The 54,269-nt window shown below is 37.2% G+C and overlaps 4 protein-coding genes and 1 pseudogene across 8 annotated transcripts in view; 2 read left to right on the top strand and 3 right to left on the bottom strand.

Annotated features, from left to right (window-relative positions):
- Positions 1–12,167: 12,167 nt before the first annotated feature.
- LOC147292063 (DEAD-box ATP-dependent RNA helicase 21 pseudogene) lies at positions 12,168–16,958 on the bottom strand (annotated as a pseudogene). Of its 4 annotated transcripts, XR_015121374.1 has the most exons (4): positions 14,601–16,958; positions 14,092–14,239; positions 13,770–13,988; positions 12,175–12,806 (listed from the first exon to the last, which is right to left on the bottom strand). The product of XR_015121374.1 is annotated as a DEAD-box ATP-dependent RNA helicase 21 pseudogene, transcript variant X3 (transcript). The 4 variants fall into 4 exon arrangements; XR_015121373.1 differs by having other exon boundaries at positions 12,168–13,988; XR_015121375.1 differs by lacking the exon at positions 14,092–14,239 and having other exon boundaries at positions 12,169–13,988.
- A 3,868-nt stretch (positions 16,959–20,826) lies between these two features.
- On the top strand, positions 20,827–25,283 carry LOC147292062 (uncharacterized). The gene is made up of 3 exons (XM_086236123.1): positions 20,827–21,001; positions 24,623–25,053; positions 25,095–25,283. Exons 1-3 carry the CDS (start codon positions 20,827–20,829, stop codon positions 25,281–25,283), a joined length of 795 nt encoding a protein of 264 aa, XP_086092249.1.
- An 8,479-nt stretch (positions 25,284–33,762) lies between these two features.
- On the top strand, positions 33,763–41,293 carry LOC147292061 (calcium-transporting ATPase 4, plasma membrane-type-like). The gene is made up of 7 exons (XM_086235415.1): positions 33,763–33,948; positions 37,104–37,158; positions 37,255–39,194; positions 39,317–39,472; positions 40,053–40,224; positions 40,352–40,650; positions 40,985–41,293. Exons 1-7 carry the CDS (start codon positions 33,763–33,765, stop codon positions 41,291–41,293), a joined length of 3,117 nt encoding a protein of 1,038 aa, XP_086091541.1.
- Positions 41,294–42,846: 1,553 nt separating this feature from the next.
- Positions 42,847–46,670, bottom strand: LOC147292060 (uncharacterized). The gene is made up of 3 exons (XM_086237674.1): positions 46,390–46,670; positions 45,129–45,431; positions 42,847–43,293 (listed from the first exon to the last, which is right to left on the bottom strand). The coding sequence occupies exons 1-3, from the start codon at positions 46,524–46,526 to the stop codon at positions 43,224–43,226; spliced, it is 510 nt and encodes a 169-aa protein (XP_086093800.1). The 5' UTR covers positions 46,527–46,670; the 3' UTR covers positions 42,847–43,223.
- Positions 46,671–48,206: 1,536 nt separating this feature from the next.
- Positions 48,207–54,269, bottom strand: part of LOC147292059 (putative glycerol-3-phosphate dehydrogenase [NAD(+)] 1, cytosolic) — a 6,072-nt gene continuing 9 nt past the window's right edge. The window contains exons 1-6 of the mRNA XM_086236215.1: positions 53,938–54,269; positions 52,617–53,602; positions 51,949–52,170; positions 49,863–50,110; positions 48,666–48,805; positions 48,207–48,472 (exon numbers count right to left, since the gene is read on the bottom strand). The exon at positions 53,938–54,269 is cut by the window's right edge and continues 9 nt beyond it. Coding sequence (XP_086092341.1) covers positions 48,346–48,472; positions 48,666–48,805; positions 49,863–50,110; positions 51,949–52,170; positions 52,617–53,277 — 1,398 coding nt within the window. The 5' untranslated portion in view covers positions 53,278–53,602; positions 53,938–54,269 and the 3' untranslated portion in view covers positions 48,207–48,345. The remainder of the gene's footprint in view (positions 48,473–48,665; positions 48,806–49,862; positions 50,111–51,948; positions 52,171–52,616; positions 53,603–53,937) is intronic.

Here is a 54,269-nt window from a genome sequence, read left to right as displayed (position 1 = left end):
AACATCGACCCCATGTGCAAGCCCATTTGCCAAAAGAGAATGGCATACGATCAAATACGTTATGCTTTCATGGCTGAAGAGGTGACTAAGCTTCAGAAGAATGGGTTCATCCGAGAAGTCAACTATCCGAATTTGCTAGCCAACGTGGTCATGGTTAAAAAGAGCAACGAAAAGTGGCGAATGTGTATGGACTTTACTGACCTGAACAAGGCATGCCCTAAAGACAGTTTCTCCCTACCAAGGATAGACCAGCTGGTCGACGCTACGACGAGGCATAAACTCATTAGCTTCATGGATTTCTATTCAGGGTACAATCAGATCTTGATGCACAAGCCTGATCAGGAAGACACCTCTTTCCTAACCGATCGAGGCATGTACTGCTACAAAGTCATGCCGTTCGGATTCAAAAACGCAGGGGCAACTTATCAAAGGTTAGTCAATCATATGTTCAGCTCATCCATAGGCAAATTCGTAAAGGTCTATATGGATGACATGCTAGTCAAAAGGATCGAAGCTGACGACCACGTCAAAGACCTCTCAGACATGTTCGGAGTCCTCAAAGAGTATCAAATGCGACTTAATCCTGCTAAATGTGTGTTCAAAGTTGAGTCAGGAAATTTTTTTGGCTATATGGTCAGCCAGAGAGGAATTGAGGCCAACTCAGAGAAGATCCAAGCCCTAATTGATATGAGGTCACCCTGAACACGCAAGGACATTCAAAGCCTAACCGGGAAGGTCGCAGCCCTAAACTGTTTTATCTCCAAGTCCATTGATCGATGCCTGCCTTTCTCAAAGCTCTTAAAGGAGCAGGGAAGACCATTAACTGGACTCCTTAGTGCGAACATGCCTTTTAGGATCTATAGAAACATATGGGCGAGCCCCCAATTTTGTCTAAACCTGAGGAAGGAGAAGAGCTTTCCCTCTATCTTTATGTCTCTGACTCGGCACTCAACTTGGTATTGGTTAGGGAAGTTACGGCCTTATTTGAAAGGATGGCCCTGGCTCTAATCACCTCAGCTCGGAAATTACGGCCTTATTTTCAAGCTCACTCTATTGTGGTACTAACTGATTAGTCATGTAAGCAAATCTTGGCCAGACCTGAACCTCAGGTCGACTTATCAAGTGGTCTATCGAACTTAGTGAGTTCGACATCAGTTATCGACCGAGAATGGCCATCAAAGCTCAGGTTATCTCCTGCCCACATGTGACTTCATTTACGAGTCCACTATTACAATGAAAGATCAAATCAAACACCTGGCTGATCTCCCGCCCACATGTGCAGATTGAACTACATCGATTCAGATCCGATCCGATCCTTACTTATGGACCATATTTGTGGACGAATCTTCCAACCTTATGAGACGTATAGCTGGCCTAGTTCTGATATCACCAGAATAAGTCGTTGTGGAGTATGATGTTTGCTTTAAATTCCAAGCTTCCAACAACAAAGCTGAATACGAGGCACTCATTGTTGGCCTTAGATTGGCAAAGGAGCTGGGACCAACAAAGTTAAAGATTTTCAGCGACTCCCAACTCATTGTTAATCAAATCCTAGAAGAATATGAGGCACGAGAGCCAAGCATGACAGCCAACCTAGAAAAGACTAAGTCCTTGCTAAAAGAATTCCAGGAAGATACCATATTTCAAATCCCGAGAACAGAGAACGCCAGAGCTGACGCCTTAGCACATCTAACTTCTGCCACTGATACCGGGTCATCTAGAAATGTTCTAGTCAAGATTCTTGACAAACCTATCACGGCTGAAGAAGAAACATCTGTTATGCAGATTGAAGCCGAGCCAAACTGGATGAACCCCATATATGACTACTTGGTTTTTTGAACTCTCCCTTCGAAAAAAGACAAAGCTCGCCTTTGCCCGTTCAGCTCGGTTCAGTATCATTAACGGTTGGCTTTACAAAAGAAGTTTTTCGTTACCCTACCTGCGATGCATAACACCCGAGGAGGGCAACGATGTGCAGAAAGAGATCTACGAGGGTATATGCGGGAATCAATATGAGGGAAGAGCCCTTACTTACAAAACTATTAGGCAAAGTTATTTTTGGCCCACTCTGAACAAAGATATTGCTCAGCTATCCAGGACCTGCATCAAATGTCAACAATTTGCACCTGTCTCCCACCAATCGCCCGAGTTGCTAACCCCGATGTCAAGTCCCTGGCCATTCGTGCAGTGGGGACTTGATCTGATCAGCCTAATGCCAATGGCGAAATGAAAGGTCACTATGGCCGTTTGGCGGTTGATTATTTCACAAAATGGGTTGAGACAGAATCGTTAGCAACTACTATTGCTGAACGAATGGAAGACTTTGTCTGGAAGAACATCAACATGCCGGTTTGGCATGCCACACACCATTTTAGTTGACAACGACAAGCAGTTCGACTGTAAAAGGTTCAAAGGCTTTTGTTCACGTCTGAACATCAAGTTATATTTTGCAGCACCATATCACCCCCAATATAATGGACAAGTTGAGGCCATTAACAAGATAATTAAGAATACATTGAAGTCCAAACTAGATGGGGCCAAAGGCAACTGGCCTGAACTCTTACCCGAGGTGCTATGGTCATACCGTACTTCTTTTCGTACTTCTACGAAGGAAACACCTTACGCACTCGCGTTTAGAGTTGATGTCGTCGTTCCGGTTGAAATAGGAACTCCTTCATTTCGAACCAATATGTATAGCCCTAATTTGAACGACACCAGGCTCAAACTCAGCTTGGACCTAATCGAAGAAAGAAGAACCGAAGCCAATCTATATCGAGCTGCTTATCAACAAAAAGTGGCTAAATACTACAACAAGCGAGGTGACCTCGTCATGAGGAAGAACCCATTGGCAATCAAGGAGAGCTCCTTTGATCCGAATTAGGATGGCCCTTACAAAGTCACTGATGTAGTTAGGCTAGGGACTTACCGCCTAACCACTTTAGCAGGCAAACCTCTCAAGCATAACTAGAATGCTGAACACCTGAAAACTTATTACTAGTAAATCTTGTATTCAGGATCGAGGACTGTCCGACCTGATCTACTTTTGAACACCTGAATAAATCATATTTATCCCCATCATGTTTACTTTTTGAAGCAAACACTGGGGACTTGTACACCCATACCTGGACTACTCTTAAGTGTTTCCTTCAAAACCTAACAGACCCCAAAGGTCTTTAAATACCCCTGGCCGAGTCGGAGCAACCTATGGTCCCAGTGCTTGAAAAGGAAATAGATCCCAAAGGTCTTTAAATACCCCTGGTCAAGCCGGAATGACCTATGGTCCCGGTACTCAAAAAGAAAACAGACCCCAAAGGGTCTTTAAAAAATTCTTGTACTTTCACCATGCTCTCTGAGCTGAGGGTACTTGTCCAATTTAAATTCTTGTACTCTCACCATGCTCGCCGAGCTGAGGGTACTTGTCCAATTTAAATTCTTGCACTCTCACCATGCTCTCCGAGCTGAGAGTCCTTTTTTAATTTGTGTTCACCATGCTTTCCGAGCTAAACACACGTCATTTTAAAATTTAACTTGTGTTCATCACACTCGCCGAACTGAAAACACTTGTTTATTTTTAAATTCAATTTAATTTGTGCTCACCATGCTTTCCGAGCTGAACACACTTCATTTAAAAATTTAACTTGTGTTCATCACGCTCGTCGAGCTGAGAACACTTGTTTCTTTTTAAGTTCAATTTAATTTGTGTTCACTATACTTTCCGAGCTGAACACACTTCATTTTAAAATTTAACTTGTGTTCATCATGCTCGCCGAGCTGAGAACACTTGTTTCTTTTTAAATTCAATTTAATTTGTGTTCACCATACTTTCCGAGCTGAACACACTTCATTTTAAAATTGAACTTGTGTTCATCATGCTCGCAGAGCTGAGAACACTTGTTTTTTTTTTTAGATTCAATTTAATGTGCTCACTACGCTTTTCGAGTTGAACACACTTGTTCTATTTTAATTATTCTAATGCTTACCGAGCTAAAATAGTTAATTTGCATTCATTAAACAAAAAATGCAAAATTTCAATATAATTGATAAATTTAAATACTTGTTTTAGAATAAACTAAAATTTGTTCGGTTACTAATAAAACCCCAAGCCACACCTCGACTCGGGAGAAATAAAAATAAAACATGAAACCCTCAAACTTGAGGGCCTTCAGGTACATCCTCTGAGTTTGGCACGTGGACTTCAAGGGTGGCTAATGCATGAGGAATTTGAATCGGCTCGGACACATTGACTTGAGGTGGATCCTCGTTCTGCACCTATTCATCGACATTCTCCCCTCGAAATCTTCCCCTAGGAAGTTCAGATCCTAGTCGGGATGCTTAGCTTGGATCTTATCCGTGCAGTCGAAATACCCCTCAATCCGAGCTGCGCTGATCCAAGCTTCGATCTCTTCTGAATTTTGAGTCTCCGCTCGGCTTCAATCACTTTGCCTTGCAATTCGTGGTTCAATCTCTACAGCTCAGCCATTCTTTTCTTTTGCTCGTTCAACTTTCTCGAGTTCCACCTTTTCGACGATCAAAGTGTTGACCTGAATGTGCAGATCGGTGGCCCTTTTATGCTCGGCCTCAGCTTTGTTCCGCTTGGTTCGGGCAGCTTGGACGACAGTTTTGTACATCTCCCTCTGAGTACTTATACATCCTACTACATCCATCATTGCCTTGGCTGCCTCAAACTGCATCTTGGCTGCCTGAGCAGAAGTAATTGAGGGTCAGATCCGAATTGGAAAAAAAAAAAAAAAAACTTTGTTGCCTTTCATCCCCCATTGCTGCCTCTCAAAACTGGTTCCGAGCATGCTCTTGCAGCAAGTCACGAAGTCAGCCAAGTGGGGAGAAGCCACCACTACTTTGCTCGGCTCACCTCCAGCTACGAAAGGCCCTCCGATATAGCCTTTCGGCTTATGTCTGCTTTTCTTGGCTACTTCAGACTTCAGCTCAAGGCCCTTCCTCTTCTCCTGAGCCAAGGGTGGAGGCTTCAGATGAGCCGAGCTCGCCACACTTTTCACAAGAGGTGAAGAACTGAGACTTGCCTTCAACCCAGACTGTTCGGTGCGGCTCTGGGGATTCTGTGGCTGAGCCGAAGTCTTCTTAGTGCCCCCTCTACTCTTCAAACCGAACGTAGACCTCCACTTAAGGTCATTTCAGTCAATGGCCATCTGTCTGGCAAATCTTAGGTCTCTCTTCGGAGCTGGAATGATACTCCGCTCGAACCGATCTCTCCTTCACTCAGCAACCTGGTTGAAGATCGATCTTCATGGTTCAGCTTAATCACTTTCTCTAGTTGATCTTTAAGCCCACTTCTCAACTTGCACTTCTTCCACGTTGCTGCAAGAGAAGATAGGGGGTTAGATCCTATCTGAACTTAAAAAGATCAACAAAATAAAATTAAATGATTATCACACAAGGACTGAGTGCACTCCCCACCTGTCTTCCTAAAGGCCCTAGCAATCCGAGCTATAAGTGGTCTCTTAGGATCGGGAAATTCCCAATTCCCCGAGGCGAAAAAGTATTTCCTCTTCCAAGTCTTTCGGGATAAAGGATTCCCAGTGATTAGCTTACACCCATATGCATGGAAGTTGTAGAAGCCCAGCTCCATCTTCTCTTTTGTTCTCAAACTGAAGCAGTGGAAAAGAAAGTTTATGTGCGGCACACAATTATTTACATGGTGCCACAAGATATGCATGGAGAGTATATCCTGATATATGTTCGGGTTCATCTGGTGTGGGCTGCTCGAATTAAACTCATCCAATCCTGGACGAACTCATGAAGAGGTAGTCTTACCCCATTCTCCAACATTTCTGGGTAAAGTGTTACCCATCCTTTTGGAGGTCGGCTCGGCCTCTCCCTTTCCTTCGGCAACTTCATCAACACCGAAGTCGGGATTTGAAACCTCATCCTCAGATCTTCCAATTCCCATTCCTTCATCTCATTAGGAATGGTGTTAGCCTTCCAAGGAAAATCCTCATAGAAATCTAGATCCACTGATGAGGCTATCCCCCGAGCCGAACTGGAGGCTTCGTGACACCGATCACGTTCGCCTGCTATTATGAGTACAAGTTGTATTTCGGGCTATTCGGGCTTGGGCTCATCCTCCTCTTCCCCCTCCTGACTGTTCGGGTTCGTCCTCCTCTTGTTCCTCCATCTCAGACTCTGCTCCCTCTTCTTCTCTATGTGTTTCCTCATCCTCTTGGGCCTCTACCTCTTGCTCGTCGTCCGAGCCTAAATCCACCACTGGGATTTCCTGGTTTTCAAATATCTCGAGATCGGGCTTGGGCTAGCCCGCGAGGCTGACTGGGAATTCATCTCCTAGGTTCTTGACCTCTTCGGATTATTCGTCCCAATCAATTTTATTCACGGAGGGGGTACGAGATGAATCGGCATCGCTATCATCAGTAAATGCCTCCTTAGATTTGAGCCGAGCGCTCGAATCGGATGACATAATGCAAACACCCATACTTCACCTAACCCTTAACTTTATAAATCCAAAAGTATTTTTCCCAAGAACACCCAGAAAACCAGAAAACTCGTAAAAACTCAGGGGGGAGGGAGATCACTTACGGGTTTTTCTCCTCCGACCACCACTTTCTCCTCTCACCGCCGGGAATATCACGTCGATCGCTGATCAACCGTCAGGTAACCAAACACCAAACACCACTGGATTCAGAGAGTTGAGAGTTTGAGAGAGTTGTAGAAAATGAAAAGGCAAGAGGAAAAGAAGGGTTTTATACCCCTGAGCAGAGCAAATCCAGACCGTCCATTTTTGGCGCCTCATTAACGAGATCACACCACGTGGTAACGGTTTAAAAGCCAGAATCCGAACGGGCTCTCATATTTCAAGGAAGGCGCCATTAATGTGCTGACGCAATCGCATGTTCCCGAGATCACCCAACCACACAATGCTTGCCACCTGTCTGGGTGGTTGAGATGCCAATCCCATCCAACTTCAAACGCCTAGCTCAGGCTGGGCTATCATCTCGACTCCAACTGGTGATTTTGAACTTCCATTCAAAAAGGGAGTTCGGATCGAAAATTGGGGGACTTTTGTTTGTGGATAAATCTACAGAGATTTGACAACCAACCACAAACTTCCACGTGGCTTCATGAGTCCTATTTGGCATTTTTTGACTTTTCAACGACTAACCTGGTTAATTGTATGCATGTGCTGCCATATCAACTCCGATCGAGGAATTATCTTCGGTTCGAACCGAACTCCCTTTTTGAAGATTGTTCATCTTCAACTGAGGAATCATCTCCAAGTGTATCAGTTTGGCTTGATAAATTTTGAATGTCATTCCATCGATCTGATCTTCTATAGGTGACCATATCACGCTTGAATGGGTTAATTCCCGAACATCCAGTTTAGTTCAGATTATCTATGATTTCACCGAGCTCACTTTCAAATCCCCATACAATGTCTTGAGGAAGAATTTATGCTCGGCTCGGCTCAGATTCCTTGCTCCACCGCTATACCAAAAGATCAGGCTAAAGTGAACCGCCACACTTGAGTATGAATGATGGGACATTAAAACCTGACACTCTAGACTCTAGTCATGCCTTTTGGAACATCCCACCATGTCACTATGCCCAACCATGCTTGCATTGAATGCAAGAGCACTTGGAAGCTGTGCATGGCACTGTTCTAAGCCCTAGACGTGGCCTCTTCTCCAGCGTTCATCTTCATGCAGGTAAACCTCTTTTGCCTATATAAACCCACTTATACACACAAAGGAGGGGTTCATAAAAACACAAGAAAACACACATATTTAAGAGATAAACCCAGAAGATTTTGCGTTGTTCTTCCCATTTCACACAGGTTCATCACTTTGTTCTTGTTGGTTCTTACTTATACATCTCTTTCTTGCTTTATACTGATTTGATCATCGGAGCTTATTTGGCTGATACCACACCGGTGTTACTCCTCTTGATCCTTGTTCATGCAGGCTATTGGTGTTAGAGATCATCAGTAAAGATCAGCTCTCAATCATCCTTGTTCATCACAAATCAACAGCCTAATCATCATCCAGCTCATCCCTTTGACGTTGCTGCAGTATTTGACGAATTTTTGCATCAACACAATCTATACTCATTTATCATCTCAGCGTCTTTCATATGCTAAGAGGTGTTCGAAAGGAAATTACATCTATGGTCTCCCGATTTTGGTCAAGGAAAGAAAAATATGGCGCGAAAAATTCATTGGACCAGTTGGGACCGTTTGTGCACATTAAAGAAGAAGGGAAAAGGGGGTCTTGGCTTTCAGGAATTGGAGAGTTTTAATAAGGCTTTAATCGCCAATAATTTGTCTTAATGGTTTTCAATTTGTCTAAGTTTTTGCATAAATAATTTTAAAATAGAGACCTACAAAATAGACAGTTCGAATTGTTGAAATATAATATAGAATGGGCCTCATAATGGATCCCTTAAATAAACTCATTTAAAATATACCTTAATGGAAAAAGTCTGTATACATACATATATATATATATTTGATTAATGGAGACAAGTTTAAGATATCTAGCTATATACTTTTGATCATGTTATGAACATTATGAGCAGCTTGGAACTATATGGTTAATCCAACCATTAACTTCTTTGGTGTTTTATTGGAATTGATCTAAGAAAAATTTACCCAATTGAGGAAAGAGTATTAATGCCCATAATGTTTCTATTTAATAAAAACAAAGGGAAAATTTAGTGAAACGACTTCAATTATACCATTATTTTCAGTTGATGATCTCGTTTTCACTTTACTTCAATTAAAGACTATTATTTTTCAAGTATTTCAATCAAGGATATTCCATCAAATCCGTCAAATTTTCTGTTAAAAACTAATCATATGACCAGTTTACAAGGATATTTATGTCTTTTTTGTGCATTTAAAAAATAATTATAAAACTAAAAATAACTAAACAATTTAAAAAAAGGCAGGGGCATTTATGACTTTCTCTCTTCTCTCCCGCACTCTTTCTTCTCTCCACCCTTGTCGACCCCTCACCACCGGCCCAGCCCTCCGGGCAGTTGTTCGGCGACCCAAAGGCCACCGGCATGCTCCTCTTAGGCCAGTCGGCCGACCACCTCCATCCCACCTCTGTGCAACCCAGTCGCCCACATCCACGAAAATTAGCCGGAAAGCCCAGCCCCACCATTACTTCTTTCGCTGATTCTGATCACCTTCGGCCTCCGATCGACCCAAATTTTGATCGATTTTTCTTCCCACATCTTGGGTTTTAATTGCCTATATGAAATTGTAGTTTAATTTTGAGTATTTGAGAAATTGAAATTTGGGGGGTTGGAACCCATTTCGGGTTCCCTTTGAATGGTAGCTATAGGAAGTGTTCTTGGATGATTTTTGGATAATTTTCACCCTAGGAATGTCCAATTGTTGATTCTAATTAGAAATTTTAAAAAATTTTGATTGATGATTTTTGGGGGGAGGGAGAGAGAGAGAGAGAGAGAGAGAGAGAGAGAGAGGCATCGCCAGTGGAAGGGGGAGTCGCCGATGGAGGGGGAAGTCGCCGGCAGTGGTAGAGGAGTCGCCAATGGTGGCTAGGGGGGGTGAGGGTCGGTAGTGGCGGGGTTTCAACTCCTAGGCTTTTTTTAATTAATATTTATTATAATTATTTTAGTTTTATTTTTATTTTTTGTAATTAATTTTTAGTTGAAAAAGACGATTTTAGACCTAAAAATTAGTCACATGCTTTGCACATGACCAATTTTTGACGAAAATTGTAACATAATTAACAGAAATCCTTGTTTGAAATACTAGAAAAATAATTGTCCTTGATTGAAGTAAAGTAAAAAAAAAAATCTTCAACTAAAAATAAGAGTATAGTTGTAGTCTTTTTGCTAAAATTTTCCCAATTCAGTTTTCCAGTTCCAATAAAACTGTTTGCTTGAAATGTAAATTTTCATATGTATTATATATGCTACAGAAACAAGAAAGCAACTTAGCTTCCTATAACCATTTTCTTTTTTATTTCTGCATTATATTTCCATAACCATCTCAAAATGAAATCAACCAACAACATAATCAACACAAACATTAAGAGCTAAAAACTATCAGACAGATATGAGAGAACACTTACTCCCTAATATTGTCTTGCTACAATCACATAGAAGTAAAAAATACAAACTCTATTAAGGGAAAGATTACCAATGATCAAAAGAAAGCAAATTGAAAGCTGCATATAAGCACGCTCCTGTTCCGCTTGAACCTCTCAGCAAGGATGATGAATGATTGAATGCAGTACGGAGAAAGTATGTACACATGGTATAATCAATGCCTAATATCCACAAGGTTGTTTAATAAAGTGCAATCTGAAGGTCTGTACAATTATAAAAGTGTAATAATACTACATAATTTTGACATGTAAATCACATGAATCTCAGATGTCTGTATATTTCAAGCAAAAGAGAAATATTTGTTTCAATCCAAACAAGTCAAATCTATTTAAGATTTTTTGTTTTTTTGTTTTTTTTTTTTTTCACTTGAAAAATGAGATCAAATTTAATTGGCAGGACAGAACAATGAAATCAATTCAGTAAGCAGGAGGTTGATTTACATGGTTACATTAATGATTTAAAATCAAGTTAATAGCGCTGATACAAATTTGGAATCTTAATTATTTAAATCTCCTTTCAGCATAAGAGGACGCTTCACTATGCAAGATCTATATGTTCCTACATCAACCATTGTACTTTAAAGAATAAAAGCCAAACTCAAGGATAATGGGCAGATTTTTATCAGTAATCTTCCGATTATCTCCAAAACGACTAAAACCAAAGCATAAATATTCAGTCCTTTAATCAAAATGTCTAAGATACCCAAAATGCTGATTTACAAGCTTGTATTTTTTCTGTAGGCTATGTATGCTCCATTTGTTCACTAATTTTCACTATTTGCTTGCTCATAGAAAAGGTTAAAGGGTTTCACCTTTTCTATGAGCAAGCAAATAGTCTTAATTAGGGGTGGAATTGGTTCAGTAACTGAACCAATGTAGCTCAACCGATTATTGTACCGACACTGGCGATAAGGCTAGACTCGCAACCACCACTGCTACTGACAAGTTCGGTTACCGACAGCTTCGGTATCGGTGGTGGTCGGTCACCTTCTCTCTCCTCTCTCTTCCTTTCTGGCAACACTGCCAAGTGCCAGCTCTGTGTTATCTTCTTCTTCTTCTTCTTCTCCGGCTCCCTTGCTTGCAACACCGACGACGTTGCAGCTACGCAGTTTTGAGGAGGCAACACAACACCGACGACGTTGCAAGCTTGCAGCTGCGTGTTGTTGAGCTTGGCAGCCGACGGTGAGATACTGACATGTGGGCAGGCACACGAGAAGAAGAAGAAGAAGAAGAAGAAGAAGAAGAAGAAGAAGAAGGTCGATATCAGTTTGCTGACAGTTTGGGATTTCCAAACCGCCACTGCAACCGACAAGGGTCAGTTCGGTAGAGAACCGCTGCCCATTGGTTTGATGTTCCGCCACCTCGATTTTTTCGATTTGTTTTCGGTCAGATTCGGTTTGTCGGAGACTTTTCCCAGTCCTAGTCTTAATTGGTGGAAAATTGAAGTCAACTAACTACACCAAGTACCTATAGAACTACTAATAAATATGTCAGTAAGCAGATGTATTTTCTATGACCTTTTAACTTTTATGTTAGCAAGCATGAACCATTTGTAGTTCCAAGGGTTTCAATACAAGTGTTGCCAATATGAACCCTAATTTAACTAACACAGCTTGTATTAAACTAAAAGTGCCCTACAATCAGCACAAGGAATCAAAACATATTGTAGAAAAAAATTTCAAAACGGTGAGAAATACTAGATGCACACGTCCTTAGGCAGGGTCCAACTTGAAATAGCCACAATAATGATCAGCAAGGGGCTGAATGCTGACATGCAAAATGGGGCTTGTTCTCTGAATACTCCAGGAAAGAAGAAATTAGGTAGTGCAAAACTCAAAATTCCCTGAAATTATCATCATGATATGAAGTTAATTTAATGGTTAGGAATTCATGAATAAATTTTTTTATTTTTTTTGACAAGCTAGGAATTCACCCAAAGTTCACATCAAATTTTTCAGAAAATGACAAAAAAAAGAAAAAGAAACAAAACAGTAAAACCTTATACAAACATGAAAATTCAAATGCAACTTTTCACAGGCACAGTCTACAAGTAAAGCAATAAGTACAGTTTCAGAATACAATAAAGCAGAATTCTAATAGAGAACACTGAAAAACTAACCATCTATGTACGAAAAAGAACTCTGAAAAGTTCTCAAGAACACCACTCTCTGGAATTCTGGAACATCTGCAACCATTCTGGATACCATGGGAATTGCCTCATTAGGAAGCAACCATCTGGATGAGGCATCAAGGCAAGATGCCTCCCATCCAGAGAACAAATTGCGGCAACCCCCAAAGGAGAGCCATTGAGGTTGAAAGGGTAAAGTTCTGTCTCATACCATCATCATCACAATATCTTATAGGTGCCAACTTTGAATGAAGCACACAAGAACACCACCATCAGGGAAATATGCCCTTCACTCACCATGGGCAGCCACACACCCAATGTACTGCCCTCCATTCCTCTATTCATAACAGCCGGTGAGTCCTTTATTGTCACACTGGTGAATCGGTATTCAAACCGTCCTGACTCATTGTGAATGAACCTCGGTTGTGAAGGATCCCCACCACCACCAAGCAGACCCCCCACCTGAGGACCCAGGACCCACCCAAAAGATCCATAAGCTGACACCCATTGCAAAATCCAAGACTAAAAGTGTCTGGCCGGTTATAAAACTCCTGAAATTGATTTAGAAGGGGTTGATTAAATTGAATTGACGCAGACCAACCTTTCACAGAATCAAGCACATCAGCATAGCTAAAACCTCCAACAAGCACAACTCCATGAAATTCATGCAGTTATATGGCTCCATTAAGGTCTGGCATTGTAACATCCCATGGTTCAAAACCAGACGCATAAAATGCTGCAGCCATTTCTCTGTCCCCATTGTTGCCTTCTCGAATTATACCCACTTTCGGTTTGCAGGCTATGGTCATATACTTTTCACCTGTGAAAGGAGTGAAAGATAATTCCGATGAAGGCTGTGGCAATCTTTCAACTCTTCTTTCTCAAGATCCACACAAGAAGCCAATCTTTGAAACTTGTCCAGCTGAAAACTAGTTTCCTCCCACAAGTCCTTAAGAAAGAGGTACTCCCATTCAAATGCGTTACCCCATCAACCTTTGACTCTAGACCATGGGACTCTTTTGGTTGAATAATAAATTCATTCATTAATCCAAATAAAAAATAAAAAAGGAATTCTATCTCATCTAGTGCAACTAGCATAGATGGGAGACGCATATTATTAAATGTACACGGTCGAACTTGATTACTGAATCTAATTAACTATTTGTTTGCAGCAATTTAACAGAATTATGGTGCTCAAATCATATTATACCTAGTTCATGTAATATATTGTCCAAGAAAGCAAAAAAATCAAGATTTGTCAAGACAATAAAGCACAATAGAGAGAGAGAGAGAGAGAGAGAGAGAGAGAGAGAGAGAGAGAGAGAGAGAGAGAGGTATTGAATGTGATCAATTAAACAATAAGCGAAGAATGATGATAGATTGATAGTCTTATTATAAGTTTACGTGTCCCCTTGGGATTTGCAGGCACATCACAAATGGGTCATGAATCTTTATAAAGTTATGGCTAACAAAGATTGATTGTAGGTGTTACTGGGAGTGAGAGGGTTACTTACTGACATGAATTCTGAGCAGAGCATCCTCATTAGCTTTTCAAGTGTCATTTTGAGGCATTGGATGATTCAATCAAGCTCAAGACAATTACTCTTCCTTCAATCTTTTGCAGAGTGATTCTTTGTTATCTTCAACAGACAAAGGCAAAAACGTGGGTGGCTTCACCTGAAAATCCCTTTAGCAACTTCTTTCCCCCGGTTGGCCCAATTTGGACAGATCACCTAAAAATTAAATTCAAATAACTGTTTTCGTCAAAAAATTCTCTCAATAACTAAATAAAAGACTATTATTATTTTTAATCTTAAAATGGGAAACTAAAGCTACCATGGAAAAAACGGCATTTCAATATCAATTGTCTTCATCAACTCTGGCACAGAGAAGTCCCAATACTGAAAGGTGCTGTCTGGCAAGGTGGTCCAGTAGAATCTCAAAGCTCTGTTACCGGAAACCACTATGACAGAGGTGACCAACACTGTATACATAATACATACAGAATGTATAAAAGTATGCAGCAGAAGTTTTAATATTCTATTTCTGCATTCAAATGTCATACACCGGCAATGTCTTAACAAGTTAACAGGCAAAAATAGTATTTAAAGCGTTTTATGCTACCATCCATTTAAGTAAATCACAAATTTGCAAAAATCAATGAAGAAATCAAATAACACATTACCAACTAATATCATCATGAACATCTTACTAATTGAAATAATCATCAGGTCTAACAACAATAATCCAGAAGAAAAAGTGTTGACAACATATGCCAGTTTCAGTACAGCAGAAGTTTCATAATTAAATTTTAGATGAGCACAATCCCATTCAAAGCAACTCACTTCCTCAGTTCCAGCAGTAAGCAAAGATGTCTCAGCTACTATATCACCATCACATGGCACAATAAGTTGGGCCCTTCGTCAAAAGGTCTGTTGAACTCCAAACTTCTCAATGAGTAAAAATAGTGTCATTACGTCTAGGTGGTCTATCAGGAATTGAACCCGGCTTGAACTTTGAGGCTTCATGTTTTGCCAGTTCAGGAGGAACATGACTATTACTCTGAATGAGCATCTGCTTGATATCATAGAAGACATCAGTGTCGTGCATAGTCAGGAATGAAGTGGCCACACCAGTCTTCCCTGCACGGCCAGTACGTCCAATACGATGCGTGTATGTTTCAATATTTGAAGGCATATCATAATTAATGACATAAGCCACATCAGGTATATCAATCCCACGTCCTGCAACATCCGTTGCAACAAGGACATTATATCTCTTGGTCCGAAAACCTTCGAGGCTAATTTCTCTCTGCTCCTGCGACTTCCCCCCATGCAAAGTGGTCACACGATACCCATGCTTATCCAAACTCTTGGCAACATAATCTGCATTCTTCTTGGTGTTGACAAATACAATAGCAGTCTTATCACCAAGTTCGTCAAGCAATCTCTTTAACCTCTCAAACTTCTCCGATTCCTTGGTCATGATCACATTCTGGGTGATCAAATCGGTCGTCTTTCCAGCTGTGCCAATTGTGACCACAACAGGATTCCTCAAGTACTTCCTGGCAAGTCGCTCCACAGCAGGAGGCATGGTGGCACTGAACATATAAGTGGTTCGGTAGATCTTCTTCTCATCAAGCTCTTCATCCTCATTCTCAGGTTTGAAATTGCTGGAAGGCATTGCATCCAAGACGCCAATAACCTGGGGCTCAAATCCCATATCAATCATCCTATCAGCCTCATCAAGAACAACATAATTGCACTGGTTAAGAACAGCATAGCGCCTCTCCAAGCAATCAATCAAACGCCCCGGAGTGGCAATAACAACCTCACAACCTTGCCTAATTCTAAACCCCTGCTCTTCAATCGACTGCCCACCAACAATGGAAACCACTTTGATACCCAAGTAATGCGCAAACTTCACAGTCTCCTCCTCAATCTGCTGAGCAAGCTCACGAGTAGGCGCCATAACAACGGCATAAGGCCCCTCAGCCTCATTCTCCTCACTAATGGGAGGCAGCCTCGAAATGTAAGTCAACATAGGAAGAACAAAGGCAGCAGTCTTACCAGAACCCGTCTCGGCAATGCCAATGACGTCCCGCTGTTGCAACCCGAGCGGAATGGCTGCCATCTGAATGGGAGAGGGTTTCTTGTACCCAGCTCTGTCCACAGCCTTGAGCAGCTCCGCACTCAACCTACTCTCGGCCCAGCTCCTCATAGGGCGAGGAATCCTAGATCCTTTGTAGGAAATATTGAAGTCCTCACGGAAAATCCGCCAATCCCTCTCAGTCATCTCCTCCAGCTTCTTATCAGTCCAATGGCGATCAACCCTCATGTCGAAAGTGTCGTACATATCCGCAGCCTCCTCCTTGAGCTTCTGGGCTGCAGCCTCCTCGGGCTTCTCCTCCACGCCTTCCTTCTTCCGAATCTCGTCCCGCAGCTCCCTCTCCTGCTTAACAGCAAGCTTCTTCTGCTCTCTCCGGTCCATCCCGGCACGAAACCCTCTCCCAAACAAGAGTTGAGCCTCATGAGGGTTTTGGTACAACGAATTCATATCTCGAGAAGTGTCCTCAGTGTTCTCCCAATCGAAAGAGAACCGGAACTTCTCGCTGGGTTTAATAACACGCTTCTTGGGCTTCTTCGATCCCAGATACTGTTCTTTAATGGCTTCGAGCTCTTTGTCACGCTCGCGCTCCGCTAATTTGTCCAAGCGGGCGCGCTCTCGAGCCTTGGCCTCCTCTTCCCGTTCCCTCTCACGGTCGCGGTCACGGTTCCGCCTCTCCGATTCCCGCTCTCGGTCTCGGTCTCGATCTCGGGAATATCGGTCCCTGTCCCTGTCCCGGTCCCGGTCCCGGTCCCTATCTCGGTCTCGGTCCCTGTCCGAATTGGTGGCGGTGTGTGGCGCCGAGTCGGAGGAAGGGCGGACATGGGAGAGATTGGAGAGGATTTCGTGTTGGTGCCGTTTGTGTTCGTCGGTTTGTTCTTGGCGGCGTTGGAGGGCCAACTGCTCGCGTTGGGCTTTGGTCAAGAAAACTGGTTTCTTCGGCGGCAAAGAGGAAGAGGCGGCGGCCATTGAAACGCCATCCGATGTGCGTTTCATTCCAGAGAGGCGACGATGGGTGAGAGCGGGATGATGGGTGAGAGCGGAGTGAGGTGATATTTGGGTTTCTAGGTTTCGAGACTGACTGGGGTCCGGGGAGATTTTTGTGTCTTGGATTTATCCAAACTTTGATTTTAATGAATTTTAAAAGTTAATCTTCAACTTAAATTTTAGGCATAAATTCAATTTAGATACATAACTATATAAGCTATTTCAACGGAGTTCATAAATTTTAAAATATTTCAAATACACACCCGATCTATTATCTAAATTGAAAAATGAATTTCTGTCCATTGATTTGTTGAAAGATCAGTTAAATGACAGCTTGTCTTTTACTAACCGGGATTATTTGACGACGTGGTGCTATCTCAGCAAACATTTCTCACCAAATGAGCGATACAGGCCCACAATTTAATAATAATAGAGAGAGAGTTTGTGGACCCGTGTCAGGGGTTAGGTAGACTTGTGTTGCTCATTTGCCGCCAAATGAGCAACACAAGTCTACCTAACCCCTGACACGGGTCCACAAACTCATCATCTCTTTCTTGCTCGTTGAACACAAGTGAGAGATTTATATTCGAATTTGGGGGAAAATGTGATGTTTTTGGGAGACTAAATGGTTATGAGAGCGTTCAACGAGCGAGAAAGAGGTGATGGGTATGTGGGCCCGTATCAAGTGGACATATGTTGCTCATTTGGCGGGAAATGTATACTGAGTTGGTGCCATGTCGCCAATTAATCCCCGTTAGCAAAAGCCAAGCTGACATTTAACTGATCTCTCAATAAATTGATGGATAAAATTTCATTTTTCAATTTACATAATAAATCAGGTGTATATTTGAAATATTTGAAAGTTCGTAGACCCCATTGAAATATCATATATAATTATGTGTCTAAATTGAATTTATGTCTAAATTTTAACAGATTCTAATTACGCAACTTCTTTACCTAAGTTGTATGCTCACTTTCTCTCTCAAATCAAATCATGACATAGATTTAAAAAATTAACCCTAAATTAATATATTATATATTTAATTTTTTTTTTTACACAAAACACTCTCTCTCACATTTTCTCTCTCTCTCTCTCTCTCTCTCTCTCTCTCTTATGTGTTCTCTCTCGCCCCCGACTCACCTCTCTCCTCTCGCCTCTCTCATCTCTCTCGATCTCCCCTGCTGCCGCCAACTCCCAAAACCCAGCCCCTCTCACCTCTCTCATCTCTTTGCCTCCAGCAACTACAGCCCCCAGCCAATATCCCCAAAATCCCACCCTCAGTCTCCTCCCATCGAAACCCCCCAACTGATGTCAGCCAAGAGTTTAATTAGTCCTAACTCCTAACTGAAATTTTGTTGGTCATGTGCAGATAAACAAAAACAAAATTCTTGATCTTGTGCAATGTGCATAAATGGCTTATGCTGATCTGCTACAGTGATACAGATTGTAACCATCAGATTTGAAAGAGCAAAAGGACTCAAAAATCATAATCCATTAATATTCCTACAGTACTATGCAGTTACTCCATGTGGGTCCTTCCCACTAGAATCATATCCAGCAATTAAATTCAAACTGACTAGAAAATCCCTTCGGTGGGAGAAGGCTGGGGATGGGATTTTGGGGATATTAGGGGTTGCTAGAGGCAGAGAGAGAAATGCAGAGAGGTGAGAGAGATGAGAGAGGTGAGAGAGATGAGAGAGGTGAGAAGGGCTGGGTTTTGGGGGGTGGCGGCGGCTGAGGAGATCGAGAGAGATAAGAGAGGCGAGAGGTGAGTCGGGGAGAGAGAGAGAGAGAGGAGAAAGAGAGAATGAGAGAGAGAAAAAGGAGAATGAGAGTTTTGTGTAAAAAAAACTAAATATACTATATGTTAACTCATGGTTAATTTTTTATACATATGTCATAATTTGAGAAGGGAGGTGAGCATACACTCTAATTAAATGAGATGAGCAAAACTGCTCTCATAAAATTCAAGTGTCTTGAAAAACTTAGGGGTGGGCACCAATCGGGCTGGGTCGGGTTAAGGCCCAACCCGCCAGATGGGCCGCACATGTCGGAGTAGGAAAAGCCCAACCCATACAAGCCGCGCAAAGTTTGGGTTCGTCGGGTTCGGGCCTATTAGGCTAAAGAGCCGGTTTGGTCGAATGCGGCCCAACCCAGAATAAAATGATTTGTTGTGGGCTTGTTTGTTTTTGGGCCCAATTAAGCACAAAAATAGTATTTCTCAATCACTTTTAACAAAAAAAAATTAAAAACTAACAAAGTTAACAAACAATGTATAATCTATTATTCCATCACAAATTCACAATCTAGGATTCCATCATTCCACACCTAGTTCAAACTTTTCAAATCAATACTCAAATCTAACAAGTAACAAATTCAAACCCAACACCAACAATAATAACAAAATAAGAAATTCAAATCCATTATTCCATTACATACCAAACACAAAATAACAAAATAACAATTGAACAATTCACAAGTAAACAACCACTCAACCAGGCAGCACTCAACATGGTAGGCACTGACAGGTAGCAACAACACTCAACAATAGCACTTAGCAGGCACAAGCAGCATTGCAGCAACGTACACTTAGGTTGTTGATGTTATTCCGGAGACACAAAATTCTACAAGACAGAAAATTAAAGTAAATGAATATAATTGAAAATAACATAATATGGTTGAATTTGAAGTAAAAATGCAATAGAAATCAGTTTAGAGGTTATCTTACCTTGCTCCACAGCTTCACAAAACTCCAATTCTGAAATTATAGGTTCATTGAATTGGTTCATAGGGACCGATCTCAACCAATTATGTGTGCATATTAGGGCTTCTACCATCCTAGAAGATAGAGAGCTCCTGTATGGATCAATCACTCTCCCTCAAGTGCTAAAGCAAGACTCGGAAGCCACTGTTGAAATGGGTGTGAGCTCGGTTGCTTTAGAAACATCAAATACCTTCTTGAAACAATATGTCAATCCACCTAGTTTGTACCTTGGGTCTAGAACATATGCAATTAACAATAACTCATGGATTTCATAAGTGATAGATGTTAAGTGTAAATATAGGGGGTGTAAGTATAAATAACTCTAGATTTTAATGGATTTGGATAGATTTTTAAGGGATGTATGTTTCATATATAAAATATAATTTCCAATCTTTAAAAAGGAATTATAATAAGATATAATTTCCTATCTTTAAAATATAATTTCCAATATTTAATATGATATATAAAACTTAATTCGGGTCTTACTCTATTGCCCTACGGACGGACCACAGTTGTTGCTTTCTTTCTAAGTCTTTCTAAATTTTTCAATCTTAATTATCCTCATTTTCTCCCTAAAAATGGCTCTCATACAAGAACTAACCCACGATATAATAAAATATTTAGAATGGAATAAAGTGGTTAATTATTTAGAAAGATTAATTATATAACATGCTATATAATTAATCACTACTTTGATAATAAAATAAAATAAATGAAAATAAGTCTTGAAATAACACTTGAAATATTAAAACTAGAAATAGAATAAGATCAAGAATATAACTGTTGAACATAAAATTGGAATGTGAAAGTACCTTTATATTTCAAATTTGAAATTACAATCTTGAGGCTCCAGTAAGGCCCTGACTCCTGAGGCAGCATTCAAAAAATGTTTACAAAGTGTTTGAAAGTTACAAAGTTTCTCTCTTAAAATCTTTCCTTCTAGAAAAACAACTCAGTCTTCTCAGACGAAGAAAGTCTCCTTTTACAGACTCAAATTGAGTGTTTGCATGTGACACTTTTTGACTTTGAAGATGAGATCCATGTACATCTTTAGACTTTTTTGGATAAAAATCCGAAAGTGGCCGGAGAATACTGTTTGCTTTTACTGTTGATTATTTTTTTCCATTTGCGTTGGTTGGAGACAACAGGATTCTCTTTTTAGAAAAGCATATATATATTTTTATTTTTGAATTCTTTTGTCCATTAAGGTCACATGACGGACATTAAGAATCAATTTGTTGGTCCAATTTCAGAAGTGGAGAACATAGAAATCATCAATATCAGTATGGGAGAGCTGATTTTCAGGTCCCATGGGCATATTCATTTTGAGAATTTGCAGCTGCAAGCTGGCATTCGATTTTTGACTTTTGGAGCAAGAATTGGCTCTGGTTCTAAATGAAGGAATCTAGGCATCCATCCAAAAACCAATTGGCAATGAGAGGAGTAGCCTAAACCTTTATAAGCTACTAGGCAAGGTTATATTTTTGCAATGTGAGACAACGCTTCACATTTTCACACGGCCCAGCATGTGTGGCATCACTTTAAGCCAAACACGTGGATAACAGCTCATATTGGGTGACGTGGAGCACGTGTGGCCACTTGGCCTAACACACGTGGGTGAACATGCTTTTATACCATGAAGGAATTAATCTAGGCATCCATCAAAACTAATTGACAATGAGAGAAGTAGCTCAAACCCTTATAAGCCATTATACAAGGTTATACGTTTCCAATGTGGGACAACACTTCACATTCTCACACTAAAGTTCCTCATAGGAACCTTTTTTCCAGTAATGGAGATGATCTTTGAACCATTGAAGAACAAAATCTTCAGTAAATTCATTAATCTTGAAACTATCTCACCACTTAACTTTGTATCATCTTATGAGGATAGCAGGGTCAGAATCATCAACCGAGGATATAAGAATATCCTAAGAAAAAATTCATGCCACGTTCAGTGAAGAAAAGAACATGAACAATGGATCAAAAGTTTTGGCTTTTGTTTGGTTAAAGTTTTCTTTAAAAAATTGAAAGATTTATGACATCTGTTGAGGAAGAATTTCTTCAGTTGCCCCAAAAGAAAACCACTAATCTTTGAACTGAAAAGGCACCCCTGGATTAAAGCTTTGACAAAAAAAGATGAACCAAGAGTGCTCTTTTGATCTATTTTGAAAATAAAAACATTTTCCCAAGTATCCACATAGTCCCAATATGTAAAATGACTTGGAGAGAAATTTTGAGAAATTTTTTTTGGAGTCATGGGATTTTGATTCCAATATGTAAGAGATAAAACCTTTTTGATTTACAGTTTGGAATGTGCGATGTAATTATCAATACAATTGTGAGTAACACTGACAGAATGAGTATCAACAAGAATGAACTCATAAAATTTTTAAGTTTTTGTTGGATCCCAAATCTTTTTTTTCTTTAGCCCCCGGTCTCATATGTCAAGCGCTGTCACCCTCGTACACTTCTCTCCCCGACCATTTTCCCCTCTTCACCTCATCCTTCGTGGCATGCCTGCAGCTACGTACCACCTTGAGCCTCGAGTCTCACTGTCTGTACTCCTATTCACCTCAACTCCCAAGTGTGAGTGATTTGAACTGCCAAGAGCCCAAAAAAAAAAAAAAATTGTTGGGTTCCTTCTCAAGCTCTTATGTCGTTGAGGTATGATTTTAAAACTCCAAACCCTACTACCAGTTTTGTTGTAGTACTTTAATGGGTTGCCTAATCCTAGATTAAGGGGGTGTATTCAATGTGGATTTATGTAGACTTTTATAGACTTTTCTAAGTGATGGAGTTTTGAAGAGTTTGAGATCGAGACTTTTATACTCTACAAGATTTTTTATAGATTCCACAGACTTTTATAGACTTCATATAAACATCTATATGGAGTTTATTAGAGTTTGCTAGACTTTCTTATATATGGAGTTTGATAGAGTTTCATTTTTGACTTTTTTGTTTGGTTAACTTATTAAACACTTTATAACATTTTTTTCTCTCACAACCGTTCAAGTTTCTTGATCAATGGTCATTTTGTTTTGTTTTTTTTACGGCTTGTTCTATGAAAAGTGGCCCAAAAAGAAATAGGGCTTGTTCTATGAAAACAACTTTGTTTATAAAATTTGCCTAATCGGGTTCATCTTCCAAGTAATTGGACTAGATCCTTGAACAATTGAAAAAAAAAAAATTCAAATTCAAATATTGAACATCTCAGTCACCTAGTATTTTCATGAATAACAAACATCTCAACCATGTTGAAAAGCAAATGGTATCTCTTCCAAATTTTATCGATTCAAACCAGAAAAATAAAAAATTATAAAAAAAAATTACATAATTTGAGGTTCAAAGTTGAAACAAAGTATAGTGGGTTTTCCATAACCATCTCTTTCCTAGCTTCCTCCACTTTGGAGTTTATGTGCAACTCAACTCCATCCCTAATCAAGACCCACCTCGATCTATTTACTCCTCCACCCCCAAACAAGACTAAGAAGTCAGATCATATTCTCTCCAAATAACTATGGATATTTTGTAGACTTTACTCCAAAAAACAAAAGCCTCATATCAAAGCAAAGAAACTCGATCTATTTATTTTGATGGCAACAATTTTTTAAACCAAACTCGATCTCAAAGCGTAATAAATATAGAAGATCCGCAGCTTGTATAGCCTGTAAGATTTCCTAATGGACTAATTACTGGCGCATTAGGATTCAACTAGGCATTTTAACTTTCAGTTCAAAAAAGAGCTATACTAGATCATTCCAGGTGTTCTTGTTGGTATGTGATTCTATTACAACAAGCACAAAGGGCCTGATAAGCAGGATGGTTGAATCCTAATTGGACATGGTTAAGGAATTCTTTTACAACTGTGATTGTTTGGATTGGAGGCACAAGAAGCATCTTTATGGGAGGACTCCAATCTCATAATTGAATCACTTATAAAAGTAACAAGTCCATGCTCTCACAAAAGTAATTAGCATAAGGTACTCTACCCCATATTGAGTTGTTGTAAGGACATCTGCAAAGAGGAAAAGATTTGGTTTCCATGGCTTCATGTATGTGTGCTTGACTCGTGCTCTTACTGGTGGTAGTTTTGATGAAATCTTATTATGTGTTTCTTGATGTCTATGAATAAGGTTAACATGTGGTATCAGAGATTCTCACACATCTAGAAATCATCTTATTGTTTCATGGTTAATCAGATATGCAAATATATGAAGAACTGTTTTACTGCTGCATAAGAGGTTGAGTTATATTTACATATTTGGTGTATAGATTAAATTGAAAACTATGATTACTTGTTGTTTTGAAACTGCTAGAACTTACTGATCATATGAATTGATATGCATGTTTATTGCAAACTGAGAGCGTGAAATTTCGATTTTGGGAATTATGTTGAACTGTTTTAATAGTTATATGTTTTCAATACTAAATAATTTCTGGTATATGTAATTCTTACTGCACATCTTGTTGAAATTTTTCTGATTCTTGGTATTTTGGATTGCGCGCATATACTAGACTTATGATTTTATTTCTAAGTTGTAGCATATTATCATATTAGTTTTCTGCTAGAAAACCTAAAGATTATAACTAAAGTCTAATCTTGATCACAAAATAAGTTTAGAAATTTAATAATTTGTATTACCAAAGTAATAACCTTATTAAAACCTTCTAGACAAAAGAACAAGATCAAATTGTGATTCATTCTTGATTAAGTAAATGGTTTTCTCAAAGGAGGTTTAAACTTTTACTTGATTTTGAATAGAGTTAGCATATTACAGTCTAGACAAAACATGTATTTTCTTTATAAATCTTTGCTACTGCCTAAAGGTGTTGAAAGTTTTATAATGCTGGATATGTTTTGTTGCAACTGGTTATATGATCTCTTACTTGTTTCTTTGTGTTCTCTGCCGAAAGGTGAGACTTAATAACAGACTTAAAGAATATATGAGACTTTTTACTTTTCGATTTAAAAAAAAACATTAAAACTTGTTTTCACTTTTCTGCAGCATCCTCTTTTAATCTTGCTAATATAGAGCCACTCAATGGTGCTAACTTTAAGAAGTGGAAACAGGACCTAGAGATCTATCTAGGCCTAGTTAAGATGGATTTAGCTTTGAGAGATGACTGTCCATTGATAACTGATGATAGTACACCAGAACTGAAATCCAAGTTTGAGAAGTGGCAGAAGTCTAATAGGCTGTCATTATTGGTTATGAAGAAGGCTATGAGTGAAACCATAAGAGGAGGGATTCCAAAGCCTGAGAATGGTAGAGATTTCTTGCAAGCTATTGCTAAAAAATATATGGAGTCTGAGAAGGAAAAAACTGGGAATCTTATATTTAAACTATTTAACATGAAATTTGATGGTGTTGGAAGTATCAGAGAGTTCATCATGAAGCTGGTGGATGTTGCTGCCTGGATATGCATATCTCGGACAGTTTTCTGGTGTTCACTACACTGAATGTTCTACCTCTTCAGTATGGACAATTGCAGCTTACCTATAATACACAAAAGGAGAAATGGAATGTGAATGAGATGATTGCCTTCTGTGTTCTAGAGGAAGGAAGGTTGAAGAAGGAGACTGAGCACACAGTGAATCTGGTGGTGAAAGACAACTCCAAAAGCAATTCTGATAAGGGTGCAAAACAAGGACCTAAGAAGGATTAGACCCCCAATCATACAGTCAAAGCATCCTCCTCCAACAATATATCCTACACCTCAGAACCTTAAGGTTAACCAAACCACAATTTTTAAGTGCTATTTTTGCAATAAGGAGGGTCATATGAAGAAGGATTTCCATAGGTACAACAAATGAAAAGCTAAGAAAGGTATAACTGTCTTTACAATTCTAGAATCCAATTTAGTCAATATACCTAATTTTTCTTGGTGGTTAGACACTGCCTCACTTGTGCACATTGCCAATTCTATGCAGAGGTTGGAAAGAGGGAGGATCCCAAGTAACTAAGTAAGGAAGAATCAAGGATCTATGTTGGCAATGGAGCACCAGTAGAAGTTCAAGCTATAGGGATTATTAGGCTTAGGTTGGAATTAGACAATGTTTTATTTGTGTCTTCTATAAGAAGAAATTTGGTTTCCTTTTCAAGAGTGGATTGACATATAGTGTTGATATTAATAAATTTTCATTATTTGAAAATTCTGTTTATATTGGTTGTGCTGTGCTTGTGGATGACTATTGGAAATTGCAATGTTTTTACTTGAATGCGACTTTTTTTGTTGAAAACAATGTAGTAACTAAAAGAACCAAATTCAATGTTAATTTTTCCATGCTATAGCATAAAAGACTAGGCTAGGCCACATTTCACAAGAAAGATTGAAAAAACTAGTTAAAGATAACCTACTGCCAGCTCTAGATTTCACTGATTTTCAAACCTGTGTAGAATGCATTAAGGGAAAAATGACTAACACTAAAAAAAAAAAGGCTCAACCTGAAGTGAACAAACCTTAGAAATCATACACACTGACATATGTGGTCATTTTCCCATTCAAACAATCTGTGGAAACAAGTATTTCATCACCTTTATAGATGATTACTCAAGATACTACTATATCTAACTAATTTCAGAGAAATCAAAAGCTCTTGACACTTTTAAAATCTTTAAAATTGAGGTAGAAAACCAGCTGGAAAAAACCATTAAGGTAGTGAGGTCAGATAAAGGAGGAGATTTCTATGGCAGATATGATGAAAAAGGTCAAAATAAAGGTCCATTTGTACTTTATCTTGAATCTAGTACGTGGAATTATAGCTCAATATACCACTCCTGGAACCCAGAACATAATGGTGTTGCTAAGAAAATGAATAGAACCTTACTTAACATAGTAAGGAGCATGATGATCGAGTACCTATACTTTGCCTAAGTTTTTATGGGGGGAAGCATTGAAGACTACCAATTATATAAGCAATAGGGTTCCTAGCAAGTCAGTTCCCAAAACACCTTATGAACTTTGGACTACCAGAAAACCTAACTTGATGCATTTGCTTATTTGGGGTTGCAAAGCAGAAGCCAAAGTGTATAATCCTCAAATTGGTAAGCTAGATCCTAAGACTATAAGTGGTTACTTTATTGGTTTTCCAGAAAAATCAAAAAGGTACAAGTTTTACTACTCTCACCATCACACTAGAATTGCAGAAACCAACAAAGCCAAGTTTATTGAGGATGGTGAGACACGGCAAATAATGTAGTAGAAAAAGTAGTAAAAGAGCCAAATAATGTCACGTACTGGTTCAATTACAGACCCCTTAGCCATCTCGGAATAACCCTTATCTTTTCAAATTCAAGATGAAAATCTTGAGTTAGATGACATACAAAACCAAGGTCATCAAGAACTTCAGCAAGACAATGTTCAGATTGATCAAGTTGCAGAAGAGGTGCCAAGGAGACAGTCTCAAAGGCAAAGAAGACCTGCAATTTTTGAAGACTATGTAGTTTATTTGCAAGATATATACTACAACATTGGAGAAGATGAAAATGATCCTATAACCTACAAGGAAGCAGTCAATAGTGCAAATGCAGGTAATTGGATAGAAGCCATGTAGTCAGAACTTCAGTCAATGAGCAACAATTCAGTTTGGGAACTTGTTGACTTGCCTTAAGGATCAAAACCAATAGTGAGACATTCTCACCAGTCTCAACTAAGGACTCGTTTAGAATCATTATGGCTTTGGTAGCTTACTCTGATCTTGAGTTGCATAAAATGGATGTAAAGACTGCCTTTTTGAATGGAAATCTGACTGAAGACATTTACATAACACAACCTGAGGCTTTTGTGATTCAAGGCAGTGAGAACCAAGTTTGTAAACTTAAAAGTCCATTTATGGATTGAAACAAGCTTCTAGACAATGGTATCTCAAGTTTGATGTTGTTGTCACACCCTTTGGATTTACAGAAAACAAGCTTGATGAATGTATTTATCTTAAGGTGAGTGGGAGCAGGTTTATTTTCTTGGTTTTGTATATGGATTACATCATGTTGGTTAGCAGTGACATGAACTTGCTTCTTGAAACCAAAATTTTTCTGTCCAAAGAGTTTGAAATGAAGGACTTGGGAGAAGTAGGTTTTGTGCTTAGTACTGAGATTCGAAGAGATAGAGCAAAGGGTCTTTTAGGCTTGTCACAAAGAAATTACATAGACAGAGTGCTTAAGAGATTCTGTATAGAGGTTTGCAAACCTGGAGAAGCACCAATGTAGAAGCTAGGGAGATATGTTGCACATGGGTCAATGTCCCAAGAACAATTTGGAAAAGGAACAAATGAAGGACAAGCCTTATGCTTCTTTGGTTGCAGTCTGATGTATGTAATGGTTTGTACCATACTAGATTTATGCTATGTTGTGGGGATCTTAGGTAGGTACCAGACCAATCTTGGTTTGGACTGCAGGAAAGAAAGTGCTGAGATACCTGTAGAAAGCCAAAGATTATATGCTGGTTTATATGAACAAGTGAGCTTGAGGTGATTGACTACTCAGATTTTGATTTTGCTAGAAATAAAAAAGATGGGAAGTCAACTTTAGGTTATTTGTTTATGCTAGCTGGTGGTGCATTAGCATGGAGAAGTGGTAAGTAGATTCTAACAACGACTTCAACCATGCAGGCTGAGTTTGTGGCACTCTATGAAGCTGGGACTCAGGCAGTTTGGTTGAGAAACTTTATTCAAGCAGCTCAAGTAATGGATTCTACAACAAATCCTATGACACTTTACTATGACAATGAGGCTACATTTTTCTTTGCAAAGAATAGTTGAAGATCAACTAAGTCTAGACACATTGATCCCAAATTCTTTTGGCTAAGAGACAAGGTTAGAGAAAAAGAAATTCATGTGGCCAATATTGATACACACAACATGCTGGCTGACTTATTCACTAAAGCTATGCCTATAAGTGTTTTCAAATTAAGAACATGTTTTTAGGATGAGAGTCTTAGAGTCTTTTGAAGTTGTAGACTAGTGGGAGTTTGTTATTAATTTTCAAACATTGGATTGATTATTTCGATTTTGGATTGTAAACTTATTGGTTTGCTGACATTTGCAGAAGTGATGTATAAGTGCACTTTCAATTTATGCATCATTTGTCAACTTATTTTTTGATTTTGATTTTCTTTTCGAGAAGCCTTATTTTGTTTATATTGCAGTTTTCAAAATTATGGTTTTAATTTACATAGCTATTAAAAAGTTGGTGTTGTTCAGTTTTTTTGAATGACATATATGGAATGTAGTTTCATTTTGGAACTCATAGGCTTCATTGAAGGATTTAAGGTAGATTCTGCTTTGAATCATTAAAGTGGACTGATGTGTTTCAGGTTTTTAATTATTTTAAGGATACGCACATTGTTTTCATGTTCATACAGGTGACTAGTGTAGTTGCTTGATTTGCATTGTTGATCATAGAATGCTTGTCTTTTCTGCACTGCAAGATTTTTCTATGGTTCCATGCAAACCAGTAATTGTTCCAGTCACGTTTCAAGTTTTTTTTTTTTTTTTGTGTAGCTTATGTGATCACAAAGGATTTTTGAATTATTTCTTATGATGTTCTGGTTGATCATCAGTAATTAGTCCAAGTGGGAGAATGCAAGATTTCCTAATGGACTAATCACTGGTGCATTAGGATTCAACTAGGCATTTTAACTTTCAGTTCAATTAAGAAAGAGCTATACTAGATCATTTCTCAATGTTCTTGCTGGTTTGTGATTCTATTACAACAAGGACAAAGGGCTTCATAAGCAGGATGGTTGAATCCTAATTGGACATGGTTAAGAAATTCTTTTACAGCTGTGATTGTTTGGATTAGAGGCACAAGAAGCACCTTTATGGGAGGACTCCAATCTTAGCATCACTTATAAAAGAAAAAAGTCCATGCTCTCACAGAAGTCATAATACTTGTTAAAAGTCTTGATTTAATATCATAATACTTTTCATAGACTTTTAAAAAATCTTTAAAAGTCATAATTGAATATTACAAGATTTTTATAGACTCTTAAAAATCTAGCTTAAATACCTCTAGACTTTTGAATTCAACAAAAGTCTTTTAAAATTTATATTGATCGAATACACCCCCTAAGTAATGACTTGAATTTTAAAAGTAATTGTGTAACTCGAATTCTTTCTTCTCTTGTAGTACTGGGCATTGTTGAATCTGCACTTGAATGTCTCATTTTCTCTTGTATTAGGTATTGTTAATTGGCAGAGGATTCTAAGATCCCATCATGAAACGTAATTAGTTGCACATAATTATTGTATTTATGGTAAACTATATAATAAAACTGAACGGTTTTTGACTCCTAAAATTTATCTCCAGGTCCGAATGGCTGAGATCGTTTCCGCTTAAATTCAATGGTCAGTTATCTATTTCACATATTTACTTTCTTGTCTGTGAGAATTGGTTTGTCGCCTCTCTCTCCTTAATTAATTTACCTTAATTCTCTCTCCTTAATTAATTTCCCTTTAATTTCACATATTCAATTTTTCTTTTTGAGTCTTTCATTTGAGTTGAACAACTAAATTTGTTTGTATTTGTGATTTGAGAATAAAAATATGATCGAGAAGCCTATTAAACAAATTACACTTGCCAAAATATCGATATTTGCGCAATAAAAAGAGTCGTTTCACACTTACGGGATCGAGTGCGGAGAGGCTGTTAATATTAAAACTGAATGATTTCATTTATTTATTGTAATTTCAATGCTATTATGCTAATCATCGGTATTTTATCTATTTAAATCTTTTTTTTTCTTTTGTAGCTTTTATCTAGCTATTTAAATTTGAACTACTTCATTTAATTTATTTCTACAAGTTACAAAGTTGCAAAATAAAGTATAAAAAAAAGTAATATACAGACATGTATACTAACAAATCATGTGGTGAACAAATGTTGTGACTAGCATTAGGGTCACTAAATTTACCCATCAAATGATATATTAGTACATGTGTTACTATATCAATATCCTATTTTATATAAATAAATAATTAACGTCTATAATTCACCTAAATTTGAATATTTTTCTATTTATTTACCATATATATTTCTTTATACGACTACTATTCTCTTACCACATTTGGGTGGAGATTGCCAAGCTTCAACGAGGAAACAAACACTTGAACCCAAGGAAGTTAGGAAAGGGATAAATGAGAAAGACGTGGGCAAAAAGCAAGAGAAAGAAGAGCAGTCAAAAGAAAGAAATTTAATAATAGAAAGTCAAACCATTGTGATTCTTCTTTTTTCCTATGAAAATTATTGTGATTTGATCACAATCCTCATATGGTTATTTGCATTTCGATTATATATTTCACCACACATTTTATTTAATTAATCTTTTCCTTTAGTCCGGCCACTTTTTCTTTTTTAATATAAACACACATAAAATTGAATTAATTAATTCCATCACCAAAACAAGGAGCATGGATTAACATGGCCAGTTGATCTGCATATATTTTAGTAGAGTGGGTATATTCTCACCCCCTTGTCTTATTTTCCCACCCACATTTAATAAAATTGATAATGAAAATTGATAATTTTGTAAAAAGACTTCTAAGGACTTGACTTAAAAATATAATACTAATAAGAAATAATTAGACTTAATTCCTTTAGAAAAACAGTTTTTAAATGGAAACCGGGTAAAGTTTATAAGAAAATTCTTTTAATTCATAATAATTTAAAAGAAAATCATTTTAATTCATAATAAAGTCATTTTAATTTATAAGAAAATCATTTTAATTCATATTAAAGTCCTTCCCAAATTTCAAGAGTATTTTCCCCTATTTGAAGGGTATTTCCCTTCTTAGGGTATAGAGTGGGCTTTCCGCCCAAAATTTCAGAGTTAAAACCTAACATAAAGTCGTCAAAGAAGAAAAATAAAAGGATTTAATTAAAAACCTTAAATCACTACCGGTTTTAGTCTACGAAAGACTCATAAAATGGACTGCACTCTAAGTCTCCCTAATAATAATAATAAATCTATTCTACCCATCCATTCAATTCTCTACTCACCCACCTCCGTACAAGGATATAAACTCCATAAACCCTAGAATCTTTTTATCTTTTTCTCATATCATTAATCAATTGATTACTAAACATAGAACCATACAACATAAGCTGTGATGATATGACGATCAAAATCCGGGTTGTCAAAAGTCTCATAAAATGTAACCATGTAATAAGGATCACATGAAGCAAAAACCATGAGGGGCCAATGTGTTAAGCTCCTCTATGGCTGCTTTAGTATCATTTAAGGTTTGTGCTAGTGATTTGTGTTCATAGTAATACCTACAAATTAACAAGAACAATTTTAAGAGTGATAAAGTGAAACCTACAAACAATGATTCGACTCCTACAATGAAAGCTTGGGCATTGTTGAATCATGATCTTGATCACTTTAACAATAGCAGAAAAATAATTTCATACTCATCTATAATTTATCCCTAAACTACAAAATTAAATCCCTAAAATCAATACTCAATTTTTGAATCAAAAGAAACATTAAAATAATGAATTCTTGATCTAAAACTATAAAAAATAATTTAAAAGTAGGATATAGAATAATCATACCTTTTAATAGATGTATATGTATCACCCAAATAGTATCATTGATTTTGAGTTTTGGTGACAGAGTAGAACTAGGTTCATAGAAGAATGAAATTATGAAAAAAGATGGGTGGGTGGGATGATAGTTAAGGGGGTGGGAATAATATTTTGAGTGAGCTAGTGTGTTTGAGTTGGTATATTAAAGGGTTTACAAGCAAAATAACTGGAGGTGGGAAGAGTGTTTTTATATTTTTTATAAATTTAATGGGAGTGTAAAAATAAAGCAAATGGAAAAATAGGACATGAGGATGAGAATATAAGCACTCTTTTAGTATTGTTATTTTGAAATTGTACACAGAGAAATCACGGACCTCTATCACCATTAGGTAATTTCTTTTTTGTTACACACCATTAGGTAATTTTAAATACATAATAAATTAGTCTTTCTCTTATAAACACATTATAATAAACTATTCTTAACATTGTTTCTGAATTAAGGATTATTAAATTTTAATGTTAGTTACTATACATTTTACATAATCTCAAAAATATTTTGTCAAAATTAATTTCGAAATCCCATAATTTTATGAGGATATTTTCTGTTTGGTTATATCGAAGGGATTGAACCCTGAACCTGGCATAATTTTAACTCATATCTCACTCACTTTCACCACTTGGGTAACCCCTAAGGGCTAGCTAATTTTATGAGCATACTCACCTCCCTGTGAGCACATATTTTGTAGACTTTTAAGAACTGTAATCTACAAAAGCACTCCTAAACATATTACACAAAACACCAAAAAAATTTCCAATTAAAAGTCTATTTATGTTTTTACTTAAATGATAATAAAATAAATGATTTTTCCATTATTTAAAAATATATATATATCTAGCTTGCATCATCGAAGTACTGCAACACACTTCTAGTATAATTTAAAATTCTGTTATTTAAGAGGGTGTTCCCAACTCATTAAAATGGTATTGACTTATTTGTGATATATTTAGAAAGATTGACACGTTGTTGACATCAGCACATGGAATTAATGTAAATATATGAATCTTATAAAGCCGGTTTTCAAGATTTATTATTTCATATTAGTAAATAGTGAGTAAATTGATATATATTATGAAATAGTACATTGACTAATATGTAATTATGAAATGTTTTGTTAATTTTTTCTTATAAACTGTCTAGTTTTTTCTTTTGAAAAATGTTATTAGCTCAATTAGTTATTTTTTTGATTTTGTTATTAAGTCAGCAAGCTAGTCAATTACTAATTATATGGGACTAAATAAGATATCAAATAATCGTGCATTTACTAATGGAATCAAATCACAATCAGTGATCACACCCTCTCTCTATATCTATACCATAAATGTATCTCTTCTCAATATATATTGAAGAATATTATGGTGCAATTCAAAAGAATCAAGTCTTTCCTGTAGTAACATTCCCGCCATTCACGGCTTCAAAGTTTGAACCTTTCCATAGTTACATTGATCGATCATATATCAAAATAAATTCAATCCAATATATACTAACAGCTTTGAGTCAGATCGATCGATCACTCCGACTGTGTGAGATCATCATCAGAATCGAGAAGAAGAAGGAATTAATGAGAGAGAGAATGGAGGAGTACTTGAGGAAGAACTTCGACGTGGAGCCCAAACGGCCCTCCGAGGAGGCTCTGATGCGGTGGCGATCCGCCGTCGCCATCGTTAAGAACCCTCGCCGCAGGTTTCGTATGGTTGCCGATCTCGCCAAGCGCGCCGAGGCCGAAAGAAAGCGCATGAAACTCCAGGTTTCAAATGTCGCCTCCATTAATGTCTTTAATTAATTAATCATGATCAATCTCATTGTTATTAATTGTTTGTCATTTCTGTTTTGCATTCATGTACGTACGTGCATTCATCAACAAACTATTTGGGTATGTATGTGCGTGTGAGAGAGAGAGACTTGGTTTCAAATCTTATAAACAAACCTAAGGATTAATATTTAAAGATGTATATATGTTATTTGTGTTTTCTTAACTGCCTTACGATTTTCTTGGAAGCCAAACAGACATGGTTGTTGTGGTCACTGCATGCTTTACAGTTTTCATTGTCTTGCTCAGTGTTGATATCGTGTATGCATCAATCTCTGGTCATCATATTTCGAAGATTTGTAAAATCATGAGTTGGATGATCGAATGAGTACTGCATGCACAAAACTTTTTTTTTTTTCTTTGTTTCGTGCTTGAATTTTATTTTAAGAAAAAGTCAAATTGAATATGAAAGAAAAGAAAAACGATTTTACACTTAACCGCGTCAAATCAAGCCATGACACTTTACATGTCAATGGCTGGCGGTGGTGTTATTTTGAAGTCCATTAGGTGGCCTGGCTTCACAGCCGTGTTCCATAGTTTGACGAGCGTTCCTATTTGAAACATATTTATTGAACATTTTGCGGATCGCTTTTCTAATAAAAGTGAAACCTGGACTCCGGCCACCTCTAATAAATAAGTAATTGAAAAAATAATCAGTAAATATGGTTCAAATAGTTTTATTCATTCTCATATACACTTCTCAAACAGCACAATGTTGGGAACGTAAGTGACGAAGTGCTATTGGATTTGAATATGACTATCTGATCGAGTCTGCTGCACATGGTTTATATATAGAACGACCTTTTTTGTTTAATTATAATCAGTTTTTAACTTTTGTGTTGTATTGATTGGCTTTGCTTTTGTGAAACTCGTCTAGCTTTAATTTGTCTTTCTTCTTGATTTTTGGCTACCAAATATGATTTTCTGGCTATATACATAAGTTAACTATTGCTACAGTTTGATGCCATTTATTTCACCAGTTATGTTTTAAACGTCACAAGAAAAATTGAACCTTTTGTTTCATCTCCATGGTCTTTAATATAGGTCTTCACTTCAGGGTGCTCAATCTCTTTATTACTGTTGACCAAAAGAAAAAAATTCTATTTATTGCTGTTTACTCAATTTACTTATTGAATAATTGCTCATGGGGGTTACTAATGTAAACTTAATTAAACAATTAAACCAAAAAGGAAATATTGTTTTGTTCTAATCTCAAGTATGGAATAGGATTTTGTATAGCCAACCAAATAGTTTGTCCGATTTAGGTATTTTTGGTTCAAAGGAGACCTAAGGCTTAGGGGGAAGGGGGAGTGTCGAACTCTCGTCATGGGTATGGAGGTAAATTCTCTACTACTGGAGTTACGTACGAGACCGCACATTGCTTTAGATATTTGGAAATGCAGAAGAAAATTCTTTGTGTTTTGCTGGTATATGCTAATCCTGGACATTCTTAGTGGAATGTGACAAATAAAAGAAAAATCAAACAGCCAAACAAAGTGATATTCTTTGTATTTTTTTTATTGGCTTATTATCATTTTTTTTTTTCTGTTTCGGTTGTGCCAAATTTGAACAGAATTTGTGATGTCAAGGCCTCAGTTTTATGCTTTTGCACTAGAATGACATATCTATTCTTGCGGTGCAGTTTCACTCTGCCCTCCTCACACTTAAAAATTAAAAAAAAAAAAAAAAAAAAAAAAAAAAAAAACTTATCTATTCTCTTCTATCATATTATTTTGTTTTGTTTTTTTTTTTTGCTACAGAATTATTTTGTTGTGTGCTCAACATTATTTCGTTCCTCTTGCATTATCTCCATTTGAAAGCATTATGATTTAATAGTGTGAACAAATGAATGAAAAACAAAGGAACGTTGCTAAAGTCATAATTTTGGATTGGAATTCTCATGGCATGCAGTTCTGGAGGACCTGTGCTTAAAAAGTTGAGGAAACTTCTTGGTTATTTCAGTTGAATTATGCAATGAAGACAATTGTGATTAGGAAGTAATGTCTTTGTCTATTTTTACTCTGAAATTTCAGGTGTCCCTGTCCTTCTGTAGTTTTAGTCCCACTTATACTTTTCCAGTATATACTGGTGGAAACTCAAGGCATTTTCTTCTTTGCTTTAATTATGCGCGCACCAGGGCTTCTTCTATACATGTCACAAAAAGTCATCCTGTACTCACCACCCATCCAATTACATTATGTTTCTTGACAGTAATAAATGCTTCATTGAGACTGATTTGGTTCATCCACCAACTTGTGTATAGTAAAACACCATAGTCATTATCAGTAGAGTTCTTACTCTTTCCAGGTTTCTGAATTCAGTTTTTTAGAATGTGGGCAACTTATTATAGATGTACCTGGTGGATTTTGAAAAATAATCACAGTTATAAGCTCATCTGTGGGAAGATGTGTAGTTAGATTACTGTCAATAGTGTATAACAGCTTGTATTTTATCACCTGAAGAATGGAATGCCACTCCCTCAAACTGATGGAGTCACCATTAGTGCAATAACATAATGCTGTGAGCCAGTTCTTGTATGGTGTTAAGCAAAGCACATGAGATTAATTAGTGCATATTTGTTTTAATTAACAGGGAACTTAAGAAGAGATTAGTCATAGTAGCTGACAGTTCTTGTCTTTTCCCCCCTACATGAAAAGTTTAAGCAACAATTTAGAGGGCCAGATTCTCAATTGGTTTTGTGAAAGCGAAACATAACCGTGGATAGGTTCTGAGAATTTTGACAGCTTAAATTGTGAATTACTAGATTCTGATTTGAAAAGGAAAAGAATTACATGCCTGAGCTAATGTTAAGATATGGCTTGCATTGTCAAAACATGTGCTAGTATTTTAACTATACTTTGATGTGATGAAACTTGTGATAATTTAAATGGTAACAAAAATGCAAAACAATCTGTTTGAATACATAATCTGTGTGCATCATTGAAGTTTTTCATCAGGTTTGGAAGGCACCAGACACCTGCTAAGCATGAAAAGCATGTTTCTTGGTTCTTAAACTCCCAAAAGCTGGGTGTTTTTCATTTATTTTCTTTATTCCTATAGCATTCTCACAAGCTCCTAATGATTCTGGTCAGGAAAAGATACGAGTAGCTCTCTATGTTCAAAAAGCAGCATTGCAATTCATTGATGGTATGAGACATTTTTCTCTTTTTTTAGTAACATCTCTTTCACTTACACCTTTGATTCCTTTCTCAGTCTTGTACTTTTTTTTTTTATACAAAACAGCTGGGAGTCGAGGGAGATACAATCTTTCCAAAGAAGTTAGAGATGCAGGTTTTGGCATTGAACCTGATGAACTTGCATCCATTGTTCGATCCCATGACACCAACTGTTTGGAAGAACATGGAGGAGTAGCAGGATTAGCAAGAGATGTTTCTATATCCTTGAAAGATGGTGTTGTTTCAAGCAAGATAGCTATTAGGGAAAATATATTTGGCCTCAACCGATTTGTCGAGAAACCTTCTAAAGGATTTTGGATGTTTGTCTGGGAAGCCATACAAGATTTAACTCTCATGATCCTCATGGTTGCTGCCTCGGTCTCTATAGGTGTTGGAATTGCAACTGAAGGGTGGCCAAAAGGTATGTATGATGGCTTGGGAATAATACTTAGCATCTTTTTAGTGGTGATGGTCACTGCAATCAGTGACTACAAGCAGTCTTTGCAATTTAAAGAATTGGATAAGGAGAAGAAAAATATAATGATTCAGGTGACTAGAGATGGACGCAGACAGAAGGTCTCTATCTACGATTTGGTGGTTGGAGATATTGTTCACCTTTCCATTGGCGATCAAGTTCCAGCTGATGGTATTTTCATATCAGGCCACAGCTTACAAATAGACGAATCAAGCTTGTCAGGTGAGAGTGAGCCAGTGGACATAAATCAAGAGAGACCTTTCATTCTTTCAGGGACCAAAGTGCAAGATGGTTCTGGAAAAATGCTTGTGACATCAGTTGGTATGAGGACTGAATGGGGACGACTAATGGTTACTCTGAGTGAAGGGGGAGAGAATGAGACACCACTGCAGGTGAAACTTAATGGAGTTGCAACCATCATTGGAAAAATTGGTTTGGCTTTTGCAGTACTGACATTTTTAGTTCTGACTACAAGGTTTTTAGTAAACAAGGCAGTTAACCATGAGATGACAGACTGGTCTTCAAGTGATGCATTAAAGCTGTTGAACTACTTCTCTATTGCAGTGATTATAATTGTTGTTGCAGTCCCAGAGGGGCTACCTCTTGCAGTGACACTAAGTCTTGCCTTTGCAATGAAAAAATTAATGACCGATAAGGCACTCGTGAGGCACCTTGCTGCATGTGAGACAATGGGTTCCTCTAGTTGTATTTGCACAGACAAGACAGGAACCTTGACTACAAATCATATGGTGGTGAATAAGATGTGGGTCTGTGATGAAACCAAGACCATAACAAGTAATCAAAATAAAGATGTATTGAAGTCAATTTCTGAAAGAGTATCTAACCTCCTTTTGCAGGCTATCTTTCTGAATACAAACTCAGAGGTAGTCAAAGGGGAAGATGGAAAAAATAGTATTATAGGTACTCCAACAGAGACGGCGATCATAGAATTTGGCATGCTTCTGGGAGGCAATTTTAAATCTTATAGTGAGGAGTATAAGATACTAATGGTTGAACCATTCAATTCAGTCAGAAAAAAGATGTCTGTGCTTGTGGCTCTTCCTGGTGGTGGTGGGAGTCAGGCATTCTGCAAAGGAGCATCAGAAATAATTTTAAAAATGTGTGACAAGGTTGTTAATACCGATGGTGAAGCTGTGCCTTTGTCTGAGGAGCAGAGAGAGAAGATCTCAGATGTCATAAATGGTTTTGCTTGTGAAGCTTTAAGAACTCTATGCCTAGCTTTCAAGAATGTAGATGACTCCTCTAGTGTAAAAAGTATACCTGATGATGAATATACACTGATAGCTGTTGTTGGAATTAAGGACCCTGTGCGCCCCGGAGTGAGGGAAGCTGTCAAGACTTGTTTAGATGCTGGGATTACCGTACGGATGGTCACTGGTGACAATATTAATACAGCTAAAGCCATAGCTAAGGAGTGTGGCATTTTGACGGAAGATGGTTTGGCAATAGAAGGGCCAGATTTCCGAAATAAGAGCCCACAGGAGATGGCGGAAATAATTCCAAAACTGCAGGTTTTAGTCTAACTATTGCTTTAATAACTTCTTAAAATCTAAGGTTCCTATGTTTTGATGGAAAAATAGTTCCTGGATCAATTTTCTGTGTTAGGAAAATTTTTGAAAAATGCTTTGTGCAGGTAATGGCTCGATCGTTGCCTTTGGACAAGCACACCTTAGTAAAACAGTTGAGGGATATGAAAGAAGTTGTGGCAGTAACTGGTGATGGGACTAATGATGCTCCTGCTTTGCACGAGGCAGACATCGGTCTTGCTATGGGTATAGCAGGAACAGAGGTTTGTTACAGACCTCATTCTACATTTGTACAATTAGTTTAAGCTTCTACTCTCTACTTAAGTGTCTACATTTGTGCAATTTCTGGACCAATTTGAGCAATCTCACAGTGTTTGAAGTTTTAAAGTGTATATTTCAGCCTGATAAGTGGACTTTGAAGTGAATTGTTCTACTAATAGGGTTTTTGCTTTACTTCGAAATGAATAAGAGAAAAAGTGTTTTGCTCCTGCCTCCTTTCTATGTAGTCAATATCACCACTGGCCATGTTTTCCTCTTTACTTGTCTGATTTAGAAGAGCTTCAGTTCTTATATTAATATTTAGCAGACAAATTTTGGAAAATATGTCTGTTGACCTCAGTTCATCAACAAATAATATAATCATTTTCTGGTCTCTGACTAAAGGTTTAGTTTAATGCGGTAAGACTCACTTAGATGAGAGTTTCCTGTCACATATATAAATGTCTACTTACAGTTACATGCAGGGCATACAGGGAGGATTCAATAGAGCCAACACTCTTCAGATCTTTGTAATTCACATAATTTCCTTCATATCACAGCTAAACATCTTCTTCCTGTCTACAGGTTGCAAAAGAAAACGCGGATGTTATCATAATGGACGATAACTTTACTAGTATAGTGAATTTGGCTAGATGGGGCCGTTCAGTTTATATCAACATCCAAAAGTTTGTACAGTTCCAGTTAACAGTTAACATCGTTGCTCTGATGCTCAATTTTGTTTCTGCATGCGTCTCAGGTGTGCTCATCCTTGGAACTAGACCTTTTTATGCTTTGTTTTTTTACTTCAATTCTTACAGAAATCTTTCGATACAGCTTGTTCTTACCTAATGCAGATGCTAATGATTGTCTGAAATAACTTTCAGGATCTTCTCCTCTCACGGCTGTTCAGATGCTTTGGGTGAACTTGATCATGGATACTCTTGGTGCTTTAGCACTGGCTACAGAGCCACCAAATGATGGCCTTATGAAAAAACCACCAGTGGGAAGGAATACCAAATTCATCACTTTGATTATGTGGAGGAACATTGCAGGCCAGAGTATCTATCAAATTGTGGTCCTTTTGGTTCTTAACTTTTGCGGGGGACGGATTCTAGAGCTCAGTGGTCCAGATGCAACTTCCACTCTCAATACCTTCATATTCAACTGTTTTGTGTTTTGCCAGGTACTGTCAACTGATATGTTCTTTTCTTTATGCTTGTCTCCATTTAATTCATGATTGTTTCTGGTGAACAATATCATTTATTGTTCATTCTTTTGCTTATTAGATTTATAATCTTAAGTTGATAAATAGACAAGGGGACAAATGATTTACAAACCTACTAACTTTATAAAAATTTCTCAGTGTGTTCACCAAGAATATTGTATTAAACATCCTACTTTTTTTATTTGCTGTTTTATTTCCTTCTTTAAAGGCCTTGTAATCACCTAGTTGATAATTCTACACAGCTGACAATGAATGTTTTACCTTTCATTACCATCAAATTTTGGCTGGTCAGGTATTCAATGAGATAAACAGCCGCGATATGGAGAAGATTAATGTATTCACAGGCATGTTCAGTAGTTATACCTTTATGATGGTGATAGTCTCTACAGTAGTTTTCCAGATCATAATAGTTGAATTGTTGGGCACTTTTGCACAAACTGTGCCACTGAGCTGGAAGTTGTGGTTAGGAAGCGTCTTGGTTGGAGCTGCAAGTTTACCCATTGCTGCTGTCCTCAAGTGCATTCCTGTTGCAACAAAGAAACAACCTCCCAAGGATCACGATGTCCACGAGCCACTCCTCCGTGGTCCCGAGCTGGCATGAGAGTACTAGATGGCTATGTTTGAAAGATACTTATGCAGAACCCCTGATGAATCTCTTCTTTTTCATTGCATTGCTTGCATAACATTTTTCAACGTCTGCCTATTATTTTGGTTGTACATTCCACTCATTGAGATCAGCTAGAAATTGATCTTTTTGCTTTATTTTGGTGAAATTCATTTAAACTTGGTATTTTTCAGAGCAGGAATATCCAGGATTTATTTGCAGGTTGAGTTTTATACATTTGTTCTCATTTTCATCTGTTGAGTTGTGTGTTGAGCTTGTTCCTTGTTACCTCTAGATTTTCAGACAATGATCACAGTCAGTGTTAGAGACTCATTTGTGAGTTATATGTTTGAAGTCATGAAAAGTTTCTTCAACACAAGTCTCTAACCCTTTCTGACTCCTTAGAGTCAATGTTGATACTTTAACCACAGGATTTTAGAGGAAGAGATTTAGAGAGCTTCAAGTATAAACAATTGAGGTCATTTTTAAAGTTTAACTGTATTTCTTATTGGAAATTTGTTTTAACATAATCCACGTCTGGAATACTCTTCCTAGTTATGCAGGCAAATTCCAGATTTCTGTTTTCTGGAAGTGACTCACTGACTTATAGTTGTTTATACAATCTTCAAAATCAATAATACTAGAGGCCCAAATTTTAGTTACTGTGTGATGTGACCTGTAACATGTAACATGACTCTTATTTATTAGAAATAAATCAAGTTTAGCGTTCAGAACAAACGAAAACCTGTCACACCAGTTGAGATTCAAAATTTTGGGTTTTGATTTGGTGCCTATAGTATATCCGCCGCACCTATTAGGAGTTAACCTACTGACCTTCAGCTTAACAAGGAGATGAGAATTCTGGAGAGAAATTTGCATATTTTCCTGTATTTGATGTCTTTTAGAGCAATGAATGGCTAATTACTTTTGGTTGAAACAGAATATGGTTTTCTTTTTAGAACAATGCAAACCAAGTTATTTTTTTAAGAGATAATTAGGCTTAAGTCTTTTAGAAAAACAGTTTTTAGTTTTTAGATGAAGGCGGGGGTGTTTTAAAATTTATAAGAAAATCTTTTTAATTCATAATAATTTATAAGAAAATTCTTTTAATTCATAATAAAGTCCTTTCTCGATTTGAAATGTATTTCCCTCCTATTTAAAAGGTATTTCCCCTCCTAGGGTGAAAAATATACTTTGTAGAGGCTGCATATTAGGTTTTAACTCTGAGATTTTGGACTTTAAAACCTAATATAAAACCGTCAAAGAAAAAAAATAAAAGAACTTAATTAAAAACCCTAAATCACTACCGATAAGGTCTAAGAAAGACTCATAAAATGGACTGGACTCTAAGTCTCTTTTTAAAAAAAATAATGGGCCCATTTTGCTACCTCATTTCACAGAACAAATTTTCTATGTGAAAGTGTGAGTTAGTCGCTGCATCAATTGGAGCATGAAAAATCCTAGTTCTGGATTTGCTACCTCACTTCTCCCTTTGGTAGATTACTAAGTCTGCCATACAATGAAAGGATTACTATGTCTTTTTACTATGATGCACAACCCAAGTTACTTGCATTTCAAGAAAGGAAACTACTTTTTCATCTGATAAAAGGAAAGTACTAAACATGAATAAGAAATAGGGTTTTAGATTTAGAGCCCAGCAACTGTATGAGGTGCAACTCAACTGCATCAAGGCTAAATTCACCTCATAAGTGCACCAAAGCACATCAGAAGCTAGAAAGTATACCTTAGTCAACGTCAATGATGCTCTTATGCGATCTAACATTTACATTTTACACAAGCAAAATCCTAAGTTGTTGATATGATTATGAGAGCTATATTATCTAACACTCTCAGTCCCAAAAAAAAAAACAAAGGAAAAGAAAAACATCTAAGACTCCTACTACGTCATCACGCATTTGGATATCCTCTACTGTGGTGAACGGTCAGCTGGCTTTTTGACAAATAGCTTGCCTACATCTTCTGTGACAATGTTGCTCCTGGACCCAAAATTGAAAATGATGAAAAAATTGTGAGAGACGCCAACTTATGACAAAATTGGCATATTCAATTTTTTTTTTTAAATGATAAGACTATATAATCACCAAGAAGAGGACACTCAACAGATACAATATGCCAAGTTCAGGGATTGCCACCGTCCCAAAAAAAAAAAAAAATAATAAGAAACCAACAGTTTTAGAATTCATTCACAATGAATAAATTCCCTAAACTTCACCAGACACAAGAAAAAGTTATTATATGTATTCCTAAAAAATAGAAGCCTTGGTTTTAGCAAGTTTGCAATTTTGCATGATGTGAAACTCAAGAAGGTCAATAATTAGAAAACTCACCAACCCAATAATATCATATTAATTCTTAATGACCTTGAATTGCACAAAGCCAACCCTATACAGTTGAAGTCAGACTAACAAATTGTTCAAAGCAAATGTACTTCGGGCACAAAATCAGAGATGACCTAATAGCATGCAGCACAAAATACACCTTTTGATGAAAAACCAAAGACTAAAGGATACACCAATATAAGTAGTGAGGAATCCTACGATTATAGAGCAGTGGAAAAGAATTCATATCAAAGACCGAAAGTAGTTTACAGAAGAACAAGTGTGGAGGAAACAAACTTCTTTTTCTTTTCCTTCCTGAGAAATTTTTTGAATAAATTAACTTAAACTGAAGTATTTGTTTCCACTTAAAAAGAGTCCACTCCTTTCAATCATCATGACTGTTATACACACCTCTGCCACACACTTCATGTGCACAACTCTTTCCCAATTAAAGAAAGTCCATTTCATTTAAGTCATATAAGTATTCTATCTCTGCCACGTGCTCCACATGTACAATTGGTTCTCTCTCATTTGTAAATTGTACAAGTGATCGGATAGAATAGGGGAGGGTTTTGACTTTTTAGAGATAAAACTTTTAATTTACACTAACCTCAATTCAACTCATAATTTAATATGTCTGGGGTTATTTTTTCTCCTGTTAGTATGAAGATCAAAGCCAGAAAAATTGTAATGGTATAATTTATCCAGTAAAACTCACCACATGCACAAATCTACAAATCTAATCATATCATCACAGCCTGATCTATATGTAACAACAGTAGTAGAAACTCCAAAAACAAATTAGAAAGTTAGCATTTAAATCTCAAGTCATCACTACACAAATTCTGAAGTTGTGAATACTCAGGAAATGCACATGCATTTCAAATTTATGACTTGCAAGTCATATCACACAAACACACAAACTCTTCAGCCTTTATCTCAAAAGTGCAGAATCTCTATTATATTGTGCACATAACAGTCATGATGTCATTCCTATACATTTTCAATCGTTTACTTGGCCACATCATTGCCAGATAACCAGGGTAAAGATGAGTTCTCTATTAGAATTCAATATGTTTTACATTTCTATATGATATAAATTTCTTCACTTCCCCTAAAATGCATTTAACTTCTTTCAAGGTGGAAAGACACCCCACCTACCTTGAATTAGAGTCCATTGTGATGTTCAGTTTTTCCGACAATCAAAGTATCCTGTGTCTGCTTACATAACACTTGGGGCCTCGATAACTACTAGATAAATCATTTATAACTGATAAAATTAGCTGTAGTTAGACTACTCGACTCCGCATATTTCAAAGGAAAACAAGTTGGTATATTGTAAACGCAACTTAAAATGTAACATTTAGGAAGTTAAAGCTCACATTGCAAGTCATGCGCACACACATGCAGGCAATAGACGTGTGTAATTAAACATATGCCGAATTTAAAGAAGAATAAAAAAAGAAATGTGCACCAAACATATTAAAACTAACCTTCCACTAAGCTGAGGTGGAACCAGCACACCACCGACTGTATCTGGAACATTCTTGGAATGAGGCAAGTTCCCTCTAGGAACTTTACTGCGGGGAATAGAGGAAACAAATGAATTTGACTCTCTCTTGCGTGAAGCACTTTCAGCTATTGCAGCTGCAACACGAGAAGAGTGGTCATTACCACTCAACATACTGGATGAGAAATCAGGAGAATTCAAGAGAAGTGAAGCATCAGGAAGTTTCTCGAATGAAGGAGCTGATGGATGGGTACTTTCAGGTTGCTGATATGATGAAAAAACGAATCTATTACACAGAAAAAACAATACCAAATTAAATGCAACCCAAGGAAGGAGAAACTTATATAAAACCTTGTGACTACTTTTCTAGCAAAGAAAAAGAAATGGAAAGCCCTCTTTGAGCACCCAACATTTCAAATCCTAGAAAATACAAGCTAAATTCATCTTTTATAAATATCATCTGTGAGAATGAAGTCAAAAGGTTAAATTAATTATTCTGATACTTAATTTTCACAGCAAAAAATCCACTATAAATTTGCAGGATGATCATGTCAGCATCCATTCTAGCAAGCTTAATAGGCAGAGTCTTTTAGTATGAGATGAAGATCCAAACCCAAGTAAATTCGGGGCATCTACTATGAGTACCCAACTAATCCCTTAGCCACATGCAATCCCATTGTTCCGCACATACATGGGCAGTGTGGTGGAAACCACCATATATACTTCCATCCAAAACCAACTGTAGATTCTTTCCATGGTTGTCATTGATGCAGATTTGAAATTCCAACATCATCGTGTAAAACATTATGCAACAAATATAAAAATAAAAAACCTTAGTACCTAAAAAAATGGTACAAAAGAATGAGTCTTTAAAAGAAAAATGAATACTGTCTCACTAAAAATGGGAAGTAACCCAAACTAAGCTAATGGCAGTATGCTTCTTCCTAACCCTAACCCTAACCCTAACCTAAACCCTAAACGCTAAACCCCCTTCTTATTTTACAACTCACATAAATTAGAGCATTCCAACACATATTTCATAGCAAATTGAACCAATTAAGTTTTTTTATCTTTTTATTTTTTTCCCTATTTTCCATAGGGTCTCAATAAAAAATAATGAATATATCTGTATTCAGAATAATCATAACAAAAAAAAAAAAAATAACAGTAATGGAAAATCCGAAAGACGCAAAAGTTTTGAAATTTAAAAATGAAATTCAGAGAAAATGAGAGGCATGAATTACTGCTGGGTGTGAGGACGAGTCGGAGGGTGTGAATCATCCATGGGTACTTGTGCTGGCTCGTTTTCCTTATCTTCTCTAACCTCCTCCTCTTTCTCCGATACGTCGTCGTCTGAAGATGCGTAGTCCACCAGCGACATCTTTCGTTTTTCCTCTTTCACTCTTCCCTTCCAACTCTTCTACTCTACAGTTTCTACTTATGCCTCTGTGTCTGCCTTCTGCACTGTCTTTGCCATCTCATGAATAAAACGCTGCCATTTATTTTGGGCTAAAGGTCGTTTTTGGTCCTGTACCAGATGAATCGCACTTTAGTTCCCGTTATTTCAATTTGAATTTTTTAAAGACCGTAGTTTTATTATATCGCAATCAAGTATAATTCGTCAAAATTGTCTAATTCAGAGCCAATTAGGTGGTGCCACATCTCTATTTCCCATCTCGATTTTGACAAATTGAACTTGATTGCGACATAATGAAATTACGATTCTTGAAAAATTTAAATTGAAATGATAGGAATCAAAGTGCGACTCATCCATAATATAAGGACCAAAAACATCTTTTTGCCTTTATTTTGATGGTTGCTATTTGAACGCTTTTTCCCTTCTCACTATACACTCCTTACTCACTACATACTTTTTAATCTTTTCATTTTAATTTTTTGTCAAGTGCATTTTTTATCCCTGTACTTTAACGAAGTTTCCACTTTGGTCCAGTTCTTTAAATTTTGAAAATTTTAATCTTGTACTTTCATTAAGTTTGCAATTGGATCCAAATTATTAATTAAGTTTAAATTGTTGGTGAACATATGAATTAGCAAAGATATTTTGGATATTTTAAAGAACCTATGAGTAAAACTCATTTAACCGAGTGACGTTACCTAATCACATTTTGACACATGTTTTGTTTTTTTAATTATTTAAGTTTTTTGTTTTTTGTTTCTTTCTTAATTATATTTTATTTAATTTTTTAAATTGTTTATTTAAACCATATTAATTATGAAATGTCTAAAATATTTATTCATATGTATTGTCACGCCATATTTCCGTCTAAAAAATAAATTGAGTTAACAATTTGAACTTAATTGCAAATAAATGAGCATGAATCAGAATGAATAGGAATCAAAATGAATAGGAAGCAGAATTAGACATTCTCATTAACGTGTTTATTAACCGTCAGGATAGGGAATGAAAATAAAGTGGATTCCCATAAACGTGTTTGCTAACTAGTAGAAATCGGAATCAAAATCAAAATGAATTTGATTACTAAAATGCCCTTATACAACATCCATTATATTTCAATCAACTATTTATTAATCATAATTTTTTAAATGATAAATATTCATTTTACTACAAGTAAATCTCATCTCAATATTTTGCAAAAAATTAATTTTTATACTTACTACTATAACTTAGACTATTTTGGAAATAGGTGAATGGGTGTAGGAAGGTGCTTTGCTAAAACAAGCTAGATTAATCTTACCACGAAGAACCTAGAAGGGAAAGGCTTTGTTTCCATTATTTTGTTCTCAACTCATGAGTCATGAGCAAGAGAAACACAATGATTATGTGACTAGGAGACTACGCTATACAAGGCTTAGAAGAAAATGGGTTCTAGAGAAAATGGTGAGACTTGAGTTTTTGGGTGATGGAGAGAAGAAAGCTTGAGAGAGTTTGAGAGTGAGTTGTAATAAATGAATCACATGACTCCACTAAGGAGTCCAATCCCATGAAGTTGCCGCATCCACACATGGTTGGCATAGTTAGATTTGTGGATGGAGAAACTACCCAAAATGGTGTGTACCAAAACAATACGCAATTCAAGAAACCATATCATGCCAAAGCGTTCTCCTGATACATTATCACCCCAGTGGAATGGTATATAAAACTACAAAACCAACACTTCTTGCGACTTGCTTGAGAAGTAATAAAATTACATGCAAAAGGGAGAGATGCTCTATCTATATCAGAGCTGCCGACCAAGAAGAGATGGCCTGTAAAAAGCATGGGTTTGTGCGATCTCAATACGATCCCGAGGGTCATTCATGGTCTCATCTCTTAAAGCTTGAAGAATAGCCTGTGACGGAAACTCCCTAAAGATTCACACAATCAAACAGCATTAAATTTCACTTGCAATACTAATTCACATTATGATAAAGCAATAAATTTTTCCTCTAGTACTAAATTAAACCAACTTGATCAAAATGCAATTGAAACTACATGAGTGAGAAGATAATGGCTTATATGGACTCAATTGACATTCTTTGACTTGGAAAATAGAAATACCTTATTATAAGTATCTTATATAGCATCTTCAAGATAGGGCAAAACTCAACAGGAGCAACGGGCTTGCTTTCTTCAGGGTGTAGGATACTCAAAGAGGGCTGACTTAGCAGCTCAAAAAATGCTTTCACAGCAGAGACCCCCTGAAAGATAAAAGTAGGAATATCATCCACAGAGAAGTAACAACACTTTGATGGTGAGTTGGTCTGAGTTTCTTACAAATGAAAATACTCTCTGCTAAATTAAATTTAAATCATTTATGGTCTTGTACTCTTCCAAGCGGCTAATCTCAATTTATTGCAAAAAAGATGATCAGTCCACATCCTTTCAAAAAAGGAGAAAGCAATCATAAGACAGAACAAACACACACATCCATACTTCAAAAAAGGGGTGGGATTGCTCACACATCACTAGCTACAATGAAATCCAACTTGTTTTCAAACAGAAGTGATCACACATAAACCCAAGAAAAAAAAAAAAAAAAAAAAAAAAAGAAGAGGTGGATTGGTTATCCAAGGTTGAGCGAAACATAAGAATTTAACTGCAAGTCTTATAGTTTTTGGGATAATGAATAAGAACATAAGAATGGAATTATAAAACCGATAACCCAAAACAACAGTTTGTTGGGCACATAGATGAGGAATCCACATACAAGCTTCTATCATCACACATATATATATATATATATACATATATATATATATATATATATATATGATCCTTCATCATACAGTTTACACAGTTTTTTAAAGTGCAGAGTCAGCGAGGTCCAATAAACAAAGCAACTCTCTAGTTGAAGCCACACAACCTACGTTCGCCCACACTAGTGAATATTTAGACAAGAACACTCCGAACAGCCATCAGAATTATTTTCTTTTCAAATAAATCTCTGTAGAATCTGATTATAAATTCTACAAATCAAAATTGCAATAACTTGTCATTAAATTAAGTCAAGGCAAAGCTCAGGCAGGCTTCACATATTATTTAAGTCATGATTTCATTAAACAATAATAATGATATAATTCAAGGCATTTGTAAGTGTTTAACACCCCTTCCCCCTCTCCTTGGCCAAAAAAAAAAACACCCCTTCCCCCTCTCTTCCTGCTTCAACTCTGTTTGGAGCTCACCCACTTTTGGTATATTTCTAAACAGGTTCATGCTTGTTGCTTCACCAATATTTAAGGTAATTGAGATCCATACCTGAATCATACCCTTCCCCTTGATGCTATCACCCATTTCAAGGCTTAACTCCCCTTTTGCCAGCTTTTGTCCATACCATGCGTTACGACCTTTCAACAGCGTTACATACGTGTCAGCCAACAAAGGCCCTGCTAGCTTTTCTGGTTCCTCTGCCAATAAATGAGTGATAAATATCATCTCTGAAGTACAATGTGCGAAGTATACTGATTTGCTGGTGGCGCTCTCATTGGTTAACGCAGCTACCATTCCTGTTGAGTCATATTTCAAAGTTAAATGTATATATCAGCCTTCAAATACATTTTCTTAGAAAAGATATTAAATTAATCAAGTATTATAGTCCCATAAACAAAGGATAACGACACAGGACTAGCATATGAAAGAACACCCCAAGATAACATACAGCAGGGTAATACAAGGCCAGAGGATGATACATATCAACCTTCCAATTGAGATGAGATGAAACCAACTAAAGCAAGCAATGAACATAAATCAAAGTTTTATCCGCAAAGGATGTTTAGCATGAAAATTCGGTCAGTACTCCACCCAAAAAATGGATCACAATACATGAATCTTTTCCTTAGGACAACTTCAATTGTGGAATATATTTATATATATATATATATATATGACATCCTTACTTGAATGAACCTGTATATATATGTATATATATATACAAAGCCATTCAGGTGCGAACATGCTACCGAGCGCTCAGTAATGCTGCCGAGAGCTCGGTGAAGTTTTTTAAAACAGGCAATCGCTTCTTGCAGCGCTCGGCGTTGTTTCCTTTGCCCGTTTTTGAGGGTATAGGCGACAGGTTCACCCCATACCCTCTTAGGGTATAGAATGACCTTTGTGCCCAAAATCCCAAAGTTAAACCCTAACATAAACGCCGACAAACCATGTCTGAGCACTCGGTACAGAAAAATTATACACTAACAAGCACTCAGCACTACCTGAATCATTACTTCAAATCCACTAGAGTACTTCATTTGTACTCAAGAAAACATACTAAGTTGCAATTGCAAAGAGTGATGCCCCTTCACATGGACAATTGTGGTACCTCTTACTCTCTTAGATTTTAAGTACATATGTATAATAGAGTGGCATATAGCAGAGCTCCTAATATAATCATGCTCAAGTTTAAAAGAATGAATAGTTCGATAAAGTTCATTTTTGGAGAAATGAAATTCATGTTATGGTTATAATCTTAAGAAATAATATACCAAACAAGCTAAGCTTTGTTGTAGCATACCTGCAACTGTAAGTTGAAGAGTATTATTAAACAGCTTTGTCAATTTACTTTAATGACAAATGGAGATGAGTCGGATTTGAGGTCTTTAAGCATGTCCTTACCCAACATTCCTACTCAGGTCTATATAATATTGGATTAAGAAGCAAGATTGAATCACCATTAACACAAGTTCCAAATAGTTGTGAGTGATTCAAAGAACTTTTGGAGTCTAAAAATGACACTGTTATAGCCTTTAATCAATGAAGTGTGGATAATTCAAAACCCGCACCAAATGTCTGTATCAAATGTGTATCAATATGCAGAATCTTTGTGACTAACTTAGCTTTATCATAAAAAAATGCAGCACAAAACTACCATGGGTAGAGCACGCCAGGAAGAATCACGGTAGTGATGTCAAAAGAAATTTATGTGACTGAATTCTTTTTTTCCTTGGGAGGGGGCGGGAAATGCATCAAAGTAGCGATTCCAAATATTATTTCATTCTCAATTCATGAAAAATACACTCCTAAGACTTTTACTCATTCTAGCATGTGTCTGTGTGCACTGCAAAGTAAGAAACGTACTCCTACACTGTAAGCAGCATGTGACCATGTGAAACCTTATAGACTGAGGCTTAAGCCAACCATTAATGGTTAATATGAAGAAAAGCACTAAATCTCTTTAACATTTATAAAATAGGATTTATGTAAAAGCACTAAAGCTCTTTTAACATTTATAATATAAGATTTATGTAAAGAATCCAAGTTGTATATTTGAAAGAGGTTGACCCCCTTGTTTGTATTCTAACTTTTTACTCATGTCTAGGTTGTACTCAGTTATGAGACTGAATCTTACCAGCTCCAATGGCATAGACATTCTTTAAGCCACCCATAACTTCATGAGTAACAAGGTCACCATTGTCCCACACTATAAAGTGGGGTTGCCTTAAAAACTTAGCCAACGGCTTCCTCCACTTTTCAGCTCCACAGATCCGAGCATTTGCGTATTCATTGTTGTAAATCTCTGAGGCAATATTGGGTCCCCCAAGGTATAGAATGTTCTCGTTGGGAACACCAGCTGAAAAAGCACAGTACAAATTAGATAAAGACGAGAATAATCAGGGATCAAAGAAAAAACTTGCCAAATAACTAATCAATAGAAGATCTATTCTAATCATACAGGCATTTCATGTAGTATGAACACTATAATTGTATAACAACAAAAAAAGATCTGTTTTATAACCGGAAAGACAAACCCAGTAAGAGTCCTAAGGTCTTCAACTTAAGAGAGATGGGCAGGGAGAAGTAGCAACAAACCAAACAATTTCCAGACTAACAAAGCAATTATATAACACACCAAGTAACTAATTCAGCGCCAAAGAGCATCCTAAATGTTAAAACAGATTAAAAACAACCAAGAAGAAGAATTGCTCAATGAGAAACTAGGTATCAGAACCTTCGATACCAGTGCATTGACCCTAAAAGATTACCAACTATTCAAGAAAAACATGGAATCAGTCTTACTTGCTCGATTGATCATTTGAGTAGGAGTAATTATGCGTGGTTCAGGCACCAATTCAGCCTCTACACCTTTTGAAAGAGAAATGATGACTGGCATTGTTATTCTCTCTTTCCAATATTTACTAATTTCTTCAAATACCACACGAGTTTCTGTTGATGGTAGCCCATTCACCACAATATCAGCATCCCACACAGCCTCCTGCAAATTGGTGACAACCTTCAAAGGAGAAAGAGGGGTCTCAATCATATTCAAGCAAAACCCGTCTTTCAATAACTCATCTGCAAGCAGCGTCCGATCACCTAATCTTGCCTCGACGTACTTCAAGTATGCACACCGCCTAATCAGTCTCCTCAGCACATCTTCCCTTGAATTGATCACTTCAAATAAATGTTCCGCCGTAGCTCTATCAACAGATCTTCCAGGTCTTCTCCATATTCTTATTAGGACCTTGTCTCTTAAGTGACCATAACTATCTTGCAACATAGCAGCAAAAACACTTCCCCAAGCACCTGCACCTACACCAACTATCCTGAGTGGATCACCTTCTACTTTGCCCATTAGACGCCGAAGCTCATCAAGCTTCTCCTCCACAGAATCATTTGAGTTATGTATCAACCCATTTGAGTAGACATTATGGGTCAACCCATCAGCAGTCCCACTCATCTTCTTCTTATCCAAAATAAACTCAGCTCCAAAAAACTTAAGATTAACAGAGTCAATTATATGAACAAAGGCTCAAAAAGAAAATAGAAAAGTTTCCAATATTATCTCCTCCAAGCAGCTAAATCAAGATTACAATGGCAATGACCAAAAAAAATCAGAACACACAGACACACACAATACGCCTTTCCAAGCTGATCTCTTCTAAGCTGCAAAATCAAACTTCCTACTTTCCAACAAACTCACGCCAAGTTTGAAGCCAGCCACTTTTGATATGTATATCCGCTTCACAACACGATCAACCGCACCAGCTCAAATCAGCAATCACCTAACAAATATCAAAAAGGTTTGATTTTCTTGGTGGGATTTTCGCCAAAATCTAAACAAATCCCTCTTATTCAACTTCCAGCTACCTCGAAGCCAAAGAGAATTCAAATTCTACAACATTAATTAAGACCCAACTGGGTTTTGCCTCATGGGGTTTAGACTTGCTTATTCAATCAGCATTTACCGACAACCCACATAAGATTTGATTCAAACACGCAAAGCCAAAACTTTGAAAACTCAGTCGACAGGTTCGGTTATCCACCCACCAAAACCAGTCAAAACAAAAGCGCTACGTAAACAAAACCAAAAGTGAAGGAAAAAAGAAATAAACTATACTTCGTGTTTGCCGGTCGGTGCCTCAACGCGGTGATATCGACTTGGGCTTTGTCTTCTTCTGCTTAATGTGCTGTCCAAAACGCACCCAATAGCATTTAAACCTTCACACATTTCTTATGAACACAAAAGGGTTCTCAGTGAAGACCAAAAGAGAAAATCCAGCTACAGAAAACTGGTCTGCTGATGTGGGTTTTGCGTGTATAAATGAGAATGAGGGAAAATGAAGCAAAAACAGAGGGATTGCTAAGACAAGCCAAAACGAATAATAAAAGCAGAAGAAATTGCTTTCTTCCTATACACTCTGCTGGTAAGAATTAAGAAGGTTCGTTTCT

The sequence above is a fragment of the Dryas octopetala genome, chromosome 3 (assembly GCF_963921425.1).
Source record: "Dryas octopetala chromosome 3, drDryOcto1.1, whole genome shotgun sequence".
NCBI lineage: Eukaryota > Viridiplantae > Streptophyta > Magnoliopsida > Rosales > Rosaceae > Dryas > Dryas octopetala.
This window is presented reverse-complemented; position numbering and strand designations above follow the sequence as displayed.

Excerpts from the sequence above, each read along its gene's own strand:
- LOC147292062 (XM_086236123.1), top strand. The coding sequence starts at position 20,827 with ATGACGGACATTAAGAATCAATTTGTTGGTCCAATTTCAGAAGTGGAG. Across the intron at positions 21,002-24,622 it reads TGGAGCAAGAATTGGCTCTG|CATCCTCTTTTAATCTTGCT; the intron begins GTTCTAAATGAA and ends ACTTTTCTGCAG. Across the intron at positions 25,054-25,094 it reads GGATATGCATATCTCGGACA|TATGGACAATTGCAGCTTAC; the intron begins GTTTTCTGGTGT and ends CTACCTCTTCAG.
- LOC147292060 (XM_086237674.1), bottom strand. The coding sequence starts at position 46,526 with ATGTCGCTGGTGGACTACGCATCTTCAGACGACGACGTATCGGAGAAA. Across the intron at positions 45,432-46,389 it reads ACTCGTCCTCACACCCAGCA|ATTCGTTTTTTCATCATATC; the intron begins GTAATTCATGCC and ends TCTGTGTAATAG. Across the intron at positions 43,294-45,128 it reads CCACCTCAGCTTAGTGGAAG|GAGCAACATTGTCACAGAAG; the intron begins GTTAGTTTTAAT and ends TTTTGGGTCCAG.
- LOC147292061 (XM_086235415.1), top strand. The coding sequence starts at position 33,763 with ATGAGAGAGAGAATGGAGGAGTACTTGAGGAAGAACTTCGACGTGGAG. Across the intron at positions 40,225-40,351 it reads TGTTTCTGCATGCGTCTCAG|GATCTTCTCCTCTCACGGCT; the intron begins GTGTGCTCATCC and ends AATAACTTTCAG. Across the intron at positions 40,651-40,984 it reads ACTGTTTTGTGTTTTGCCAG|GTATTCAATGAGATAAACAG; the intron begins GTACTGTCAACT and ends TTGGCTGGTCAG.